This window comes from Myotis nattereri, assembly GCF_964212035.1.
Source record: "Myotis nattereri genome assembly, chromosome: 3".
Classification (NCBI taxonomy): Eukaryota; Metazoa; Chordata; class Mammalia; order Chiroptera; family Vespertilionidae; genus Myotis; species Myotis nattereri.
In genome coordinates, this window is record NC_138077.1 from 103,468,188 (window position 1) to 103,540,276 (window position 72,089).

At 46.3% G+C, this 72,089-nt stretch overlaps 1 protein-coding gene across 1 annotated transcript; it reads left to right on the forward strand.

Annotated features, from left to right (window-relative positions):
• Positions 1–1,765: 1,765 nt before the first annotated feature.
• On the forward strand, positions 1,766–48,483 carry MINDY4B (MINDY family member 4B; the record flags this gene model as incomplete). The annotated part of the gene is made up of 12 exons (XM_081086021.1): positions 1,766–1,878; positions 2,124–2,151; positions 3,997–4,164; positions 10,587–10,706; positions 11,411–11,502; positions 19,541–19,706; positions 20,230–20,295; positions 24,450–24,520; positions 26,297–26,369; positions 27,341–27,499; positions 46,646–46,826; positions 48,341–48,483. The coding sequence occupies 12 exons, from the start codon at positions 1,766–1,768 to the stop codon at positions 48,481–48,483; spliced, it is 1,380 nt and encodes a 459-aa protein (XP_080942147.1).
• Between the last annotated feature and the right edge of the window lie 23,606 nt (positions 48,484–72,089).

A 72,089-nucleotide genomic window follows, 5' to 3' on the forward strand; every position in this document is an offset into this window, starting at 1 on the left:
TAAACAACCACCAAAAATAAGCTTAAGAAACTGGAGGTGTAAAAAAACTGGAAACCCAGGCAAAACTGTGGACACCTAAATTCATCTCTGGTTTATGTAGTGACTTGCTGTGTTTCAAGGTCTTTACAATGTTATATATAAGCAGTCCCCTCAGCCCTGACCACTTGAGTCATAATAAATCCAAAGCACCTCTTTTCCTTGACCTCTTAGCATTCCCAGGATTTTACAAAACTCATGATCAAAAATGTTTATAGAGAAAACTAGAGGCCCGATGCAAGAAATTCGTGCAAGGGGTTTGGCCCTCACAGCCCTGGCCAGCCCTCGCAGCCCTGGTTGACCCTCACAACCCTGGCTTCGTCCAGAAGGTCGTCCGGAAGGTCATTCAGCTGTTCAGTCTAATTAACATATTAGCTCTTTATTATATAAGATGACCTCCTGCTGAAGAGGTTCAATTTTAGTATTCAACCAAGACAGAAAAGACAAGAATACTTACTGGTAACCAGTTTTTTGTTTTGTTTTTTTAAAATATATTTTTATTGATTTCAGAGAGGAAGGGAGAGGGAGAGAGAGAGAAACATCAATGATGAGAGAGAATTATTGATTGGCTGCCTCCTGCATGCCCCCTACTGGGGATTGAGTCTGAAACCCAGGCATGTGCCCTTCAGAATTGAACCCGGAACCCTTCAGCCCACAAGCCGATGCTCTATCCACTGAGCCAAACTGGCTAGGGCACCAGTTTGTTTTTGATGAACACCACTGTATTACTCAAGGTGCTACATAGAAGCAGATCCAATAAGATAGGAGAGAGAGAGAGATTTATTTTAAGAAATTGGCTCATATGATTGTGAGACTGGCAATTCTGAAATATACAGACAGGGCCGGCTGGCAGGCTGGAGACCCAAGGAAGAGGTGATGCTGCAGCTCCAGTCAGAAGGTTGTTTGGAGATAGACTTCCTTCTTCCTTTAGGGACCCCAGTCTTTTCTCTTAAGACTTTCAATTGATTGGATGAGGCTCACCCACATAATACAGATTAATCCTCTTTACTCAAAATCTATTTAAATGTTAATAGCATGTAAAAAATACCTTTGCAGTAACACTAGACTGGTGTTTGACCAAAAACAGTTACCATAGTCTAGGAAGTTGACACATAAAATTAACTATCACAACCATCAGTCTTCCTTATTATTTCTGTTATTACAACTACAATTTGTTTCTCCCTTAAACAAATCAAGCTAGTTCTTCTACAAACTGTGTGCAAGATTTCTGTGTACTAAAATCTACATCAAATATCTGCTGGCCTGTGTTTTCCTTGGCCTACATATTACACAACTGTAGTTGATAGAGTTATTTGCTCTATTTTCTGTTCACTAATATTTCCTAGAGGCACTACAGAACTAGGTAGTATCACATTCCACCAGCATGCATCTCTCATCAATTAAAGTATCCCAGTTGCTTTGATACAGATAAGTAATTGCAATCCTTTTGTTTATAAATCTGTGTCTTGGATTAAACATTCATGGCATCTATACAGTGAACAAAAATACACAAAGTATTCCACCTCTAATGAAAGTTTAATCAGGATCTGATAACAGGGGCTCACAGAGAGCCCAGGACAGCAACTGTGGTGTGATCTCCTTGCTGGTCAAAGGTAGGGGTAGCAGTTCTCACCTGGCCACCTGTGACAGCCACCACACCTCTCCACTGCCAGACCTCTCACCCATCTTAACTACTTCCTTCTTCCATTTCTGTGCATTATATAACTAAATGGCTGTGGCATTCCTGGACCAGGAACAAAGCTCCCAGGAGATGGATTTGGAGGAGGTAACTAGGAAAATTTCATTTCTTGACAAATGGAGGGAAATCTTTAGTGATCACAGGTAAGATGCTCTCATTTTCTCATTTTTCTATTTCTAGAAATAGAACCAGAGGGATTTTAGGTGTTTAAGTAGTCAGCTTTTATGCTTGCTCCATGAAAAGTCTCCATTATCAATTTACATTTAAAACACTTCAGGTATAACTATTTGCAGAAAAAGGCTTTCCCAGCAAGGCTGGGTTGAGGAGGTTTGCGTGTAAGGGTAGAAAAGAGTGAGTAATTTTCTTGATGTTTCTCTTTCATCTTTAGGTTGGGAACCAATAATACAACTCCTCAGGTAATTACTTTTCTCAAAGCCAATGTGTTTTCTTCTAGTTGCTTCTTCAAACAACCACGTTAACAGCAAAACCCACTTATTCTATGCACATAATGTCACTCAGGCACCAGCATTTAACATGTGAAAACATATAGCTAGAAAGTCTGCTGAATATCTTTCTTGTGCTTTCTTTTTTTCATAAAGATCTCTTTCTACTTTTAAGAGCTATTTTTCATCATTAAAGCACCATATGGTTATTATTTTAGAAAAAAGTAATATTAGAATCTAGAGTTCCCACACTTGTGAAATGACACTGTATTCTGAGAACAAAGAGCTCAGTGTCCCTGAAGAAAAGCAGTTTTGAAAACACTTACCTTTATTCAACTTCTGAGAAATTATTTTCCTTCACCATTTTCAAAGGAGAGAAAGATGACAGAATTCTGGTGTTAAGAAAGTATTTTAAAATCTGTTATACAATGTAAGATAAAAAGTGTTTGTATTTCATGTCACCTGAAAAGGTTAGAAGGTAATAGACTTAGTATTTAGATACTAATTCAATCATTGAATAAACACAGCACAAAATATTAAGGTGATTTTCAGTAGTATATGATATTATCAAACAATTGAATTATTAATACTTTAACCACAACACTAAAGCATCTTGCCCCAACTAACCTGTGATCAAAAGCCTTATTTGTGCTACTCTCTTAACTGTAGTCTAAATGAGAATCAGGGAGATAGTGATTGTATTTTAGTCCTGGAAGTATTAAATGGAGATAGCTGACATTTGGGGAAATAGAATTCTCAAATGATAAAATAATCTTTGAAAGAAAATAAATAAATAAATGCCAAGTTATGCCTTACACCCTGGCACAAAGGTAAAGATTTTCCATTTGATTTACAAAATGCATCTTATCCCATCAGTAGCCTGTGACGTGGATGCTATATTTCTGAGATAAGAAAGCATCTTTGCCTCTAGGAATCCAGAAAAACTAAGAAAGCAGTTTCTTTCATGCTTCAGCTACCAATAGGGCAGATTGGTTTCATAACATTAGTGTAGAAGTTAAGTAAATTGGAAGAAGAGGTGATGCTAACATATTTAAATGCCATAAAATCAGTCACAAAAAATAAAAATAAATTTTTTGCCTTAAAGATGGGGCATGAATTTTTTTTAAAGAAGAAAATTTGCCCTAGCTGGTTTGGCTCAGTGGATAGAGCATCAGCCTGTGGACTGAAGGGCCCTGGATTCAATTCCAGTCAAGGGCACAAGTTCAGGTTGCAGGCTTGATCCCCAGTAGGGGATGTGCAGGAGGCAGCTGATCAATGATTCTCTCTCATCATTCTATCTCTCTCTCCCTCTCACTTCCTCTCTGAAATCAATAAAAATGTGTTTTTAAAAAAGGAAGGAGAAAATTACACTCACTTATTGGGGAATAGGAATCTGAGAAAAGTAAAGGGAGGTAACTTGACTTCATTTACTGGCCAGTTAACAATATAATGAAAAATACCTTGTATAGACTTGAAAGAGTTACTCGTTATTTATAAGATGGTGTCCTCTCAAAACGAGACACACTGACATTTATATTCTTCCCTAAACATAATTTCGAGTCAAGGTCTTGATAGCATTAATTATGTTTCCATAGTTGCATTTAACCTCCTCGAGTCACATAAAACTTAGGAGAAGCCCCTTTGACGCAGACACTGGCGTCTTTCTGCCTCTTTTATTGGTATGTATCACAATTTTCAAACATCTTGAAAAGGGAGACAACATTTTCTGATAAAAATTATTTCAGAGAGAAAGAAAGAAAAGGGGAGAGGTCATCACAGCACTGTTCGCTTTGTTTTCGGTGGTGGCATGTTACTCAGAATCATGAAGGCAGCCGTGTGTCTGCTGCTAAGAGTGAAGATGGATCAGGAACGCCTCAGCCCAAAAGACAAGGACTCTTGCCATCAAGTGGCCCTTGTTCTACTCCCAAGCCCTCTATCATCTCTCCAAAATCGAGCAGCTTTCCTATCTCCCTAGCAATGGCCACGGTGAGTACAGCTTGTCAATTAAACATGAAATGAAACGTAATCTTCCCCAAACAACAGGGCTGGAGAATCTTATCTGCTGTCATGTGAGAGCATTATGAAGATAAGACTACAGACGGTTGTTATTGGTAGAAGGAGGATATAATGAAAATGACTTATTTATAGTATTTTTCAAGGGCACTGCTGACGTTACAGTCTTTTCCTCCCAAATTATGAGTCTCTCTTTATTCACGTCCTGGACCTGACAGTTAAATTTGAGGGCGTAAGGTCAGATGAGTCACCATGTAAGGTGGGGTAGGGTAGGTTGGCTGGGGAGTGCTGCAAACGTGCAAGACAGTGTCGAGGCTGAGACAGGACCCTGTGCGAGCGTGGGCAGGAGGAAGGGAGGCGGGGACCTGTGCCAGGCCCAGTCCTGGGCAAGAGCTGATCTCAGGAAGAAAAGATTTTCTGGGACTGCCGACTAATAGGCAGATTTGAAAAAGAACCTGATACTTGAGGATCCAAGTAGATCTGGAAGCTTCGGGTTCTAAGGACCATTTGCTCATTTCAAAATTTGGCCAGGGTGGGGGCAAAAGGCTATGGAGACCCAGCTAGGAGGCAGGACCAATAGCAACTCACTGGACTAAACAGGTCAGGGCTGGAGACAGGGCTTTGGCAAGTGTCCAAAGAACCAGCTGTTGTAGTCAAAGAGCCACGTTGGAAACTGGGGAAGCTCAGCCAAGGACGGAGCCAGGAAAACAGTCCCTGCTAGGGTGAGAGAGCTCTCCAATTGCACGGCCCTCCAATGTAGCCCCCACATTCACCTCATCCCCCAACCTCACACTGTATTCTAGAGCCTTGGGCAGAGACCTCTCCCTAGACCCTAAGAGCAAGAGGAGGAGGAAGCATCCCCTCCTGACCACAGGCTGTCCTACCCCTGGGCACGGGCGCAGAAACTTCCGGGCTGAGCCTGGCCACCTGAGCACACAGCAGCAACAGGTATCCTGTGTTCATAGCTCCATGGGCCGGCACCATCCTTGGCCCCTGCTGAGGGGGCTATTGAGGGGGCCTGGAATCCCTCCAGGGCGAGTCACAGTCTCCACCTGTTTTTTAAAAAATCCTCACCCAGGCATATGTTTACTGATTTTAGAGCGAGGAAGAGAGAGAGAGAGAGAGAGAGAAGCATCAATATGAGAGAGAAACATGGATTGGTTGCCTCCCCTACGTACCCCAAGCATCATCCCATAACCTTTCGGTGTGTGGGATGATGCTCCTACCAACTGAGCCACCCACCCAGGGCTGTACCTGCTTTTTGAGCACAGAAGTGGAGCTGGCCAGACCACAGTGTTTTGTGCTCTGAATATGGCCTTTCCTTAAGCTCCCCAGATGAAACATCAGATTTAGGGACTCCAGCCCCACCCTCACCTCCTTTACCCCATTGCTTTTTATCATGCATGTTCTCACAGGCCCCACTGTCACATGTGCAGTACAAGTGTAATGGAGACCTATTTGCTCCTTCTCATCAAAAGTCTTTCCACCTCAATCCACCTTCCCTCTTCTACTCGAACGCCAGACGTCACAGAAGATAGGTCAGCAAGGCTCTCATAAGATGCTACACTTTGCTTGCTGGCCTCCCAGCTCCTGGGTGGTGCCTTCACTTGTGTCTTAGGTATCTATCTAGTGAATCCTCCCCTTTGGGTAATGAAAACAGGTGATGCGTCATACTGTGAGTGTGGTTACGCGGCCACACTATGCTAGAGGAACAAAAGTTAGAGCAACTAGCTGTATTTTACTGGCCAAGATAATGCTTTTAATGAACACCCTCTAATAAAAAAATGTAGTATTGAAATAAATGCTTATGGAGAATATCACTTTAAAATTTATATATATCTGGGAATAGGCTACTTTTTGTGTGAAAAAGAGAAAAACTATGATTCTCTACTGGTATTTGCCTGTGTATGCTGCAGAAATTCCAGACGAGTGCATAGCGTGGAGCCATGGGAGCACGGGGACCAGAGGCACGGGTGTGAGGGAGTCTTTCTTGGTGGCCTTCTTTTACTCTGGATTTTGAACCATGTGAATGTACAATCTATTTTTAAAAACACACATACAAACTTTAAAAATAGAAAAAAGCATTCACAGATACTTCCAGAGCCTTCCAGTCTCCCTCTGTTCTGTGGAGGCAGGAGAGTCTGGGTCTGAATTCTCTCCTTTCTCCCAAACACAAACACAACGCAATTGGACACCTCCCCAATGACTCCCATTGCAATTCTCTCCCTTTGGAAAAGACTAGGAGATAAAGGAGTCGGACCACTATAGCCTGAAATGGATTGATGGGGTATTAAGGAAGTCCCAGAAGTAGAAATGATCGATATTTCTTAAAAAAAAAAAAAAAGACTTATTCCCATTATGTGGGTCAGATGATAGGGTGTCCTTTAAATTGTGGTCCCATTAATTAAACACTCCCTGGAACTTGAAGATGACACCTTGGGGCTCTGAATACATGTGTCCCAGGAGGTTGTTTGGAAGCTTGGCCAATTCTACACGTTTTGGCAGTGCAGCTGCCTGGCAAATTATCAGAGCTATTAAATCCTAACATCCCCTGAAGCATGCATTTTGTCACCATTCTGCTGTCTTCTTCCCCCTCTGTTTGAAGTAGGCATGTGTGGGATTTCTTGCCATTGGCACACACTCTTTGCTGGGAATCTGCTCAGGAAGTAGGGGTAGGTGAAGGGCCCTACGTACCCTTGCTTTCCCCAGCTCTCCTGTTTCTCACATTTTTGTGGCCCTATTTCCAATATTATAGCCTTCTTCCTCCCCCAATCTAACATCTTAGGTGGATATGCTGCAGTGAACTCTGGTCAGGACTGCTGGCCCCATTGAGCTCGTGGACAAGGGGTGCACCTGCCTCTGGGCTCTTCCACCAGTCTCACGCCACTGCCTTCCTTCCCTCCAGTGGCAATTTTCCATCCTCCTCCACAACCAGGCCCTTCTCCGGGACCCATCCTGGAACACACTTCTGTAGCCTCTTTTATTGGCAGCCAATAAACAAACCTTGGTGTATTTGCAACTCTGCCCAGCAGGATCACACTACACTGGCTGGACTGCATGTAATGCTGGGAGAGCAAATATTCTGGGGAGACTGTAATAGATGAAGCTGTAATAGAGAATAGAGGACAGCAGGCAAAGAGATGGCTTTGGGGGAGCAGGAAACACAGCCTGGTGGCCCCAGCATAAAGTCTGGCTGATAGATGGGCCCCAGGAGATGTTTACTTAATTCATTAATTCACTGCTCTGGATGATCCCCTGGAAAGGCATCTCAGCATGAGATGGTGGGTATCATTCTTGTGCCACTTCTGATGCACCCTTTAACCTGCTCCATCCTGCTTTCTGCCTATGAGACTGACTGTAGTGCTCCCTCCTCCTCTGGCTTCCTGTCCAGTTTATCCAATGGGAACCCTGGAGGGAGACTGGAGGGAGGGAAGGTAATGAAGTCAGGTTGTGCAGAGCTGGTTGGATCCCCCTTCTCCAATGCAGCCCCCTCCCTTGGACTCTCCTTCTGGGTTCAGGTAACCACTCCCCGCTCCTCCCACCGCATTAGTCATTGTGGTTTCCCTGTAAGTATCCCACATCTTTGTAAATAGTTCCTGTATTAAACTTTCCTCAAGTTAATTATCCTGACTTGAGAGAGCCACTGTTTCCTGCTGGGACCCTGACTGGTATATGTTGAAAGGATTGCATTTGGGTTCTGGCACTGCCATTTACTAATTATGTAACCTTGGACATCCCAATTAATTGCTCTGGGCCTCAAGATCTTTACATGTAAAATGAAAGGATTGAATTAGATTTTTAAAAAATTATTCAATAAATGCTTATTGTGAGCTACTCTGTACCAGGCACTACTCCAGATATGGACAAATCCATGGCAAACACAACCCCTCCAAGAGCCTAGTCTGATAGGCCAAGAGGCACTAATTCTGACAATCTCTGTTCCATGATGAGCCAGTAATTTTTAAGACAAGAAAAGATTTATGGAAGGAGTTTCAAAGAGAATTATTCTACTTCATGTTGGGTGGGGGTGGGGGGGGGGGTAGAAGAGGACTGGACTGGACCAGGTTGTCCCAAGGAAATTCTAAGCCCAGTGACAAGGGACAAACAGCTGGAATAAGGAAATTAAACCTGGTGAGTATGTGTGTGTGTATGTGTGTGTGTGTGTGTGTGTGTGTTGTGTGTGTGTGTTAATGATCATCATCATTATCATCATCACAGCAAACAGGAAAGAGGTATTCATTACGAATCCTCGAAAACAAAGTGAAAAGAGAAAAACTATAAACTGTATTTGTCTGTATTAAATAGTAATGATCATTACAGTCATTTATTAAGACCACTTACCATTGTGTCTAGTTACCAGGCAGCAGAGCAACATATGTATGTCACTGAACATGCCTCAGGTTAATCTTGTTGTAAATTATATTTGATGTAAAATAAACAGTAAGATGAAGCACCTTTGCTGTCACTCTAACCAGTGGGGGTTGGCCTGAGAGGCCTGCAGGCCTCTGTCCTAGGCCTCCCCGGGTACATCTGGATGGCGACTCTGCAACAGAAACAGGAGATGGGATGGTTTGACTTGCAGAATTTTTCTAATTGAATTTGTATTCTAAGCCTTTTTAGTCTCAACAGTCTTAATCTCTGCATTCACACACAGCTTCTCCCTCATTCCTGCCAGTCTCCGGTCTTTTTCCCTGTGTTAGGACTTTCTTCCTACTGCATAAGATGTTTCAGCGCAGACAAGCTGTTTCACAAAGGTAGTAACACCCTCCGTTTACTCAGCAGTATGGTCCCAAAGCCATTTTTCTTACCTTTTCTCTTTCAAGGATAACCATATTAATCAAGCAGGGGTTCTCCCCATTTTGGGATAAGCAAATAAATCTCACAGCGGCTGGGCAACCTGTCGATTTCACACGGTCGGTAGGAGCATAACTGGGATTTCTCTGCACTGATCAGCCTTTCCTCTGTGCTATGTAGCCTTGATGGCAAGGAACCACTTTCTGTCACTTTCAGTCCTCTGCTGGGGATGTCCTGGGCTGGTGGCCCTCTTTGGCCATGGTACACACTAAGTCTGTGTCTTCTAAGAGCAGCCTCTGTGCCCATCTGCTCCCTCTCCTTGGTTGACAGTCACAAATGGCACATACAGGATTAAAGCTGGGGAGGCAACCAGTGGTGTTAGAATGGGCACAAATTCCAGCTCTGCTTCTACTAGCTGGGTGACCTTTGGCAAATACTCCTCTGTAAAAAGGGGGTAATAATGTACCTACTTCAAATAATTAAATTAACATAGTGAATGTAAAGCACTTAGACTAGTGCCTGGTGCATAAAAATACTCAATAAATGCTAGATGTCATTTGCCAGCCTAGTTGAAATGCCACCTCTTCCAAAGCCTTCTCAAGTACTTCACTCAAAGGTTCTCTCTCCTTCCTTTGTTCATTCATGGTACTTTGCACTTGATTTGTGGAATTTCACACCTCTGTCTTGTACATAGTTGTGGGATGTTAGACTTTTCACATATCTATAGCCCACACAGGATTAGCACATGCTAAATGATGAATACACCTCTGATTATGAATGGATTCCTTTTTTTCATGTGTTTGGTTTATAAAGGCTTGTTTCCATTTTGATGGTTTCAAATCTCAATGTACTATCTAGTACTTTGGAAGACCTTAAGGATTCTGGGGCAAGAGAACAGAGAATGCTTGTTTAATATCATTGAAACCACTATTGTACTCAGGCCAGAAACACAGTCCTGTATATTCCTTTAAAAAAAAGAGAGAGAGAGCTATTTCCTCCTTTAGGTTTACTTCTTTTTATTTATTTATTTTTTAATTGATTTCAGAGACAGGAAGGGAGAGGGAGAGATAGAAACATAAATGATGAGAGAGAATCATTGATCTGCTGCCTCCTGTGCACCCCCTACTGGGGATAGAGCCCAGAAACCACGCATGTGACCTGACCTAGAATTGAACTGTGACCTCCTGGTTCATAGGTTTATGCCCAACCACTGAGCCACACCAGCTGGGCTTCCTTTTTTTTCTGGAGCAAGTCATGAATATAGGGACAGCAGCACAAGGACAGAGCCACAGCCTAGAGTGTACTGTGTGGGGTAAAAGGAGAGATGGCTAGCAATGAAAGGGGATACAAGGATCCTTTCATCAAATAGGGATGATATAGGTTTAGGGTTGGCACACTGAGCTTTGAGGATAAAATGTCCTCAGTGAACCTAACATGAATCTTTTGCACAGGACTTTACAATTAAAATAGAGAAGCGTAGCTCTAAATGTAGAAAGGGGACAGGCCACCTCCATGGTTTCACTGCCTTACTTAAGATTGATGAGAAATGTGTCTCAGAATTATCTTCCTTTGAACTCACCGTTTGTATCCCCTCCTCTCAGAAGCTGCGGCAGAGCCTCTTTGGAAATACGGTCTATGTCTTCAGCTGTGATTGGAAAAAGGCCTGTTTCAGGTTCCATGAGCCTTTTTCTGACCTGGCTTTTGCTTTGGAAGTGGGAAAGGTAATAGCAGGTGACAATTTTTAAAAACCCCAATTCCATGTTCCTTATCTATGTTTCCTTTCATTCTCATTCCTGTAACACATGTTTTCATTATAATAACTTGTAGAAACATATCAATAATTTAAAAATTGACCTTAAATGATAACAGACTGTTTACAATTATAACTTACTGTCTGGGTTGTAACAAAGACTCAGACTTCTTTTTCTTCTCTCTCCCTCCTTGTAACTTCCAATTTTCCTGGCTCTTTACCCAAGTCCTAAGCATCCCTGAGGATTTAGAGGCAGGAGATCTAGCAACTTCTCTCTGGCTTATTCAAAACCTCAATAATTCATGTCATTGATCACCAGTCACACAGAATTTCAAGAGCTAGACATCTATTTCCTCCTTTCCTACAAATGTGCAAGTTGATATGAAGCAGGGGCACCATGGAGGCAGAGTGGAAGAGGGCATATATCCCCAGGTGCCAGTGCTCCGTAAAGAAGTTGATCACTGCAGATTCCAGCTTGGCAGCAGCCCATGGAGAAGGGTAGGTCAGTGTAGTACAATGTCCCTTGCTCAGTAGGGGATGCTGTACACCAGAAGGGAAGGGCTGCGCAGAAGAACAGAGCATGACATTCACTTGCATGAGGTCTCCCTTGGAACGCCAGTCCTGAGAGGTGTGAAGCCCTGCACCCAGCCTTACCATTCATCTTCCCCTTTGCAGGGAGGTGCCCAAAGCATTCAGATGGCCGTACAAGGATTGATCATCAAGTACTTGCTGTTTACAAGGGAGGAGAAAGACTGTAACTTCCACAGGTAAGAGGAAGTACTTGGGAGAGTTACTCATTTCCTGAGAACCTTTATATGCTAGATAATCACAGCAGAAATCCCTGGGTCCCCTCAGGAAAGGGACTTGCTCACAGACAAAAATGGGGCTGGTTCTTCCCTTGGAGCAGGATTCTATGATGGGGATGGCTGTCCTGGAGTTACTCTCAAAGCACAGCTGAAGAACAATGCTGACAGTTTTATGCTCTGCTGCCGATCACCCTGTCAGGTAACATAAAGCACCAGGTCTTGGGTGGGTTCCTTGATAATATTTGACAGAAAGTTTCAACCTAGCAATTCCAGGGAGGATCAAAATGGCAATGAAAACCCCTGATAAATGAAGTACTAATCTTCCTCTTTAATCAGGCTACCAAAGTACAGTGTTTGGTAGTTGCCATTAGTTCAAATTACTTTATTCTTAGAAGTTAACAAACCCTATTGTTTGCAAAACTCAATGCTTGCTATTAGAGAAAATATAAACAAGTAAAAGGCATCTATTTGCCTTCAAGCAAGGTAAGTTATCACCAAAACTAGAATTAAATGTACAATATATTCTAAGGTGGTGAATTGCCAGGTTCCTTAGAAGCAGAGCCAGAGCTGGAATTCCTTATATGAGGGGTTAATGAAGGGAATTCCCTCAGCTGAAACCTGGGAGAGAGACTGGGAAGCCAGATGAGAAAGGAGAGGCTGAGAAGGAATAAGATTCTGAATGGTGACTCTAAATGACACACTAGATCAGATGGATTTAATTGACATTTACAGAATATTTCACCCCAAAACTACAGAATATACATTTGTTTCAAGTGCACACAGGTCTAAAGATAGACCACATGTTAGGACACAAAACAAGTCTCTACAAGGTCAAGAAGATTGAAATCATATCAAGCATCTTCTCAGATCACAATGGCATGAAATTAGAAATAAACTACAGTAAAAACACCCAAAAACATTCAAACACATGGAGGATAAATAGAATGTTATTAAACAATGAATGGGTTACCAGTGAGCTCAAGAAAGACATAAAAAACTTCCTGGAGACAAATTAAAATGAACATACAACTACCCCAAATCTCTGGAACCCAGCAAAAGCAGTCCTGAGAGGGAAGTTCATAGCACTACAGGCCTACTTTAAAAAACAAAACAAAAAAAATTTACAATAAACTATTTAACCCTACAATTTAAAGAATTAGAAAGATAACAAGAAAAACCTAGAGTGACTAGAAGGGAGGAAATAATAAAGATCAGAGCAGAAATAAATGACAAAGACTGAAAAAAACTACAAAAAAATCAATGAAACCAAGAGCTGGTTCTTTGAAAAGAAAAATGAGATTGATGAACCTTTAGACATATTCATCAAAAAACAAAGAGAGAGGGCCCAAATAAATAAAATCAGAAACAAAAACAGTGAAGTAACAACTGACATCACAAAAATACAAAGGATAATAAGGAAACTGGAGGCCCAGTGCATGAAATTCGTGCACAGAGGGGGCGTTCCCTAGCCCGGCCTGCACCCTGTCCAATCTGGGACCTCTCAGGGGATGTCCGACTGCAGGTTTAGGATCGGGCCTAAACCGGCAGTTGGACATCCCTCTCACAATCTGGGATGACTGGCTCCTAACCACTCGCTTGCCTGCCTGCCTGATCACACCTAACTGCCCACCCCTGCTGGCCTGATCTTGCCCCCAACTGCCCTGCTCTGCTGGCTTGATCTCGCCCCCAACTGCCCTCCCCTGCTGGCCTGATCACCCCTAACTTCCTCTGCCTTGGCCCCCACCACAATGGCTTTGTCTGGAAGGAAGTTGGACGTCTGGAAGATGGCAGGTTGACCCAGTCTAATTAGCATAATACCCTTTTATTAGTATAGATAGATTATATAGGATAGGATTGCTTAACTTGGGGGAAAAGCCTTTTTCAGCAGGAGGAGATGCTCTTGGAAGACAAAAACACATAATCCCTATATCTGGCCTGATAGCCAGCCAAATGCACTATACTGCCAAACCGGTCATTAAAAAATTGAATCACTTTCTTTCACCTTACACCAAATAGCTGTTGCCCTTAAAACCCCTCCTCAGCCCCCACTTTAGGTTCTGCCTTCGCAGTTCACCCAGATTTGGTTCTGATTGGTCGGTTTCTATGCCAGTCACTGTCAAAAGCTCCACCTCCTAGGCAGCCATTGGCTCCTCACAATTCACCCAGATTTGGTTCTGATTGGTTGGTTTCTATGCCAATCAACATCTCTGGGCCTATCTCCAGGCCTGATCACAGAGGTGGGGCTGATCAGCAGCCACCCCAGGCTGCTGGTGTGCGGGCTGAATTGCTGACCTCTGGGAGAGAGAGAGAGGCTTGGCTGCTGCTGCTGATTAGCCTCCTCTCTCTCTCTCTCTCTCTCTCTCTCTCTCTCTCTCTCTCTCTCTCTCTTTCTCGTCAGCAGTTCAGCCCGCTTGCCTGCTGCGTGTGCAGCCTGGCATTTGGTTGAGCCTCCGGTCATTGTGGATGTTATAACCATGGCTCTCTCTCTCTCTCTCTCTCCCTCTCTCTCTCTCTCTCTATATATATATATATATATATGTATATATATATATATAGATATAGATAGATAGATATGGATATGGATATGGATATGGATATGATATGGATATGGATATGGATAAGGATATAGATATAGATATAGATATAGATATAGATATAGATATAGATATAGATACACTTAGTGGCCAGATTATTATGACCGGCCAGATTATTATGACCACCCTATCAGTACTTCGTTGGGCCACCTTTTGCCTTCAATACTGCGGCAATTCTTCTTGGCATTGACTCCACGAGATGTTGAAAGGTGATGTGAGGAATCTGACACCATGCCTGATGAATAGCACTGTCCAGTTCTGTGAGATTTGATGGTTGTGGAACCAACTGCCTAATGGCTCTTTTAACTTCGTCCCTCAAATGCTCAATTGGATTGAGATCTGGTGATTGTAGGGGCCACCTAAGCAAGGTAAAGTCTCCCTCATGTTCTTGAAACCACTCCTGCACAATACGAGCACCATGGCATGGTGCATTGTCTTATTGGAAGAAGCCATCTCCATTGGGATATGCCATCAACACGATAGGATGAACTTGATCAGCAATGATACTTAGGTATGTTGTGCTATTCAGACATTTATAATGGTCTGGCCCTCTAGCAACTTCAGCGTGAAATTATAGCTAATTTGCCTACAAACCTCAGGTGGTCATAATAATCTGGCTACCCAGTGTGTGTATATATATATATATATATATATATATATATATATATATTATGAACAACTATATGCCAATAAGCTGGACAATGTGGATGAAATGGAAAAATTCCTAGAAAAATACAATCTTCCAAAACTGAATCAGAAAGAACCAGAAAACCCAAATAGGCCAATAACAACTGACAAAATTAAAACAGTAAAAAACAAACAAACAAAAATCTCCTGGCAAACAAAAGCCAGGTATGGACGGCTTCACAGGAGAGTTTTACCAAACGTTAAAAGAGGAACTAACACCTATCCTCCTCAAACTATTCCAAAAAATTCAAGAGGAAGGAACACTTCTGAGCTCTTTTTATGAGGCCAACATTATCCTAACTCCAAAACCAGATAAAGACACTACAAAGAAAGAAAACTATAGGCCAATGTCCTTGATGAACATAGATGCTAAAATCCTCAACAAAATATTAGAAAATTGGATCCAGCAATATATTTAAAAGATTATACACCATGACCTAGTGGGATTTATTTCAGGGATGCAAGGCTGGTACAATATTCACAAATCAATAAATGTGATACATCAAATAAAGAAACTGAAAGGGGAAAAAATCACATGATCATATCAATAGATGCAGAAAAAGCATTTGACAAAGTCCAACTCAAACTCAACATAGCCAACATCATACTCAAATGGCAAAAACTAAAACCATTTCTCCTAGAACAGGAACAAGGCAGGAATGTCCACTTCCACTACTCTTATTCAACTGGAAGTCTTAGCTACAGCGATCAGACAAGAAGAAAACATAAAAGACATCCAATTTGGAAGTGAGGAAGTAAAACTCTCATTATTCGCAGATGATATGACATTGTACATAGAAAACCCTAAAGACTCCACCAAAAAACTACTAGATTTAATGAATGAATTCAGCAATGTAGCAGGATACAAAATTGAAACCCAGAAATCATTGGCATTTTTATACATCAATAATGAATTTTCAGAAAGAGAAACCAAACAAACAATCCCATTTACCACTGCAACAACAACAACAAAAATAGGCTATTTAGAAATAAACTTAACCAAGGAGGTAAAAGACTTATATTCAGAAAACTACAGGATATTGAAAAAAGAAATAGAGGAAGATATAAACAAGTGGAAGAATATACTGTGTTCATGGATTGGTAAAATTAACATCATTAAAATGTCCATAATACCCAAAGCAATCTATAGATTCAATGTAATCCCTATTAAATTACCAACAGCATATTTCACAGATCTAGAACAAACACTCCAAAAATGTACCTGGAACTTGAATAGCCGCAGCAATCTTGAGAAAGAAAAACAAAGATGAAGGAAACACAATACCAGATATCAAGTTATACTACAAAGCCACCATAATCAAAACTGCTGGTACTGGCACAAGAGCACACAAATAGATCAATGGAACAGAACAGAGACGCCAGAAATTAATCTAATCTATTATACTCAGTTAATATTGGACAAAGGAGGCAAGAGCATACAATGGAGTCAAGACAGTCTCTTTAATAAATAGTGTTGGGAAAATTGAACAGATACATGCAAAAAAAATGAAACTAGTTAAATTTTACCCTATACACAAAAATGAAATCAAATGGATAAAAGATTTAAATGTTAGTCATGAAACCATAAAAATCCTCGAAAAAAAATCACAGGCAGCAAAATCTCAGACATCTCTCATAGCAATATGTTTGTGGATACATCTCCTACGGCAAAGGAAACTAAGGAGAAAATAAGCAAATGGGACTACATCAAAATTTTAAAAGGTGCATAGCAAAAGAAACCATCAACAAAATGAAAAGGGAGTCCACTGTATGGGAAAACATATTGATAAAGGGTTAATATCCAAAACATATAAGGAATTCATGCAACTTAACAAAAGGAAGACAAACAATCCAATTAAAAAATGAGCAAAGAACCTAAATGAACACTTATTCAAAGTGACAGATATCCAAGAGACATATGAAAAAATGCTCAAAGTCACTAATCATCAGAAAGATGCAAATTAAAAAAATAATGAGGAATTAACCCACACCTGTCAAAATGGCTACCATCAACAAATCAACAAATGTAAAGTGCTGTAGAGGATGTGGAGAAGAGGGAACCCTAGTATACTGCTGGTGGGAATGCAGACTGGTGCAGCCATTATGGAAAACAATATGGAGTTTCCTCAAAAAATTAAATATGGAACTGCCATTTGACCCAGTGACCCCTTAGAAATATATTGTAAGAAACCCAAAACACCAATCAGAAAGAACATATGCACCCCTATGTTCATAGCAGTGCAATTTACAATAGCTAAGATCTGGAAAGAGCCCAAGTGTGCATCAGTAGATGAGTGGGTAAAAAAGCTGTAGTACATTTACACCATGGAATACTATGCAGCAGTAAAAAAAAAAAAAAAAGAAAAAGAAGGATTTCTTACCCTTTGAGACAGCATGAAGGGACCTGGAGAGTATTATGCTAAGTGAAATGAGCCAGTCAAAGAAAGACAAGTATCACATGATCTCACTCATATGTGGAATCTAATGAACAAAATAAACTGAATGACAATATTGAAGCAGAAACATAGAAACATGGGATAGACTGTCAGGTCTCAGAGGGAAGGTGGGGATGAGTGGGTGGATAGGAAGAAATTAACCAAAGAACTTGTATGCATAGATGCATAACCCATGGACACAGACAATAGTGTGGTGAAGGCCAGGAGTGTGTGGGGCGGAGGGGGAGGGTGGGTGGGCTAGAAGCAGTGAATGGGGGGGGGGGGGAAGGGGACATATGTTCATAGCAGCACAATTTACAATAGCTAAGATTTTGAAACAGCCTAAGTGCCCATCAGCAGATGAGTGGATTAGAAAACTATGGTACATCTACACAATGGAATACTATGCTGCTATAAAAAAGGAGGAATTCTTACCATTTGTAGCAGCATGGATGGAACTGGAGAGCATTATGCTAAGTGAAATAAGCCAGGCAGTGAAAGAAAAACACCACATGATCTCACTTATTTATGGATAATAAAGAACATTATAACCTAATGAACAAAAAGATAGATACAGAGGCAGAGAAGCATCAAACAGACTGTCAAATTATAGCGGGAAGGCTGGGGAGTTTTGGGGAGGGCAGTAAGAGATCAATAGAAGGACTTGTATGCATACATATAAGCATAATCAATGGACACAAGACACTGGGGGGGGGGGCGATGTAAGGGCATGTGCTGGGGGGTAGGGGAGGCCGGGGGAAGGTCAATGGGGAAAAAAAAAGGAGACTTATGTACTACCATTTGTAATACTTTAAACAAGAAAATAAAATTAAAAAAAAAGAATGGGGTCTTGTGAAGTCTAGCCTCAGCCTGATCCCGCGAGCTTATTGCCCATCCACAGCTGAGAGAGCAGGGCTTTGGTACCTCCACCCCATCAGGCATCAACCTTGGCCATCCTGCAGGAAAGGCATAACTCCTAGTCACCTCTGGGCCAGGTGCCTCCAGTACTTCAGAGAAAGTTGAAAAGTAGGAGCCAGTAGCAGCAGTACTGGAAACAGCTGGGTGACATGTCCACCAACTAAGTAAAAGGGATCCCAGGGAATCTAGATGGAGCACACACAATATTTGCTGCATGAATGTAAAGCATTTAACACAGTCCTGGTATGTGGCAAATATGAAATACATGGTGATGAGTAACTGCTGTGATAGATCAGTTCCACGAAGCCTCCTGCACCTTCCCAGCCACACGTTCTCTCTCCTGTACTCTCACAGCACTCTCTTTGGTTCTCATCCGCCTCCTACTAGGATGTTGGGGTATGAGGCTCCTTGTGACTCATTTCTGTATTGCCACAGAACTAGATGGATTCTATAAGTTATTGCTGAGTTCATTAATGAAACCCTATGTGTTTCTTCATTGGGACAACAGTTGTCAATGTAAAATACTGAGAAAACAGGCATAGTTAAGTATACCACTAAAGATGGGTTCCTATTTCCTGGGAGGTTGGACAGCCTGAGATTATTACTCAATGGAGTGTAATGGTTAGGACTAGGGAGTCAGGAGCCAGACTGCTCACATTCAAATCACTGCTCTACCACTTTAAAGATGAATGACCAGGGGCAAATTACTCAACCTCTCTGTCTTAACTTCCTCACCTCTAAAATGGGAGTACTAATAGTATCTAACTCGCAGATTGTTGTGAGGACTAAATGAGGTGATATGTGTGAAGTGCTCAGAACAACACTGGGCACAGTGAGTGCCAGGTGAGTGTCAGCTCCGGGTTAATAAGGGCAACCTGAAGTAGACCTCCAGTGATGCACAGGCTGTGGTCAGGCAGACAGGACATACGTGGCATGCACATTAAAGGCAGACAAGTGCATGAGCAAATGTGGGAAATATGTTCAGGGACTGGTCCATCTGGGGCAGAGGGCTTGCAAAATGGAAATCTGGGAGATAAAACTGGGGTAATTGTTCGGGGCTGTGCTAGGAAGGGGCCTGTGTTATTGGGTTAAAGAACATAGCTCAGTCCCTGCTGGAGTTCTGGAGAGAGGACAGTGGTGGGACTCGATGGCGGCAGTAGTAACCGCCCGCCCACCATATTACCAAGAGCAATATGCTGCTGAGAGGACACCAGTTCCAGTGACAGCAGATAGGACAAGCCCTCATGACATCCTCGCAGTGTAGGTTGATGAAGGAACCAACCCTGTATTCAGAGTTCATAAGAGTGGAGGCCCCAGCACATGGCCAGATGACAGTCCATTTTAACCCCACCACCTGCCTTGCAGTCTATGTGCAATAAGCAAGCAAGAGCAGAAGCTGGCCCTGGCTGCGGCACTCGCTGGTATCCTGTGGGTGGCAGGAGAAGCTCAGAAGGCCACCATCTGTCTTGTCACTGAGGACACTCAAGTCACTTCGACTCCTGACTATGCTGGGGACAATATCACTGAGAGGGTGAGTGCAGTCTGGGTACTGGTTCACCATGCAAGTGGAGGTGGGGCCCCATCGATGCTTCTGTGAGTGTCTGCTGTGGCCAAAGGCACCATTCAAAGAGGTGAGGGGCAAGGATTGTAGGTGATCCAAGCAGCCAAAACAGAGAATCCTGCTACGGATTTCTCCTTCCACCATGATCAAGAATATCCCATACCTGAAATCATCATAAAGTGCATTTCCATGTCCCAGTGGAACATAGCTAAACATAGCTAAACTCTACCTATTGGGGGGAAGGGGTCTGTTTATGGTTTTACTGCTTAAGATATCATATTGATTTAAAACTGAGGGATTTAAACATGAGGTCAGTAGCCACCCAATTTTACCATGTTTTATATGGCCTTGTATAAGAGAATATGTCAGTTTTTAGCAATGTGATTTTACAATGAAGCAAAAATCTCCCTTGAGGTAATAACAGTGAATTGACATCTTATAGGTGTAACTTTCATCTTCCTTCTCATTTTAATCTTCTTTTTCTGATTTATAGCTTCAGCTGTTTGAAGTTTTGGAGAAAGAGGCCACTGAGAAATTCATCTATGATCATTTACAATGTGTAAGTGTTTAAGTACTGAGATAATTACTTTATGTTGAACTGATCTTACAGGAACCTTCTTTCTTTTACAAAGTGTCTTTTTAATGATACTTGTTAAGAAAACCAGGTCGTCTTGAGGGCTCAGGAAGGGCAGACCAAGAGAAAGGAAGCCCGCCTCTCCCTCCCCACAACCTAGAAAGAGGCAGATCACACACCGGCCACTCCCTGGCTAATCAAGCCCAGAAAATAATACGATAGAGGGCATGTGCCAAGATTTCTTTTGTGGAGAGAAAATGTTAAAGCAGTCTTGCCTCACCTAGTGAATAAAAGACAAAAATGGTAGACAACGAAGGTTCTAGTCCGAATTGCCAAAGTGACCATTCACATTGATGCTAAGGAAATTACTTCTGGTCTGAAAAAGGTGGCCCCTTTTCAACTCTTCTATCAGCACCTTCCACACAGTGTTCTCCTCCGCATTGGTTCTCACCCAGCCCCTGGAAAGTAATGGAAGGTTTTATTTTAAAAGATTCCTCTGTGGAGAAAGAAAGGAAAACTGATTTTCTGAGGAATTGAGATGACAGTGTGAAAGCAGAGGAACCTGAGCAGGGTGACGGTGAAGCCACACAACTTTGGGCTGTGTAAGGAGCCTGTGATCCATGGAAGTCACTGCTCTGCTCCTTTCAAAGGCCGTAGAGGCAGAAACCTGGGGGCTGAGTTCTCAGCCACACTAACTGTATAAGACCTTGGTTAGCCTGGTTCCCCTGGGCCCATCTCACCTACCATCTCATAGGTCTGTGTTCGGCAAAAGAATGGTCTCCCAAAGATGTCCGTATCCTGGTCCCGGGAACCTATGACTGTTACATCACATGGCAAAGGGGAATGAAGGTCTCTGACTTTATAATAGGGAGAGTATCCTGGATTACCCAGGTGGGCCTGATGTACTCACAGGATCCTTGAATGTGGAGGGGGCAGAAGAGAGGGGAAGAGGGATGTGGAATGAGAGGTGTCACCACTGTTGCAGCTTTGAAGATGGAAGGTGGGACCATGAACCAAGGAATGTGGGCAGGGCCACTAAAGCGGGAAAGGAAAGGAAACAGATTCTGCCCTGCAGCCCCCAGAAAGAAAGTGGCCCTGCTGGCATCTTGATTTTCGCCCTGTGAGGTAGCCATTTCAGACTCTGACCATCAGAACTGTTAGATAATAAGGTTATATTATTCAAGCTTCTAAATTTATAGTAATTTGTTATAGCAGCAATATGAAACTAATAAAACCTGATGATAGAGTTTCAATGGCTGACATGAAATGTTAAGCTGGAAGCCTGCTTACAGACTATCTTGCAAGCGGGAGATGCTTAATAGGGTTACACAGAGGGAGGAGCCATGTAAGAAATAAATGATCCTTCCAGCTAAAAGAGGCACATGCTTCCCCCTCTGTCTTCCATCTCTTCAACTCAGACCTGGGAGAGTCTAATTCATTAGAAAAGGCCCCCACATCTGCAAGGTCTTCTCAGGAGTTGAGAATCAGAGGGCCAGCGCCAAAGCTCCACACCGTCTTTCCCCATCAAAGGCTAGGAGTGAGTTGGAAAAGCTAACAAAGGCCCTAAGCCAGTGGTTCTCTCCGAGGATGAGGCCCAGAAATCAGGATTTTAAAAAGATTCCCAGGTGATCCTAATGTGCAGCCAAGGTTGAGAACCACTGTGACTGCGCAGCACAGGTGGCTTGGCACAGAAGTGCTGGCATCAAAGCCGATCCAAGCTGATCCTTTCCATAGCCGCGCTGAGGACAGGTTGGCCCCATTTCCTGAGCGAGAGGGAACTTGATGCATATATTCTGAAGGATGCTTCCTGACCAGAGGCTGCTTGTTGTGATCATCCCCCATTCACTATCAAAATGCACCAGTACTGTGTCCTAGTTTAAAGCACGGATCTCAAGTGAGGGGTCTGAGGGCTACGTGTGTGAGCAGCAGACCTGTTGTTATAGGGTGAAGTGCATCCCCCCAAAATGCTATGTTCAAGTCCTAACTCCCAGGACCGATGAATGTGCTCTGATTTGGAAACAGGGTCTTTGCAGATGCAATCAAGTTGAGATAAGGTCATGCTGGATTGGGGTGGCCCTAATGCAATGACTGGTGTTTTTATAAGAAGGAAATTTGGGCGCAGACACAGACATGCAGGGAGAGCACCCTGAGATGATGGAGACAGAGGCTGGGGTGATGCATCTCCCAGACCAAGGGACACCAGGGATTGCTAACAGCCACCAGAAGCTGGGAAGATCAAGGAGGGATCCTTCCCGGGGCCTGGAGAGAGAGTGCGGCCTTGCTCGGACACCTTCAGTTAAGACTTCTGGCTTTCAGAACCAGGAGAGAACAGTGTCCTATTGTTGTAAGTAATTCAGATTTTTAATAATTTGTTATAGCAGTGCTAGGAAAGCAATACACCTATATCTGCAGCATTAACCCACACAGGGTTAGATTTTTTTTTTTTTTTTAATTTGAATCAGCAACAGTCAAAGCCAATCAGAAAATCCCACATAAAAACCTGGACTTTAGCTTCCCCCGCCCGCCCATCCCCTCCTCCCCACCCCCCCCCCCCAAAAAAAAAATCAGGACATTTGCTGCTCGAGACCTATAGTTCAGCATGTCCTCAGTTAGATGAGCATGACTCCCATTGGACAAGTCGTGGTGGAGTGAATGATGTTACCTATCAGGTATGAAGGGCTCTGATGAAGTTTACGATTTTGAGATGGGGAGATTATCTTAGCTCATCCTGGTGGGTTCAATTAGTCATGGGTTTCATAAGGAAAATGAGGTGGTGGGACAGAAAGAGGAAGAGGTGCAGTGCCAAAGCAGAGGGGGGAGGGCTGTGTAAGGTGGGATCCTCGGCCAAGAAACAAGGACGGCTTCCAGACACTGGAAACAGGCAGGAAAGCCTCCAGGTGGGATGCAGGCTGGCCAGCCGTTTGAACCAGGGGCACTGACACCAAGTTGGGTTTCTAACTTCCAGAACTTCAAATAATAAATTCATGTTGTTTTAGGCCCCCATGTTTGTGGTAAATTGCTATGGCAGTGACAGGAAACTAGCATGCAAGCCTTCTCCAGGTTGCCTCGGCCCAGCCCTCCCTCACAGCCTGCAGTGTGCCCATTTGGGTTCCTGTCTAGCTCCTATGGCACCGACGTTTGTCAGGCCCTGGTTCCTGGGGCACTGGAATTTATTCTCCTGCCAGTCACAGATCGTGAAGGGGACAAATGAATCCATAAAAGGCAAAGCACGGGCATTTTAGCTGAAGCCTTCCTGATACAGTGCCTCTAAGGGAGGGGCCTTACCCTGGTATCTCAAAAGCCAGCCAAGGAGCTTCTTTGCAGCAGGTAGAGTGTGGACCAAAAACTGAGATAAGGCCAATGAAGGAGAGGCCCTGAATGTTGGCTGGGCAATTTGGATTTGATCCTGGAGATCACAGGGCACCTTCAGAAGGTTCTGAGCAGAAAAGCAACCTGCCCAAGGGAAGAGACAGAGGAAAAGTGCCTCAGAAAAGAACAGGTACTGGGACCTAGCACTTCTGAGACTCAAGGCAGGTATTTGCATGCGTCATTTCACTTTTGTAACAAACCTGGGGGAAAGGTATTTTTATATGCAATTGCAGATGAGGAGATTGAGCTCAAAGAAGTAAGATAACTCTGAGTTAGTGAGTGGTAGAACTGGTTCTGAATCCAGGTCTGTATAACTCCAGGGCTGTATTTCTATAAAGCCTCTCATCCCCACCCCCGCCACACTTCCCCTGAGTTTAACTGGGCAACCAAGGGGGATGCACTGACTAAGGAGAGACTGGGAAGGGAGGCCAGCTAAGAGCAGCCCTGGGACTTGGGTTAGGATGGACCCAGAAAAATGGAGAGAAAAGATATGTTACATCCTAGCCATGGTTTGAAGAAAATCACAAGACAGAAGTGGAGGAAAGAAAGAGAGATTGAAAATCGAGAGAATGATGGTATCATTGGCAGGCTGGAAGCAGGAAGGAGAATGCATTTGAGAGTGGAGCTAGATCTAGGGGAGCAGAGAGAGCTCCAGCTGCCCTTTAAGCAGCTAGAAAATAAATCTCTCAGGCAGTAAATCCTCATGCCCACAGGTATACATAGCTGCATTGCTTGGAGGCAAACGTGCTTTTCCCTTGCTTTCCAAACAGTTCAGCGGGGAAGGAAGCCACGGTGTCATCCTGTTTCTTTACAGCCTGATCTTCTCCAGAACATTTGAAAGGTATGTTCTACAAATATTTACCCAGCATTTCCTTTGGCTCTGGGGTCTCATAAACCATGTACTCTGGTGTTGGAGAATACTTTCATGCCTACTGGAATCATGAGTGCAATATTTTTCTGGTGGATGCTCTTTCTGTTGATACGTCCTTTTCTATCATCAGTTTGGCCATAGTAATGGGTAAATGACTGTCATCAGGAAACTTTGAATCTGCTTTTGTGGTACAGTACTAGGGTCCTTTCTGTGGTTATAAATATTGGCAGACAACAAAGCTTATTTGTACAATTTTCATATAAAATGTTTTATTACTTATATGCACAGTAAAATAGATTCTCAAGTATTTATTTTGCCTCTGTAATATGCAAAGGCCTATTCTTCACACTATGAAAAATACAAATAAAAGATAGAACTCTGGCCTCCTGCAGGTTCCAGTCTGGGAAAGACGAGAGGTCCACATAGAGCAGCGGTTCTCAACCTGTGGATCGCGAGCCCTTTGGGGGTTGAACGACCCTTTCACAGGGGTCGCCTAAGACCATCGGAAAACACATATATAATTACATATTGTTTTTGTGATTAATCACTATGCTTTAATTATGTTCAATTTGTAACAATGAAATTGGGGGTCACCACAACATGAGGAACTGTATTAAAGGGTCGCGGCATTAGGAAGGTTGAGAACCACTGACGTAGAGCCTGGGCAAGTCCCAGCTGGTACTTGATGGGCCAAATGAGGTATGAAGACAATCAATCCAGTGGGTTCCAGAGGAGGAAGGGTGCCCAGCAGAGAGTCAAGGAGGAAGGCTTCTTAGAAGTAGACTAAAAGCGGGGTAAGCTTGGCGAGAGCTAGAGAGCCCCCAGAAGGGAAGAATTACAAGCCCTGAAGCAGTATTCCTGAAACCTGTCTTTTGTATATCACCATCACATTTTTGTGGTCTATATTATTATTTCCTTAAGCTTGCTTTAAATCAACACACATTTAAATATTAACTCCTTTCCTAACATTAAATAGCCTTTAAATCACATATTTGGTGTGCTGAAGACAAGTATGTATTAAAAAAATTGCTATAAAACATTTTTAAATGCTCATCTCTGTACCATCCAAAATCATGCCATACTTTGGAAAGCACTGCCCTGAATTATACCTGATGCCCTCAAGGCATTTGCCATGATTGACCAGTCTCTGGGTTGTATTCTCAAAAGGGAGTGACCTCTAGTCCTGGGAATAGGTTCTGTCAAGAATATATACAGCTCTCGTACCAGCACCTTCCTCTCGGTGACAATGGGAGCCATGTTGCACCTTGACTTTAACATTGTCCAGGGTAGAAATCCAACCCCTGGTCTCTGATGAAACAGTAGGGCTTCCCTTCCATAGCCAAGAAATGAGCTCAACCCCCAAGCTGGTGTTTTCCACTTAAACAGTCTGTTCAATACTGCCTTGGGCCAGTTCTCTCTGGAGTGGTCACCTATCACCACCCTAAGCTAAGCATCCCTTGTCCCAGAGCAGTGTCTCTACTGAGCCCAGCATCGGAGCATACACAGGGATTCCAACGCATGGGGTCTGTGGCTTATCCCACCTGTACCCACAGCTTTCCCTGTGCAGCCCCAGTCCTAGAAGCTTTCCTGCGAGAGAAGGAGACAGGGAGGGCACAGGGGAGGGACAGTGACCAGGTGAACCCATGTGACTGCCGCTTTGTGTTGTGCTGGAGGGAGGAGAGGCTGCAGGTCCTTGGTGCAGTCATCCTCTCTGACCAAATGCTGATGGCATCTCCCATTCTGCAGGCTTCAGAAGGACCTAGATGTCTCCACCATTCATCTGCTACAACCAAATGCTGGAGGCTTCCTATGCAGGCAGGTAGGGGGAAGACTGGCTTCTGTTGTGGAATGTGAATCAGGCTTTTTAAAAATTGAGCATATTCTCTTAAATGAAGAGAGGTCAACTTATCCTTGAAAGACTAAGATGCTGCCCTGAGTTTGTTATCAGATCTGACCTTCCAGTTGCCATTACAGTCCTTTCTAGTTTACCTCTGAGAGGCCTCTATCCCTGAGGGTCTAGACAGGGGTGGGCAAACTTTTTGACTCGAGGGCCACAATGGGTTCTTAAACTGGACCGGAGGGCTGGAAAAAAAGCATGGATGGAGTGTTTGTGTGAACTAATATAAATCCAAAGTAAACATCATTACATAAAAGGGTATGATCTTTTTTATTTTTTAGTTTTATTCATTTCAAACGGGCCAGATCCGGCCCGCGGGCCGTAGTTTGCCCACGGCTGGTCTAGAAACATTAGAAAATATCTTTTTTTTTCTTTTTATTGAATTTATTGGGGTGACACTGGTTAACAAAATTATACAGGTTTCCGGTGCACAATTCTACAACACATCAGCTGTACACTGTATTGTGTGTTCACCACCCCAAGTCAAGTCTCCTTCCATAACCATTTATCCACCAATTCCCTCCTTCACCTCCCCAAAATATTTTGTTAAGACCCACCAGGAATCCCTAATAACTGAAAGAAAGTTCTATAATAACATATTAGTCTCCTGCTCCTTAAATCCTTACCATGAAAACCAAAGTTTAAAAAGAATGTAAAGGGAGGATGAGCAGCAGGTTCTGAGTGGGCACATGGGAAGTTACGGACTATGGCTCAAGAAAAACAGTTGTTTTAACCCTAAAATATTAATGCCATACATGTTTCTAGAATTACATGTGTGATTTCATTCTTTTCAATAAAAATGGTAATTTTAAAATGATTATTAAAATAAAAAAGAAATTAAGTCCTTGTGTCATTGCTACCTAAAATGTAGTATTTATAAACTGTGTCACTAGGCAGTTTTGAACATGGTTTTAACTGGAAGAGCAAGTCCACATGTCTTTAATGGCTGTCAAAATGGGAAGTCTCAAGAAATACTACATGGAGTCCCAGCACGCAGCAACGTCGGCTATTTGCAGTGGGGGAAGCACACCTCAGAGGATGGGCTTTCCCAGGTGAGTGGTCCTGATTCTCAACTGCACGACCAAGTGCCAATGTTTTGACATGTTTAAGTCTCTATGTTAAGGTAGTTCAAGTGTGATCTTACCTTTACCCTTTCCTGAATACCCCTCACCCTCCACACACACACACACGCACACACACACGCCATGCATGCACACATACATGGAGACTTTCAGGTCTAAACAGAAATATCCAATTCCACTTACTTCATATTTTATTTTATGTATTTTACTAGAAGCCAGATGCAAGAGTAGGCCTTCCTTTGTGCAAGTGTAGGCCTTCCTTTCCCTGAGTGCCGGCACTGGCTACCCTCTGGCATCTGGGACCTGGGCTTCCCTCCTCTGGCCGCCCACAGGCACCCAGGCCCAGGCTGCTTCCCTCTGGTCCCGGCTTTGTCAGGAAGGATGTCCAGAATGACATCTGGAAGGCGTCCAGTCTAATTAACATACTATCCTTTTATTATTACAGATATAGAGAAAGTATGGGTAATACAAGTAATATGTAAATAAGTTTTTAAAAAACAAACCTGAAATAGTCCTAGCTGGTTTGGCTCAGTGGATAGAGTGTTGGCCTGCGGATCAAAGGGTCCTGGGTTTGATTCTGGTCAAGGGCATTTGTCTTGGTTGCAGTCTCCTCTCTGTCCCAGGCCTTGGTCAGGGCTCATGCAGGAGGCTACCAATCAATGTGTTTCTCTCACATTGATATATCTCTGTCTTTCCCTCTCTATTCCACTCTCTCTAAATATCAATGGAAAAATAACCTCTGGTGAGGTTTTAAAAAACAAACAAACTAAATTATACAGATAAAAGGAAAGTCCTCTGGCATCCCACCCAGCTACAGATCACCTTCTCAGAAATCAGTACTGTCAATAGCTGGTGGGTATCTTCCCAATCCTTTATTTATGAAAATGAGCAAATACATTTTATCTACTGCTCAAAGCCTTAAAAAAAAGTCACTGGGGGATAAAGGGAAACCTTGGTTTTTTAGTTTTTTTATTTTATTTTATTTTTCAACTACAGGTCTGGTGCATGAAATTCCTGCATGGGTGGGGTCCCTAGGCCTGACCAGTGATCAGGGCCAATCGGGGCCAGGCTGACTGGGGCCAGGCCAATTGGGGCCTGCCAGCCAGGTGGAGGGAAAAGGGAGGAGGGACTGTGGGGCATTGGCTGCTGGCCCTGAGGAAGAAGTCGGCCCTTGGCACCCCTGGGAAAGGGGCCGCATCCACTATCACCTACCCCCAGTTACCCGTCCCAGCCCTGGGCCCAGCCCTGATCAAGTGCTTGATCGGGGCCGGCCGGCCAGGGGGAGGGACTTTGGGAGATTGGCCAGCCAGAGGAGGTTGGCTGTGAGAGTGCACTGACCACCAGGGGGCAGCTCCTGCATTGAGTGTCTTCCCCTTGGTGGTCAGTGCGCATCATAGCAACTGGTCATTCTGGTTGTTTGGTCATAAGGGTTGCTTAGGCTTTTATATATATATACTAGAGGCCTGGTGCATGAATTCGTGCATGGGTGGGGTGGAGCCAGGCTGGTCAGGAGAAGAGGGGATGCGGGAGGTTGGCCGGCCAGCCCTGCCCCCAATGGGCTGGTTGGCTGCCCTAGTGGGCATCATAGCAATGGATCATTCTGGTCGTTTCAGTTGTTCCTACGTTCTGGTCACTGGCTTTACATATATATATATATATACACACACACATACATACATACTAGAGGTTCGGTGCACAAAAATTTGTGAACTTGGGGGGGAGGGGGTGTTCCTCAGTCCGGCCTGTGCCCTCTTGCAGTTTGGGACCCCTCGGGAGATAACGACCTGCTGGCTTAGGCCTGCTCCCGGGTGGCAGAGGGCAGGCCCAATCCCTAGGTGCAGCCCCTGGTCGGGCTCAGAGCAGGGCCGATTGGGGAGTTGGGACACCGCCCCCTGTCATGCACAGAGCAGGGCGGATTGGGAGGTTGAGATGCCACCCTCAGTCATGCTCAGGGTAGGGCCGATTGGGGGGTTGGGGCACCGCCCCGTCACACTCAAGGCAGGGTCTATGGGGAGGTTGCGGCGCCACCCCCTGTCATGCACAGAGCAGGGCCCATCAGGGGGTTGGGGCGCCGCCACTCTCATACTCAGGGCAGGGCTGATGGGGAGGTTATGGCTCTACCCCGTCACATACAGAGCAGGGCAATTGGGGGGGGGTTTGGGGTGCCGCACCCTGTCACACACAGAGCCGCAGGGCGGTCAGGGGGTTGGGGAGCTCCCCCCTATCAGGCACAGAGCAGGGCTGATCAGGGGGTTGGGGCGCCTTCCCCTGTCACGAACAGAGCAGGGTGGATAGGGAGGTTGTGGCCATGCCCCCTGTCACACACAGAACCGCAGGGCAATCAGGGGGTTTGGGCACTGCCCCCTATCACGCTGATCCCGGTGCCGGGAGGCCTCGCGGCTCCGCTGATCCCGGTGCTGGGAGGCATATTACCCTTTAACTATATAGGGTAGGGGCCTGGTGCACGGGTGGGTGCCGGCTGGTTTGCCCTGAAGGGTGTCCTGGATCAGGGTGGGGGTCCCCACTGGGGTGCCTGGCCAGCCTGGGTGAGGGGATGATGGCTGTTTGCAGCTGGTCACACATCCTTCAGGGTGCGGGTCCCCACTGGGGTGCCTGGCCAGCCTGGGTAAGGGGATGATGGCTGTTTGCAGCTGGTCACACATCCTTCAGGGTGGGGGTCCCCACTGGGGTGCCTGGCCAGTCTGGGTGAGGGGCTGAGGGCTGTTTTCAGGCTGGGGGTGACTGAAGCTCCCAACTGCTCCTTTTTTTTCTTTTTTTTTTCTTTTTTATTCTGGGCCAGCTTTAGCTTTGAGGCTTGGCTCCAGCTCTTAGGCCTCCGCTGCTGAAAGTAGGTTTCTGGTCTTTGCTTACAATGTTATGATCCTGCTGGCTGAAGCCCGGCAGACTAAAGCAGGTTTCTGGGGTTTTGTTTAGCTTCTATATTTGTTACATAGTTGCTTAGAGTTGTAGCTCAGAAGCCTGCAGCGGCAGGCAGGGAATGTTGGAGTCCTCCGTCACTGAAGCAAGCAAGCCTCATGTTAGTTTCAAGCTGCCTGGCTGCCAGCCACCATCTTGGCTGGCAGTTAATTTGCATATTGCCCTGATTAGCCAATGGGAAGGGTAGCGGTCGTACGCCAATTACCATGTTTCTCTTTTATTAGATAGGACATATATATTACAGTTGACAGTCAGTGTTATTTTATATTAGTTTCAGGTGCATAACACAGTGAAGGGGGCCCACGTATGAAACTCCCCTCACAAGCTTTCCCACTCAGGGGCTTTATAGAAAGTATAATGTGCTATTCAAAGGCACAATGAACAAGTTCAGCAAGATGACATTCCACAAAACAAACAGGAGAGAGTAAGAAAGAAGATATACTCACCCAGACCACAAATCAAAGGTGCTTTTATGCTATTTTCACAAACTTTTTTATTCTGAGACCCAGGGAAGGCATTGTGGATTCTGTGAAAAGCAACTAATTCTCTGGAGTGGCCTTGAACTAGTTGTGATGTAATGCAATATGATATTGACAGAAATCCCCAGGCCTCGCCATCCCCAACATCTCCTGACTAGCCGCACCAAGGAGGCCTGCGGCTCAGTGCCTGTCCCGCCCCTCATGCTCCCGTCCCAGCTCACAATCCTTCCATGTGTGTAGGGCCACACACCTGACAAGTCCTTCTGTATCCACAGCGCCATTCACCTTCCCGCCCACTGGTGGCTCCAGCTGCATGAAATCAGCATCTTACAACACATACAAACCCTGCATCCAATGGTGTCAGGATAGTCATGTGTGACCACAGCAGAATTAGTGTATTTTGTGTACAAATGTTATTCCTCAAGTTTGAAATCTAACTTCATCACAGAAAAATGAGGAGAGACAGAGAAGCTAAAAGTAAAAAAGATGAATCCAACCCTATCACTTGGGTCAATCCTTTCACAAATGTATCCTTCGCTTCTTCTTTCTAATATAAATGTGTTCCATTCTACTCTCCTGAAACCTGCTTTTCTAATTTAATATCTTTACACATCAGCAGTAATTGTCCTTCATTATATTTAATGGATGCAAAGGGTCCCACTGTACAAACAGGAAGGACTGCACTTTGAAGACCCCCTGAACAGAAACTGAATCTGTTATTATTATAAAGTTCCTAGTCACTTGTCCCAGATATTTGGAAATTCATCTTAGAATTTGTTATATATATAAAATGTCCATGGTCAAGCACTCTATCATTCAGAGCCCAGTAACATGCCTAGACTCTGTTGGGAGGAAAATGGCATCACAAGTTTCAAGGAGTGGAGGCACAAAACCCACAATAACAACTTAATGCTTTGTCTACTTTTACAGAGCTCTTTTACAATGTTAGTTCACTATATTCTCATTATTAACTACAAAGATTTAAAACAGTGTGTCTCATATTTCAGTTATTTGAGTAGATAATTCACAAGCTTTGCCGTCTCTCCACACCACCTCTGCTATTATTTGCTTAATACTTTTATTTAAACCAACTCACTTTTAAAATTTAAATCTAAAAAAATTGAATCTAACCTTTTCTGCAGCAATAATACATACCACAGACTTGATGTGCTGTTTTCTTTCCTAATACATCTATACTAATAAAAGCATAGGTGGTTCTTGTGCCCTTGTGCGCGACGTTGTCACAAGATGGTCGCCACAAGATTGTCACCACAAAGATGACTGCCACGAGGTGGCTGCCACAAGGTGACCACAAGCACAGCAGAGGTGAGGCCCTGCGGCTGCTCCGCGCAGTGAGGCCTGGGGGTCCCGCGGCTCTGCACAGTGCAGAGGAGGCCAGTCCCGGTGGAGGAGGCAGGTTGCAGCAGGGGAGGGCAGTTGTGGGCAATCAGGCTGGCAGGGGAGGAAAGTTGGGAGTGATCGGGTCGGCAGGGGAGGGAAGTTGGGAGCAAATGGGCCAGCAGGGGAGGGCAGTTGGGAGTGATTGGGCTGGCAGGGGAGGGCAGTTGGGAGTGATCGGACCAACACTAGTGGGCAGTTGGAAGTGATCGGGCCAGCAGGGGAGGGCAGTTGGGGGCCATCAGGCTGGCAGGGGAGGGCAGTTGGGGATGATCAGGTGAGGAAGGGAGCAGTTAGGCATCAATCAGGTTGGCAGGGGAGAAGTTGGGGGTGATCAGGCTGGCAGGCATGTGGGCGGTTAGGAGCCAATTGTCCCGGATTGTGAGAGGGATGTCCGACTGCCAGCACTAGGGGTCCCAGATTGGAGAAGGTGCAGGTCGGGCTGAGGGACACCCCCCTTCCCGCACACAAATTTCATGCACCAGGCCTCTAGTCCTATCTAATAAAAGAGAAACATGGTAATTAGCGTACGACCGCTACCCTTCCCATTGGCTAATCAAGGCAATATGCAAATTAACTGCCAGCCAAGATGGCGGCCGGCAGCCAGGCAGCTGGAAGCTAACATGAGGCTTGCTTGCTTCAGTGATGGAGGAAACCAAAGTTCCCCGCCTGCCTTGCCAGCCTCTGAGCTTGCAGTTTGAAACCTTGTAACAAATATAGAAGCTAAACAAAACCCCAGAAACCAGCTTTCAGTCAGCCGGGATCTCAGAGCTAAAGTTAATACAGAGTTTTGATTATAGAACCTAAACAAACCAGATACCTGCTTTCAGCAGCAGAGGCCTCAGAGCTGGAGCCAGAGCTAAAGCTGGCCCAGAATAAAAAAAAAAAAAAAGAAAAAAAGGAGCGGTTGGGAGCTTCAGTCACCCACAAGCCTGAAAACAGCCCTCAGCCCCTCACCCAGACTGGCCAGGCACCCCAGTGGGGACCCTCACCCTGATCCAGGACACCCTTCAGGGCAAACCAGCCAGCCCCCACCCGTGCACCAGGCCTCTATCCTATATAGTAAAAGGGTAATATGCCTCCCAGCACTGGGATCAGCGGAGCTGAGAGACCTCCCAGCACCGGGATCAGTGTGACAGGGGGCAGCGCCCAAACCCCCTGATCGCCCTGCGGCTCTGTGTGTGACAGGGGGCGGGACCACAACCTCCCTATCCACCTTTCTCTGTTCATGACAGGGGAAGGCACCCCAACCCCCTGATCAGCCCTGCTCTGTGCCTGATAGGGGGGAGCCCCCCAACCCACTGATCGCCCTGCGGCTCTGTGTGTGACAGGGTGCGGTGCCCCAACCCCCTGATGGGCTCTGCTCTGTGTGTGACAGGGTGCGGCGCCCCAATCCCCCTCCCCTCCCATGGGCCCTGCTCTGTATGTGACGGGTAGAGCCATAACCTCCCCATCGGCCCTGCCCTAGTGTGAGAGTGGCAGCGCCCCAACCCCCTGATTGGCCCTGCTCTGTGGGTAATAGAGGGCAGCGCCCAACCCCCTGATGGGCCCTGCTCTGTGCATGACAGGGGGGAGCTCCCCAACCCCCTGATGGGCCCTGCTCTGTGCGTGACAGGGTACAGAGCCCCAACCCCCCTGATGAGCCCTGCTTTGTGCGTGACAGGGGGCAGCACCCCAAACCCCTGATTGGCCCTGCTCTGTGCATGACAGGGGGTGGCGCCGCAACCTCCCCATCGACCCTGCCTTGAGTGTGACAGGGGGCAGTGCTCCAACCCCCCAATCGGCCCTACCCTGAGCTTGACTGAGGGTGGCATCACAACCTCCCAATCCGCCCTGCTCTGTGCATGACAGGGTGCGGTGTCCCAACTCCCCAATCGGCCCTGCTCTGAGCCCGACCAGGGGCTGCACCTAGGGATTGGGCCTGCCCTCTGCCACCCGGGAGCAGGCCTAAGCCAGCAGGTCGTTATCTCCCGAGGGGTCCCAGACTGCAAGAAGGCATAGGCCAGGCTGAGGGACCCCCCCTCCCACCTGAGTGCACAAATTTTTGTGCACCGGGCCTCTAGTATTTAAATAAATAAACATGTTTTGTTTTCAAAGTTCCCTCTTTGTGCCACTGACTTCATGCCACAGGCCACCAGTGGGCACTTGCTCCACACTGTGAAAACCTGGTGTAAAAGTGAGGAGGTCCTGTAGCATGTCAGAAACAGCCCTGGCCTCCACAAATTGTATGGTCAGTCCTACCCAATGACTATTTGATCTGGTGAGAATCTTGACATCAGAAATTTTTAAAGCCTACAGGTGATTCTAATGTACCACCAAGGTTAGAAACCTCTGTTCTAGTGTGGGGCTGCTCAGCCTGAGCACTGCTGACAATTTAGATCGATACTTTTTTGTGGCAGGCTGTTCTGTGCATTGTGGGATATTTAACAACATCCCTGGCCTCTGCACACTAGATGCCAGTAGCACCACTACTCCTCCCGCAGTGTGACAACCACAAATGTCTCCAGACACTGACAAATGTCCACTGGGGGACAAAGTTGCCCAGTTGAACCACCACTCTAAAGAAAGAGTGGGAAAGGATCTCGTTAAGTTTAGATAACTAAATCCATGTGAGTAGAATTGGAAAACTAGTGATTTCAACTGACATTAGAAGAGTTTCTTCTTTTAATCAGTATCAGAAAGGTTGAAAGCTTCCTGTTCCCTTTTAACATTCATCGGACTCTGGGGACAAGTTTCAGACCTTATCTTAAATTAAAATTAAATAGGAGTTTGCTAAATAGCTAGTAAGTAGCTCTGAGAAGGGACTGTACTAAAGAATATGCCACTGATGGAAAGAGGGAGGGAGGGGGAGAGACTCAGAGAGTCAAGAATGTATAGGCACCCAGTGCTACCATTTTCACTGGATCACATTTCTTTCTACAAGTTTGCTCAGACCAGTAGGGCTATTAAATCATGCTCTAACAAAAATTATCTGAATATCTTTTTTAAAAATCTATTTTTTATTGATTTCAGAGAGTAATGAAGAGGGAGAGAGAGATAGATCAATGATAAGCAAGAGTTGTTGATCGGCTGCCTCCTATACCCCTACACTGGGGATTGAGCCCACAACCCAAGCATGTGTCCCGACTAGGAATTGAACTGTGACCTCCTGGTTCATAGGTCGACACTCAACCACTGAGCTATGCTGGCTGGGCTTCAGATCTTAAAATATTCTCCAATAACAAAGTAGATGGGGACCACATCAAAATAAAAAGCTTCTTCACAGCAAAAGAAACATCAACAAAATAACAAGAGAGCCCACTGCATGGGAGAACATATTTGCCAATGATATATGCAATAAAGGGTTAATCTCCAAAATATATAGGGAACCTATACAACTTAACAAAAGGAAGACAATCCAATTAAAAAATGGGCAAAGGACCTAAATTGACACTTCTCCAAAATGGACATACAGAAGGCCAAGAGGCACATGAAAAAATGTTCAGTCACTTATCATCTGAGAGATGCAAATCAAAACAACAATGAGATACCACCTCACACTTATTTGTTGGTTATCATCAACAAATCAACAAATGACAAGTGTTGGCAAGGATGTGGAGAAAAAGGAACCCTCATGCATTGCTGGTGGGAATGAAGACTGGTGCAGCCACTGTGGAAAACAATATGGAGTTTCCTCAAAAAATTAAAAATGGAATTCCCATTTGACCCAGTGATCCCACTTCTAGGAATATATCCCAAGAAATCAGAAACACCAATCAGAAAGGATATATGCATCCCTATGTTCATAGCAGCACAATTTACAATAGCTAAAATTTGGAAACTGCCTAAATGCCCATCAGCAAATGAGTGGATAAAAAACTGGTACATTTACACAATGGCATACTACACGGCAATAATAAAGAACTCTTACCATTTGCAACAGCATGGATAGTCCTGGAGAGCATTATGCTAAGCAAAGTAAGTCAGTCAGAGAAAGATAAGTATCACATGATCGTACTCATATGTGGAATCTAATGAACAACATAAACTGATGAACAAAAATAGATCCAGAGACATAGAAGCATTGAACAGACTGTCGAACCTCGGAGGGAAGGCAGGGATGAGTGGGTGGGTAGGTAGGAAGAGATCAACCAAAGAACTTGTATGCATATATGCAAAACCCATGGTCACTGACAATAGTGCTATGAAGGCCGGGGGTGGGGGGAAGGTTAGAAGGGGTAAATGGGGGGAGGGAAGGGGACATATGTAATACTTCCAACAATAAAGATTTTCTTTAAATTTAAAAAAAGAAAGAAATAATGGAAGAAGATCATCCAATAAAAATTAAAAAACATAAACCAGATGTTTGAAAGAACCTTACTAGTAAAGCCAGTGAAGAGGCTGAGGCATAAGAAATAAGAGCTTTCCTGCTAGGAAGAAGGCAAAATGTACCAGACAATACGATGCCATTGTGATGCTTGCCCACAAATGTAATGTAGGCAAAGGACAGGAAGTGCTCGGGTTAGCTCTACATCTACATGGAAATCAAACCTATGCTGCTTCCATTTTTTCAAAAGTGACTAATGTGGTTTCCCATCCTTCCTTTTGGACTCAGTGTCTGTCCCAAGGAGACTCCTGTGAATCCTGGCCACAGTGAAAATTGCCTGCACTAATGGCCTGAAACCCTGAGGATGTTTATTAAGTTATCTCTGTCGTGCTCTTGAAGTTGGGTTTCAGAACAAACATATTAAAGAGCAAATACAGCTGGCAGCTAGTTTTGTTCCTTGAACTGCTGGGATATATAAATGTGTTAGACATATACTTGTATACATACGAAGTTTATTTTATCCAAAGTGTTTTTTATTCTTTCTACTAGAGGCCCAGTGCTCAAAAATTTGTGCACTCGAGGGGACCCTCAGCCCAGCCTGTGCCCTCTCGCTGTCTGGGACCCCTCGGGGGATGATCACCTGCTGGCTTAGGCCCGCTCCCCAGGGGATTGGGCCTAAGCTGGCAGTCAGACATCCTTCTGGCAGCCCAGGAGCCCTCGGGGGATGTCCACTTGCCAGCGGGGAGCAGACCTAAGCTGCAGTCGGACATCCTTAGTGCTGCTGAGGAGGCAGGAGAGGCTCCCACCACCACCACTGCTGTACTGGCAGCTGTCCCTGGCTTGTGGCTGAGCAGAGCTCCCCCTGTGGGAGCACGCTGACCACCAGGGGGCATCTCCTGTATTGAGCGTCTGCCCCCTGGTGGTCAGTGTGTGTCACAGTGACCAGTCATTCCTAGTCATTCTGCTGTGAGGGTCAATTTGCATATTACCCTTTTATTATATAGGACTAGAGGCCCGGTGCACAAAAATTTGTGCACTCGGTGGGGGGGGGGCAGTCCCTCAGCCAGACCTATGCCCTCTTGCAGTCTGGGACCCCTTGGAGGATGTCCACCTGCTGGCTTAGGCCTGCTCCCTGGGGGATCAGGCCCAAGCTGGCAGTAAGACATCCCTCTGGCAGCCCAGCAGCCCTAGGGGGATGGCCACTTGCCAGCGGGGAGCAGGCCTAAGTTGCAGTCAGACATCCTTAGTGCTGCTGAGGAGGCGGGAGAGGCTCCCACTACCACCGCTGTACTGGCACCCATTAGCCTAGCTTGTGGCTGAGCAGAGCTCCCCCTGTGGGAGTGCACTGACAACCAGGGGGCAGCTCCTGCATTGATCGTCTGCCCCCTGGTGGTCAATGTGCGTCATAGTTACCAGTCATTCCCAGTCATTCTGCTGTTAGGGTCAGTTTGCATATTACCTTTGTATTATATAAGATAGAGGCCTGGTGCACAGGTGGGGGCCAACTGGTTTGTCCTGAAGGATGTCCTCGATCAGGGTGGGGGTCCCACTGGGGTGCCTGGCCAGCCTGGGTGAGGGGCTGATGGCTGTTTTCAGGCTGCCCAAACTCCCTTCAGGGTAAGGGTCCCTACTAGGGTGCCTGGCCAGCCTGGGTGAGGGGCTGATGGCTGTTTTCAGACTGACCAAGCCCCCTGGTGACTGAAGCTCCCAGTCTTTTGGGTTTTTTTGTTGTTGTTTTTTAATTTGCTCAAGCTCTGTGGCCGTGGCGACTGGAAGCAGGTATCTGGGGTTTATTTACCTTGTATAATTGAAACTTTGTTGCCTTGAGAGGAGGCAGCAGCACTGGGAAGCTTGGCTTCTTCCATCACAGGGGCAAGCAAGCCTCCTGCTCTCTCCAGCTCCATGGCCACGGCCTGCTGAAAGCAGGTATCTGGGGTTTCTTTACCTTCTATAATTGTAACTTTGTTGCTTTTGAGTGGAGCTCAGAGCCAGCGACAGGCTGGCTTCCTCCATCACTGGAGTAAGCAAGCCTCCTGCTCGCTCCAGCTCCGTGGCTGCCACTGCCATCTTGGTTGGGTTAATTTGCATATAGTCACTCTAATTGGATGGTGGGTGTGGCTTAAGGCATAGTGAAAATATGGTCAATTTGAATGTTTGTCTATTATTAGGTAAGATAGAGGCCTGGTGCATGGGTGGGGGCCAGCTGGTTTGCCCTGAAGGGTGTTCTGGATCAGGGTGGGGGTCCCGCTTGGGTGCCTGGCCAGCCTGGGTGAGAGACTGAGGGCCGTTTTCAGTCTGGTCACCCCCCCTTCAGGGTGGGGATCCCCACTGGGGTGCCTGGCCAGCCTGGGTGAGGGGCTGATGGCCATTTTCAGGCTGGCCACACCCTCTTCAGGGTGGGGGTCCCCACTGGGGTGCCTGGCCAGCCTGGGTGAGGGGCTGAGGACTGTTTTCAGGCTGGCCACACCCGCAGGCTAGAAGCAGGTATCTGAGATTTATTTAACTTCTATAATTGAAACACTGTAGTGTTGGTCTGGCTCGAAGCCTGGGTTGCCCCTGGCAACTGAGGTTCTCAGCCCTTCCTTGAGCAGCCGGCTGGAAGTAGGTATCAGGGATTTATTTATCTTCTATAATTGAAACTTTGTAGCCTTGAGTGGAGCTCAGAGCTGGTCAGGGCAGGCAGTAAGCTTCTTTCCTCCATCACCAGGGACAACCCAAGCCTCCTGCTCACTCCAGCTCCATGGCTGCTGCCATCTTTGTGACGGAATGAGGGGGTGATGGAGTAATGGTTAATTTGCATATTATTCTTTTATTAGATAGGATATCAGCTTATTATTTTAGGTTAAAAGTAATATATAACCCATCTACATTATTAAAATAATTACAGCCCAGCCGGTATGGCTCAGTGGTTGAGCATAGACTATGAACCAGCAGGTCATGGTTCAATTCCTGGTCAGTGCACATGCCCAGGTTGTGGGTTCGATCCCCAGTGGGGGGCATACAGGAGGCTGCCAATCAATGATTCTCTCTCATCATTGATGTTTCTCTCTCTCCCTTCCTCTCTGAAATCAATAAAAATATATATTAAAAAATAAAAAGGAAAAAGAAAATGGTAATTAAAGAAAGTACAGCAGATCCTCAAATAAACAAATAATACCATTTTGTTCAATGTCATTTAAGTTGCATTCATGACATGCCATAGGAGTTTAACTCTTGTTTATATCAACTAGTCTAGCCTAAAACTGGTTTCATTATATGTCTTTTTGCTTCAAGTTTCAGAACCTATCATGGCATTTAATGAGGACTACTGTGTATATGAAGCTTATTTATTCCCTGTTGTGAACATTTCCTATGTGTCAGGCTCTCTCTGAGCCACTTGCAATGACACCTTATTTTATTTAATCCTCACTTCCACTTAAAGTTACAATCAGTGTGAGTTTAAGTCCAGTGTCTGTTGCTTGGGCATTCATTTAGAGATGAGAAACCCCAGGCTGAGAAAGGGCTAGAGACTTGCCCAAGGCCATCAGCTAGGTGAGTGTCAGAGCCTGGCTTGTGATCCCAGATCTATGTACAGTCAAAGCCCACCTTCCACCCATGGTGCCATGCTGCCTGGCATTATCATCCTTACTTGTTTTCTGCTAAGTGGTAAACACAAAATGCCCATCCTTGGAATTATACTCTAAGTCAGCCGTGGGCAAACTATGGCCCGCGGGCTGGATCCGGCCCATTTGAAATGAATAAAACTAAAAAAAAAAAAAAAAAAAAAGACCATACCCTTTTATGTAATGATGTTTACTTTGAATTTATATTAGTTCACACAAACACTCCATCCATGCTTTTGTTCTGGCCCTCCGGTCCAGTTTAAGAACCCACTGTGGCCCTCGAGTCAAAAAGTTTGCCCACCCCTGCTCTAAGTGCTTTTATAGTCTATCATATATATACTAGAAGCCCAGCGCACAATTCGAAATCGCGCAGCACGGCATGGTCCACCCACCTGCAGCCCTGCCTTGACACCAGAACCTCTTCACGCAGAGCTCCAGCAAGTCTGGCCCAGCCCCTAAACCCTCTGGCCTTCTCTGGCCACTTCAAACTCTGACCTCAGTCCCTCCAGAGACCTCAGGCTGGTCCCACCTTCTCTGGGTGCCTCCCCACTTCCACCCATCTCTGGAGCAACACGGCAGCTTTGCCCCTCATGGCGCCAGAGGAGAGCGGAGCCTGTGCTGCGCTGGGCTCCTTCCTCTGGCAGGTGGGCCGTGCGGCACTCAGAGTGCGAGCAATGGGTGGCAAAGGACTGGGGAGGGGGGCGCTATGGGTTCTCAACTCTGCCCTCCCCAGCACAGAATGGTCCTGCCTCCTCTAGGCCCTCCCCACTTCCGCCCTGTCTGCAGAGCAACGCCCCAGCTAATATGCTAATGACCTGGTCGTTACCGTAACGGCATATAGACCATTAGCATATTAGCTCTTCATTAATATAGATATCTTTATATGTAGATGCAGATTCACATTCCCTAATCTTTAATATCTATAGTGAATCTATAATATACCAAGTGAATAGCTCCTTAGTCTGTGACAAAATTGCAGAGGCTGCAAAAACACATGTCTTTCAGTCCCAATGTCACAGCCCAGTGGGTGAGATTTTTTTAATGGAGCTCTCATTAGATGGCATGGCAAGCCCCCAGAGCCACCAGACTGGCAATGCCCATGGAACACAGCCAGGACTCACAGGACGAGGCTGTTTGGAAGCCTCCCATCATTTTTCTAATTGAAGGTCCAGGTTTGAGTGTGAGGTTCCAATACTTGAGTGAGAACATAAAGCAGTTTGAGTCTAACACCATCTGGAAAGCCTTAGGAGGTTCACATTATCTTCGCACCTGCCACCGAGAAGAAAAACCAACACTGATTTCAGAAGGGACTGAAGCCAGTCAGGTCTCCTGGAACGACTCTCCAGCAGCCTGGCAGAGCGCAGCCCCTCCCTGCTGTAGCTCTTCCCTTGTTACATTTTCCCTTTAAAGAGACTGATTAAACTCCAACCATAAAAATACCAAATGAAGCTGCCCCTGTGCACTCTGCCCCCGAGTTGCTGAGAAAGTGTCTTGCACACACAACAGCAGAGCACGCACTCACAGAAGGTACATCGACTCTGTTCCAGGTGGCAGAGACGAGAGCCAGGCCTTTAAGAGTTATGCATGTGAGTCATCCCCAGGAATCAGCAAATAAAGCGCAAGGTTTCTGACCCCTTTCTCTTGTTCAGATTATCATACTGGGGCCTTGGGACTTACGATATCAAGCTCATTATGCAAAGGGACATTCTATGTGCCATTGTTCTAGAGGGCATGAAAACAGAATTACAGAGACTCAATTCTTGCCCTCTAATGTTAGAATCTGTCCATCCTTTCTCTTGTTCTTGTAATTTGGCATTGGCTTAAATAATACATGTTATAAAGGCTTGGTTGCTGCATGTAATGTTGAACCTACTGGGCTTATTACACAATGAGTAAACTTAAGAAGGAAGGTATTTTATTTATAGCACCACTGTATCACAATTTAATTTCCTCTTTACCATGGCAACAAGGCAGCATGTACCAATTCTGCACTGGTGGAATCTCACCAGTAAAACATATTTAGAATCCTGCTTTGGGGGGAAGGGTAGCTGATAAACTACCTAAAAGCAATACAAATTCTTGACTAAAAATTCCAGTCAGACAGATTATGTGATCTGCCAAGAAAAGAAGGGGGTGGAATACCTGGCTGGATTCAGCCGGGGCGGGGGGCGGGGGAGGGGGGAGGTGCTTTGCTGTGTTTTTGCAGACCTCACTGTAAGCCAGGTGTTTCTCAGTATAATCGGGAGGCTCACCTCTTTGAGTTAATACCCAAAGTACCATGACAGCCACACGTGGCATTTTCCTTCTCACCAGCATCTCCCAAGGCACACAAGGCTCTGCCTGCTCAGTGTGGGGTCCCTGTCTGATCACTTGGGGGTTGGAGATTGTTGCATTTATAACTCTACAGCTGACCCTTGAACAACATGGGTTTGAACTCCACCATCCACTTATGTGTGTATATTTTTCAACAAATATCTGTACTGCTCTTGATCAGCAGTTGGGAGTCTGGATGTGGAGGGCCGAGCATGTGCACTGGTCCACCATTTTATACAGGGGGCTCAGCATCAGCTAGTCTGGCATCCCTGGGGGTCCTGAAACCAACCCCATCCCCCGCTGATACGGAGGGACAACTTCAGTTTTGAGGGAGTTAAAAGTTATACACAGATTTTCCAAGGGTCAGTGCTACTATCCCCTCACTGCGTTGTTCAAGGGTCAACCATCCTTCTTTTTCGCCCTGCTCTAATAAAATCTTGAATAGCTTCGAGTCCAGGAAAGAAAACTGCCTGCTGCATAAAGTGACACTCGTGTGGTGTCAGCTCCTTGCAGAGCATGTTATCTGACTGCCAGCTCAATTTTCCTACCTCACAAAGATTCTGTCAAGCAATATCATATGTGTCTACAATCTATTACATCAACCAGACATAATTCACAGGATCACTCATTGGCTTGAAATCAGCCAGAATGTGCACCTGAAGTCCCACGTGAGTGGCATTTTACTAGTATTATGAGCAGCCCTCGATTCCTAATTAGTTTTTCCAAGTTTTCCAACCCTAAGAATTCCATGTCCTCTGGATCCTAGATTATATGTAACGTTAGTATAGAAGGTGCTGTTGCAAGAAGGCCTAAGAAAGAAAGTGCTTAAGTTATAGCTAATGAATGGCTACAATGTTATTTGGAACTTTGGGGTCGATCTGGAAGGTTACTTCATGTAGCTGCTTCAATGACACATCCTTATTGTTTTATTTCCAGCCAGTGGGGAACCTGCCCCATGTTTGATATGGGAGATGCTCCTGTTATATGCAGCACCAAGGGTCCAACTGGAGTGTGAAGAGATGAGCAAACCCTGCACCCACTATGAGTAGGTCCAGATTGGGGTGCTAGGCTTACAGCCTTTTTAAACTATCAATTAAAACTGAGGTCATTTCTTTCAAGTACAGTTATATGATTTTTCTGTGGTAGTGCCAAGTGAAAAGCTTAAAGATAAAAGCATCTCTGATTCATCCACACTGAAGAATTTAAAGAAAAACAAAGAGATTGGAATAGAACTATTGAGAAATCAAAATATCAAGTTATTAGCCTTTAATGCTTGGGTTTACAAAACATGTGATAATTTTTCAAAGCTAGATTTTCCATAAGACAGAACTTGTTCCTGAATATACAGTACAACTCTGAGGACTGAGAAGGAAAGAGACAGAATCAGATCCTATCGTCACGGGAAGACATGCCAGGGCAGAGAGTCCCGTTGGTCTACCTGGCATCACGTGAACATGGTAGAGGTTTTTCCATGTAGCTCATGTTTCTCTCTCTAAGTAGGAAAGAATTGTTTTTTATGTTAATGAGTTTTAATGGCAATCTTTTAAAAAACATTTGCTTCTCTGCCTCTTTAAACAAAATGGTAGCTATCATTAATAGAAATGTGCTACAATAGCATGATACCTTCAGGGACTACTGAAATGTGCTGGCCCCTTTTACTCTGGGCCCCAGAGTGATGCTTTTGTGAATCTGATCCACTAGCTGTGAGAATTCAAGGCCGAGTTGACAGTTGCCTGAAAAAAAAACAGTTAGCAATGTGGTTATAGCAGTAAACTTACTATGTATAATACCAAACTAGTACATTCAGCTCCAAATACATCTTCACAATTGATCTATGTGTTAACATACAGATATGTGTATATACATACTAGAGGCCCGGTGCATGGATTCGTGCATCGGTGGGGTCCCTCAGTCTGGCCTGCGGGGATCAGCTGAAACTGGCTCTCTGACATCCCCTGAGGGGTCATGGATTGTGAGAGGGTGGTTCTTGGGTGACACACCTTGGAATCGGGCTCCCTCCTCTCTGGGTTTGGGGTGCAGGTGAAGCAGATTCGGGGTCGACAGTACCCCAGCTGCAACCTAACCCACGGCCAATTCCACGAGGAATCGGGCACTCTCTTCTACTGGTTGGAGCATCTGCCCCATGGTGGTCATTGCACGTCATAGCTAACAGGCGAATGGTCCAATGGTTGGATGGTCGCTTAGGCTTTTATATATATAGATGAGTGTGTGTGTGTGTTTGGGTTCACCTCATTTCCCAGAAGTTTTTTCTGTAGTCAAAAGATTATGGCATCATCCTATACACCAAAAGGTGGTGGGTTTGACTATCCTATACAGTGGGGCCTTGATTTATGAGTTTAATTTGTTTTGTGACGGAGCTTGTAACTCAAATTACTCGTATGTCAAATCTTAAAGTGAACAAGTGTGACACGTGATGCTGGGGTGATGTTGTGGCGTTCACTGTGACGTTCGCTGCACCAACCAGCAGTGGGGTATCTGAAGCTGGCTCATAACCCGAATTTTAGCTCGCAACTCAAAGTAAAAAATCAGCCGAGAGATGGCTCGTATCTTGAAAAACTCGTTAGTCGGGACACTCGTAAGTCAAGGCCCCACTGTATAATAAAAGCCTAATATGCAAATCCACAGAACAGCAGAATGACTGGTGGAATGACTGGTCGCTATGATGTGCATTGACCACCAGGGGGAAGATGCTCAATGCAGGAGCTGTCCCCAGCCTGCAGGCCCCAGGCCAGCCAAGGTGGGTGCCTGTGCCCTCCCTGCCCCAATCGCCCTGCAGGTCGCCCCACAAATCAGCCCTAATCGTCAGCCAGCCCTAATCATCAGCCAGGCCTAGGGACCCTACCCATGCACAAATTTTGTGCATAGGGCCACTAGTATATTATATATATATATATATATATATATATATATATATATATATATAGAGAGAGAGAGAGAGAGAGAGAGAGAGAGAGAGAGAGAGACCCTCGGGTAGGATTCAAAAAGTATATTCTATATTTCTATATCCTAAATAATATTTTCCCCATATTCTAAATGGCTAATGTTTGCTTGAAGTCTGACCACCTGCTGAATGCAGTCTGTCATACTTTCAGGAGTCATTACACTAGTCGGTAAAGACAAATGGGAGTTCTCTTGTTCCACCCTCCATCTATATTTCAGTTTATCTTTGTGCTCTCTACCTCACTTCAAAACCAGGCTAAGGTGCTTCCACCTCCTCCATGAGGCCGCCCTCAAACATCTATATATATAAAACCCTAGCATGCAAATAGACCAAAGGGAGGAACAACTGAACAGCCAGTCACTATGATGTGTGTTGACCACCAGGGGCACACACGGAACATGGCAGGCATCGTCAGTAGGCGGCAGAGCGTGGAACATGGCAGGCATTGGCTATGGCAGGATGGTGGAGCAGATGAGCAGGGGTGCCAGACCAAGGTGGGGCACCAATCGTGTCATCAGGGCAAGCCTCTGGTGGTTACTGAAAATTCTTTGCTCCCATGCACCATGGTCCCGCTGGGCGCCTGCACCTGCTGCCAGCGCCAGCCCTGCTCACACCTGCTGCTGGCGCCCAGTGCTGGCCCCAATCACCCCTGAGGGCTTCTCCACCTCCCCCTACTCCTGAGGGGCAATTGGGCAGCAGCTGCTGCTCGCACCCACTGCTGGCGCCAGCCCCAATTGCTTTGTGCCATCAGCGTGTGGGAGCAGGGCTGTGGGCAGACAGGGAACCGGGGGCACGGAGGATGGGCCAAGACCCACCCCTGTGCCCATGGCAGCGTCAAGGCCCACAGTTCCTTTCAAGGTGCACAAGTTGGTGCACTGGGCCCCTAGTTTTAAAATAAAATCCATTGAGAGAAAAACAGCATGATTGGCAAAAGGCACCATTCATCAATGTAAATTCATTCACGAAGCTTCGTTTCCAGTCTTCCTCCTGCAGAGCCCTTCTTGGCTACCAGTGCAGCCAGGTGTCTCAGAGCTGCTTTTTGATTACGAGGCTGTATCAGCATCGGCCCCAAAGTCGGCAAAAGCTATTTATTCATCTGCATGTGCTTCCCCCTCCCAGGTGGGCAGCATGCTGAAGACTCCCAAATTGCCCATTTGGCTGTGCAACATCAATGGAAGCTACAGCGTCCTTTTTAGCACAAACAGGCAGCTCCTAGCAGACTGGAAAGCGGAGCGGCGGTTTGATCTGCACTTGTATGGTGGGCAGCCTTTCCAGAAAAAGCTTGCCCGTCTTACAGTTGGTGAGCATTTCAGACTCCGTGGGCCATGTGCTTTAATGGGCTCAAAGAGACATTTAACAGGTGTGGATATTCATGCTAAGTCTGCAAGCGAATGCTTAGGCTTGATATCTGAAAGGAAACCCTGCGTGAGCCCCATAGGCCTAAACCTCGCACTGTAACCTGGGAATTCTAAGCCAGCTGTAAGTAGAGCAGGAGCTTAGAAGAAGCACAGAGGCACAAATAACATAGGTTAGAGAAAAACAAAAGGTGGAGTCAAATTTCCAAAAAGCCTTCTCCAGAGGGTCGTTTGTCTGAGCCTGTGGCATTTCATGCCTGAGGAAAGAACCGCTAAAACAATTGGGAGGAGAGGGTTCCCACTGGCCAATGCTACCCCATGACCCAACATCAGATGCGCATCCAGTGACATAAATAACCAATCTGATGGTGCATTTCTGTTCAGATTAGTTCACAAAGCCTTTATGAGGGCCTACTAAGTGCCAGGCACTGTGCTAAACACCAGGAAAGCAAGAAGACTAAGGTACAGTCCTGCAAACATCAGGAGGTTCTAGTCCAGTGGAACAAGCAGACAACCGCATGGGTCACCTCACTGCAATTTCAACCATCATTTTTTTTAACTCATGAGGAAAAAGACTAACCTTAAGATGGCTTTAAACACTGACCCTTTGGACAAGGGAATAAAAGTGATGAGAATGGTGTCTGTCGATTTCATCTCTGACTCTTTGGGCATCACAGGCCTGTTATTAAGACTAAATCTGGAGAAGTATCTTAGTGACTGGCTTATCTGTGCAGCTACTGATTCTTTTTATTTAAATCTGAGAAATATATATTAACCTATTTAATTTAGTGGGGTATGGGCAATATGTTCCTTAAAATATGTTATCATTTCTACTTTATTATCTTCTTTGAGGAAAGCATCATTTTTTATTAGCTCACGTGCATGGCAAGCATTCTGTTCTGGGCACTGTGTTGAAAGCTTTGCATACATTATCCCATTAAATTCTCCCAACAGTCATATGAGGTAGATACTATGATATCTATTATTACATGGAGGAAACGGAGGTGGCCAATAGTTACTAATTGACTAAAGGAAGCTGAGAGATGTTCAGTGCCTTCTCAAATGTTGCATGAAACAAATCTGGGCCTTGAACCCAGTTCTTGATTACCTTACCAGAATCAAGAATCATTTTGCTCTTCACCTAAAATTTCACAGAAGCATTGAAGAGGTGATAGCACTCCACTTTTCCCGTTTTTTTCTGACAACATCCGGTGACCTACACCTTGCTCTAGGTTAGATCATGGTATTGCCACGTTCATTACATGATTTGTCAATATTCATGTTCCAAAATACAAAACAACCCAGTTTTTCTATATACCATCCCCCTCTGCTTACTGGTTCTAGGAACACACACGCTGAGCCTGACTCCTGCTCACCCATCCTGTTTGCCTTCCTTCCTGGCTTCCTCTGGAATGGTGTGCATAGGCTGGGGTCTAAGTGCTGGCTGTTCCTCCCTCAGATACTCACTCTCATCACTGGGAAGGTGACCAACGTGAGGAGGAACATGGACCAGGGAGACGGTTTTCTCCAGTGGAGATGGCAATCAGAACCAAGTGGAGAGAAGCCACCATTAACTGGAATGGAACTGTTCCCTTTTTCTAAAGACAAAGCCAGGATGTGCAATGAAGTGTCAGAATGATGGGATACAAAGATCAATTTGGGGGGAGATCATTTCACAGAAAACCCCCATTATATTTTGGGACACTCTGTGTTAAGCCCTCTGCAGTTGTAGGAGAAACATGGGCCCTTACTGCAGGGCCTGGGAGCTGCATCCTGTATGCACATGTAGACTACTTCTTTTATTTTATTCAAAAGAAAAATGAAGTCTATTTCCTGCATGCTATTTCTAAATTGTCCTTTCTTGGTGTGATTCTGCCCGAGGATGACAGAGCGGGAGGCTAGCTTTCACTCGGGATGAAGTCATTGGGAATGCATCAAACTTTTAGTCCTGGCAAGAACTCGAGCTTCTCAAAGATCTCCTGGTGTGGAGAGCATGCCTTTCCAAGGTTACATTCCATGTGCCCACTTTAGCAAGTTCTTGTCATTAAAAAAATAAATGGGCTTCACCGGGCTTGATGTGGGTGCTATTCCTGGTGGGCTGGGGTGCATAGCAGTGAACTTGTGGGTTCAAATAGTCATGGCAAGCACACAGAAGGAGACAACCTTTCAGTGCTGTTTGTTTCTTTTCTTTATAAGCTGGATATAGATAGGTAGACAGACAAACAGAAAGAAATCTGGTTCCTAGATAAAATTAAATTATATATAAAAATAAAATCTCTCCTTATGTCATTTTTGTCTCTGTTCAGCAGTGCTTAGAGGAAACAACTCTTTTGAGAACCTGATCTTTCCCTGTCTTGTTGAATGCCTACATTTCTCCTGAAGAAATACACAGAGTAAGACATACTCTTTCTAAAGGAGCACATAGGAGCCGCCTACACCTTTTCCTACCCACCCCACTGGTCTGCCAACTCACACACAAGCCAAAGGTTAGTTTGTAAAGAACAACTTTTCTGCACATATTTTCCAAGCTAATTTGTTAATGCATTTTCATTTGGTTAAAAGAAAAATGTTTTAACTTAGGGAGCATGCAGAAAATGAAACTTCAAGGCGAGTAATAAATTATGTCAAAAGAGAAAGCCAATTTGGCGTGGATTGCTGATTACAACATCTGTATCATGGGTATTTTCATTCAGGATTTTAAATACATTGGGCAAATGAATGAGTCCCTACAGACCCCTGTCTCATTTGGTCTTAATTTAGCAATATTGTGTTTTCCCTGTGCAGCCTGTTTTTGTTTTAGGAACACGGAGTTATCTCTAACAAAATGTCCCTTTTGGAGTGGACTGCTGGGAAGCTATTGCCAAATGAGAACCCTAGGAAGCGCCCAGCCACTGATAAGAGATCTCACTACAAGTGTCTCACACAGCCAGGACATTCCTTCCTAGCAAGAATGGTCCAGCAAGGGGTCCATGACTCTTACACCAGTCACAGCTCACCCTCTAGGACTGAGCACAGGACTCTTGGTTCCTGTAAAAGGAAGGGCAGGGTGATGGTTTTGTAGACACCAGCCTCGCACAAAAGGCATTTTTAATTGACCTAGTTTCTGAATTTATTTTCTGTCCCTAGTATATTTTGTCTTTGAATTTTAATTTATTTATAATATATACTAGAGGCCCGGTGCACGAAATTCGTGCACTGTGTGTGTGTGTGTGTGTGTGTGGGGGGTGGGGTGGGGTAGAGTGTCCCTCAGCCCAGCTGCCCCCTCTCACATACTGGGAGCCCTCAGGCGTTGACCCCCATCACCCTCCGATCGCCTGATCGGCCCCTTGCCCAGGCCTGACGCCTCCGCCAGAGGTGTCAGGCTTGGACAGGGGACTCCCATCTCCCCCCGATCACTGGCTCTGGCCCCCACCCAGGCCTGAGGCCTCTGGCCCAGGAATCATGCCTGGGCAGGGGACCCCCATCTCCCTCTGATCACTTGCTCCACCCCCCGCCCAAGCCTGACACCTCTGACCCAGGCTTCAGGCCTGGGCAAGGGGACCATCATATCCCCCCAATCCCTGGCTCCGCCCCCCACCCAGGCCTGATGCCTCGGCCAGAGGAGTTGACCCTCATCACCCTCTGATCACCAATCACCGGATCGGCCTCTTGACCAGGCCTGAGGCCTCTGGCAGAGGTGTCAGGCCTGGGCAGGGGACCCCCAGCTCCCCGCGGTTGCAGGCTCCGCCCCTGCCCAGGCCTAATGCCTCTGGCCTAGGCATCCAGCCCGGGCAGCGGGGACCTGCAGTGGCAGCGGGGGGCGCCGCGATTGTGGGCTTCGCTTTAGGCCCAGGCAAGGGACCCCTAGCTCCTTGGACTGCCAGCTTCGACCGTGCCCAGCTCCCATTGCTGGCTCCACCCCTACTTCCTGCTATCACTGGCCAGGGCGGCAAAGGCGCCTGATTCTCCAATCATGGCTGGGGGGCAGGGCAAAGGCGGCCCCGGGGCCGCCTTTGCCCTGCCCCCCAGCTCTTAGCTCCCCCCTGGGTTTCAGATCACTGTCAGTGGCAGGGGGTTTCTTCCTGCTTTCCCTTTCGCCTCCCTGCATTGTGCCTACATATGCAAATTAGCCGCCATCTTGTTGGCAGTTAACTGCCAATCTTAGTTGGCAGTTAACTGCCAATCTTAGTTGGCAGTTAATTTGCATATAGCCCTGATTAGCCAATGAAAAAGGTATCGCCGTACGCCAATTACCATTTTTCTCTTTTATTAGTGTAGATTATTTTGCCATATGTTAGAGGTTGTTGTACTCTATCTTAAATTGTTCTTGGAACAAATCTTTAAGTAAAATAATACAACAAAGATTAAGTACTATGTTTTGTACATAAAGGTATAATAATTTCTATATATAAAGGTATTAATAACTTTATATGTCAATGTTCAGTGAAAATAAGTTTTTATTTTATCTTATAAACAGGGCACCCAGTAATAATTGAAATGTTTTTAAGGTAAAAAGTTATTTATTTATTTATTTATTTAAATTAAATCTTTATTGTTCAGATTATTACAGTTGTTCCTTTTTCCCCCATAGCTCTGCTCCACCAGGTTCCCAGCCCTTCCTCTGCCCTTAACCTCCCCTGCCCCACTGTCCTCATCCATAGGTGTATGATTTTTGTCCAGTATCTTCCTGCACCCCCACACCCCTTTCCCCCCGAGAATTGTCAGTCCACTCCCTTTCAATGCCCCTGATTCTATTATATTCACCAGTTTATTCTGTTCATCAGATTTTTTATTCACTTGATTTTTAGATTCACTTGTTGATATGTATTTGTTGTTCATAATTTTTATCTTTACCTTTTTCTTCTTCTTCCTCTTCTTAAAGAATACCTTTCAGCATTTCATATAATACTGGTTTGGTGGTGATGAACTCCTTTAGCTTTTCCTTATCTGTGAAGCTCTTTATCTGACCTTCAATTCTGAATGATAGCTTTGCTGGGTAAAGTAATCTTGGTTGTAGGTTCTTGCTATTCATCACTTTGAATATTTCTTGCCACTCCCTTCTGGCCTGCATAGTTTCTGTTGAGAAATCAGCTGACAATCATGTGGGTACTCCCTTGTAGGTAACAAACTGTTTTTCTCTTGCTGCTTTTAAGATTCTCTCTTTCTCTTTTGCTCTTGGCATTTTAATTATGATGTGTCTTGGTGTAGTCCTCTTTGGATTCCTTTTGTTTGGGGTTCTCTACGCTTCCTGGACTTGTAAGTCTATTTCTTACACCAGGTAGGGGAAGTTTTCTGTCATTATTTCTTCAAATAGGTTTTCAATATCTTGCTTTCTCTCTTCTTCTGGCACCCCCATAATTCGGATGTTGGTACGCTTGAAGTTGTCCCAGAGGCTACTCACACTATCTTCATATTTTTGGATTCTTTTTTCTTTTTGCTTTTCCTGTTGGGTGTTTTTTACTTCTTCATATTTCAAATCTTTCACTTGATTCTTGTGATCCTCTAGTCTGCTATTGGATCTCTGTATAATATTCTTTATTTCAGTCAGTGTATGCTTAATTTCTAGTTGGTCCTTTTTCATATCCTCGAGGGTCTCACTAGATTTATTGAGGGTCTCACTAAATTTATCAGTGGTTTCTAGAAAATTCTTGAAAAACCTTATAACCATAGTTTTGAACTCTATATCCAGTAGTTTGCTTTCCCCCATTTCTGTCATTTGTGACCTGTTTCTTTGTCTCCGCAGTTTGGCAGCTTCTCTGTGTTGATAGGGTGGCTTTCTGTGCTGGCTCAGCCTCCCCAATTACCTGAGGTGGACACTCTTGGTGCACCCCTTTGTGGGCTCTGTGCACAGTCTTGTTGTAGTTAAGCCTTGATTGTAGTTGGTATCACTGGGAGGAATTGACCTTCAGGCCAATTGGCTGAGAATCAGCTGTGTCTATGGTGGGAGAACTTCTGTGCTGGAGACACCCTTATGGGGCAAGACTTGCTTCAGTGGGGCTTTGGTGCTCACTGAGTCTGCCTCCTGAGTGTGTCCCTTATGGATCTGAGGAGTTGTAATCTGGATGGTCCCACTCTGATCACTCGGTACACTGGCTCTTGGATCTCTAAGGAGGTGCTAATTTAGCCTCTGGCTGAGGCTACCCAGCAGGAGCTATGGAGAGATCTGCAGATTCCTCTTCCTTGTTTGGGGTTTGGAGGTTCCCAGATGATGCCCAGCTGTGAAGCAATGCAAGCTGCTGTGGGGCCTTGGGCCTTCATTTGGAAGTTCTGGGTCTCTCTGACCCAGCTGCAGTTTGTTAGGTAATTTTAGATTGCAAAGGCCCAGGCCATTCATATGCAAAAGCCTCTGCGCACAGCTTGGGTGGGGTGGGGTCTCAGAGAATCAACAGGGAAGAGCAAACAGCTATGGCTGATCCTCAGCCCTTCCCTACGAGGCCCGAGGTCTCAGTGTCCGGGTGGTAATCTCTGTAAGCACCTCTGAGAGAAAGCTGTCCTCGAGTTCTGACCGATGCCAGACAGTCCAGTTTCTCCCCATACGAGTCTGAGTCCTCAGAGAACTCGCCCAGAACTGGAGTTCAGAGCGGGAGTGTGTGTCTCCCTCTTTATTGAAAAAGACAAGCATGTCCTCAGTTGCCAGCCCTTTCCATGGGCACCTCCATACCTCTGCACTTTACTTCCGCACCTCCTCTGAGTCTCAGTGTGCTTTTCTCTGTCCTTCTAGTTGTAGAATTTCCACTCAGCCAGCCTTCCTGTGGTTCTGGATGATGTCCGTTTTGTCTTTTAGCTGTATTTTTTAAAAATATATTTTATTGATTTTCCACAGAGAGGAAAGGAGAGGGACAGAGAGTTAGAAGCATCGATGAGAGAGAAACATCGATCAGCTGCCTCCTACACATCCCCCACTGGGGATGCACCGGCAACCAAGGCACATGCCCTTGACTGGAATCGAACCTGGGATCCTTCAGTCTGCAGGCCGACGCTCCGTCTACTGAGCCAAATTGGTTAGGGCTTAGTTATATTTTTGAAGTGGTTGTGCGCAGCAGCAATATCAGGTGTTTACCTATGCCGCTATCTTGGTTTCTCCCGGTAAAAAATTATCTAAAAGTAGCTAGAAATTTACTGGGATAATCAGTTTACCTTTGAACTTTCTGTGTTTTGAGAAAAATGACTAATTGTCCTTTCAGCTTCTCAAACATGGAGCAGGCGAAAGCCATTTGCTTGAAGATGAGGATCATTATTTTTCTGAATAGTTACCTAAACTGACTGTGTCTTTAGTGGGACTGAGCCCTGAAGGAGATGGCAAACACTTTTATTTTTCTCAAATATTGAGTTGGACTGGAATGTCCCTCAAAATCATTGTTTGTTCTTAAAGAAGATGCATGTAACATTTTTCCAAATATGTAGGCCTGTGATCCTCTTCACCTAGCACTGGCTGGTTTGGCTTCGTGCTGTACAGGTTTATGTGCAAACTTCAGTCACACCTGTACCTGATTTTATTTTTAAGTGAGTAACAAACTAGGGACATTGTTAACTGTTGTAAATGCCTTGTCAGGGCCCTAGACTGCCACAACTGTTCATTCATTGGGGAAACTTTTTAAACTTCCCCTATGTGCCAGGTGGAGGCAGGAGAAACAGTGAGCAAAGCTAGCTGTGGCCCCTCCTCTCTCACAGAGCTTAGGCTCTTCTGAGGCGATGACAATAGGACTAATTAAAAACACCTTAATGTCTATAAACTTGAAAAGTGAGACAAGGGTTCAGAGGGCAGGGATTTCTGATGAGTAATATCTTGTAATAAAGGCCTGGAAGTTTAGGAAACACCATCTCTGAGGAACAGACAGTTAAGCTGCATTTGGAAGGCTGAGTAGAGTTTACTAGGAGAGGGAAAAAGGACGAAGGTACAAATCCCTGTAGTGAATGAGCCTGAGGAACAGAGAAGCCCCAGGGGCTGCCATGCAGAGAGCAGGGTGGAGTTGGTGGAGAGGCAGCTGGAGGGGCAGGTAAGCACACCACAGGCAGGGTAGATGAGAGGCATGGGCAACCTCAGAAGGTTTTTAGTGGCCTGGTAAGATTTGCACTTTGAAAAAATGGCTCAATGTAGAGAATGAGTTGGAGAGAACCCAGAGTAAATGCAGAGACTAGTTAGAAAGCTATAGCAGTGACTAGGCAAGACAGGACGAGAGTAGAGGGGTAGCAATAAGTGTAGAGCAAATACCACTTGGGGGGTAAAATAGACAAGGGGAAGAGATTGATTGCAGGGGGATGGAAATGAAGGAGAAGATGGGCTCAGGAATGACTTTTAAGTTTCTTGTTTGAAAAGTGGTGGTTGTGCCTCCATTGAATTTGAAAACACTAAAGAACAACAGACTTGGAGGGGAGAGTCACAAGCTCAGTCTTGGACATGAACATTCATGTGGAGAGATAGAAGAGTGCATTAGAGAAAAACCAAGTTGGAGGGATCACAATAGCAGATATCAAGTTATAATATAAAGCCACTGTTCTCAAAACTGCCTGCTACTGGCATAAGAACAGACATGTAGACCAGTGGAACAGAACAGAGAACCCAGAAATAGACCCAAGCCATTATACTCAATATTTGACAAAGGAGGCAGGAGTGTACAATGTAGTCAAGACAGTCTCTTCAATAAATGGTGTTGGGAAAATTGGACTGATACATGCAAAAAAAATGAAACTAGATCACCAACTTACACCATACATAAAATAATCTCCAAATGGTTAAAGAATTTAAATGCAAGATGGGAAGCCATAAAAATCTTAGAAGAATCGATAGGCAGCAAAATAGCAGACATATGTCGTAGCAATATCTTTACCGATACAGTTCCTAGGGCAAAGGAAACTAAGGAGAAAATAAACAAATGGGACTACATCAAAATAAAAAAGCTTCTGCACTGCAAAAGAAACCAACAAAACAACAAGAGAGCCCACTGCATAGGAGAATATATTTGCCAATGTTATATCCAATAAGGGTTTAATCTCCAAAATTTCTAGAGAACTCATACAACTTAACAAAAGGAAGATAAACAATCCAATCAAAAATTGGGCAAAGGACCTAAACAGACACTTTTCAAAAGAGGACGCATAGACATGTGAAAACATGCTCAAAGTCACTAATCATCTGAGAGATGCAAACCAAAATGACAATGAGGTATCATCTCACACCTGTCAGAATGGCTATCATCAACAAATCAACAAACAAGTCAGGTGAGGATGTGGAGAAAAAGGAACCCTCATGCACTGCTGGTAGGAATGCAGCCTGGTGCAGCCACTGTGGAAAACAGTATGGAGTTTCCTCAAAAAATTAAAAATGGAACTCCCATTTGACCCAGTAATCCCACTTCTAGTAATATATCCCAAGAAATCAGAAACACCAATCAGAAAGGACAGATGCACCCATTCATAGCAGCACAATTTACCATAGCTAAGATTTGGAAACAGCCTAAGTGCCCAGGAGCAGATGAGTGGATTAGAAAACAGTGATACATCTACACAATGGAATACTATGCTGTGGTAAAAAAAAGAAGGAACTTTTACCATTTGCAACAGCATGGATGGGCCTAGAGAGCATTATGCTAAGCGAAATAAGCCAGTCGGAGAAAGATAAATATCACATGATATTACTCATTTGTGGAATATAATGAACAACATAAACTGATGAACAAAAATAAATCCAGAGACATAGAAGCATCAAATAGGCCACCCAACCTCAGGTGGGGAGTGGGGGGGAGGGGAGTAAGAGAGCAGCCAAAGGACTTGTATGCATGCATATAAGCATAACCCATGGACACAGACAGTAGGGGACGGGGGGGGCGGGGTAGGGGGTGAGGGCATGTGATGGGGGGTGAGAGTGGCCGGGAGAGGTCAATGGAGAAAAAAGGAGACATATGTAATACTTTAACCAGCGGTCGCCAACCTTTCAGACCTCACGGACCACCAGTGGTCTGTAGACCACCTGTTGGCAGCCACTGCAAGTTTAAACAATAAAGAATTTTTTTTTTTTAAAAAAAGAGTGCATTAAAGCACAGCCTGTGTGTCTCAGGGGTTGAGTATTGACTCAGGAACCAAGAGATCACTGGTTCAATCCCCAGTCAGGGCACATGCCCAGGTTTCAGGCTCAATCCTCAGTGGGGGCCTGCAGGAGGCAGCCAATCGATGATGTTTCTCTTTCATCAATGTTTTTATTTCTCTATCCCTCTCCCTTTCTCTCTCTCTAAAAATCAATTTTAAAAATATTGCATTAAATTAAGGATCTGGGATGCAGAGGAGAGGTTTGGACCAGAGAAATACATGTGGAAGTCACTGATGGTAACATGATGGTCTGGAATAAAATTGCCTATGGAAACTATGAAGCAAGAAAAGAGCTGGACCTACAACTGAGCCCCGAGCAATTCAAGAGTCAGTAGTCAAGTGAGGTACTTGACTTGTAATAGCCTAGAAAGGAGGCAGAGAACACACAGCCAGACAGAGGACGTGGCCATCAGTGATACCCAACTAAAAGATATTTTCAAGCTTCTGGTTATGTGAGGCCCAGAGCTTCTGCAACTTGTGGGACTATCTTTATAATGGATGAGTGAATGAATGAATTAATTAATGAATGATTTTCAGTCAAAGACTCTTTGTGTTAAAATCAACCAGAGAGGATTAAGTTTATTTATTTATTCAATCCAGTCAGTTATTTTCAGGATATCCAGTTTAACTTCAACTCTGTTAAATGCATTCATATCCTATCTCCTTCCAGAAGGACTCAGGGTGGCTGATAACCGGTAAACCCTCTGGAGAACTTTGTATGTCTTCAGGTTCTTGTTATTGAACCCAATTTAAAAACAAATAAACAAACAACAACAAAACTTCTCACTTGTCCACAAGATGGTGCTATTAGAGTGATTTTTTTCAACCTCATTATCCAACATAATTATCAAAGTAAATATGGACAATTTAGTCACAATACACATGCACAAAGTAAATAATTATAAAATTGATGTAATGGATATGTAATCTTCGTGATACTTAGAATTGGTGTCACTAAGCATGGTGAGTAGGAGTCTTCTCTCCAGTGGGGACAGCAAGAACTATATTAAACAAAGTAGCTCCATGTGTACCATGTACAGAAGCCACTGTCTCTCACCTGGACCTTTAAAATGGCCATCCAAGTGCTCTCCTCATCTTTTCTCTTGTCCCTTTCCAATCCTTTTCCAACAAAGCAATTGGCTCTCTTCTAAAATTTGAATGATCATAGTATAGTAATTCATATTAAAATCATTTTTATGTACTTCAGACAGAATGCCAAAATCTTAACATGATTTACAAGAGCTTATAAGATACTAGAGGCCCCAGTGCATGAATTTGTGAACAGGTGGGGTTTATCAGCATGGCCTGCAGGGATTGGGCCAAAACCAGCAGTCCAACGCTGCCTGCTGCTCCTGCCTGCAACTCCAGCTCATCCTGGCCCCCCGCTGCACCTGCCGCAGGTTCGTGCCCAATCAGTCCTGATCAGGAGAGGCTTGTGCTGCTGCAGCTGCACTCTCCAGCCGTGAGCCCTGAGTCTGGGGCCCATCCCAAGGGGGGTGGGGGGGGGGCGGTTGCGATAGGCCCTCCAGGCGGGCAGTGGGATGCCCTTGCCAGCCTGGGATACAGATCAATCGCCGGTTGTCGGGAGCCTCCTGGCGGCCACTTTTATATCCTTTCTTCTTTGCAGAGCATATAGGGAGGGGAAGCAGCCAGGGTGCAAGAGGCCAACTTCCAGAAGGCGCTGTCGGGATCAGGCCATAGGTGCTGGTCCATCGGTGCCTGGCCCGTTCTCTGGAGATTGGACCTGCAGGACTACTGAGGGAGTGAGTGGCTTCTGCCTGCTGGAGGGCCACTGGGCCGGGTCAGTCAGCTGAGCGGCACTCCTGCTGTGGGAGCGCACTGACCTCCAGGGGGCAGCTCCTGCATTAAGCATCTTCCCCCTGATGGTCAGTGCACATCATAGCGACTGGTCGACGTGTCATTCCGGTGGTTCCAGTTATTTGGTTTTAACAGTTGCTTAGGCTTTTATATATATACTAGAGGCCTGGTACACAAAAATTTGTGCACTCGGGGGGAAGAAGGGGTCCCTCAGCCCGGCCTGTGCCCTCTCGCAGTCTGGGACCCCTCGGGAGATAACGACCTGCTGGCTTAGGCCTGCTCCCGGGTGGCAGAGGGCAGGCCCAATCCCTAGGAGCAGCCCCTGGTCGGGCTCAGAGCAGGGCTGATTGGGGAGTTGGGGCGCTGTCCCCTGTCATGCACAGAGCAGGGCGAATTGGGAGGTTGTGATGCCACCCCTAGTCATGCTCAGGGTAGGGCCAATTGGGGGGTTGGGGCGCCGCCCCCTGTCACACTCAAGGCAGGGTCGATGGGGAGGTTGCAGCACCACCCCCTGTCAGGCACAGAGCAGGGCCGATCAGGGGGTTGGGGAGCTCCCCCCTGTCAGGCACAGAGCAGGGCCCATCAGGGGGTTGGGGCACCGCCCTCTATCACCCACAAAGCAGGGCCGATCAGGGGGTTGGGGTGCCACCACTGTCACACTCAGGGCAGGGCCGATGGAGAGGTTATGGCTCTACCCCGTCACACACATAGCAGGGCCCATGGCGGGGGTGGGGGGTGGGGGGGAGGGTTTGGGGCGCCGCACCCTGTCACACACAGAGCCCAGAGTGATCAGGGGGTTGGGGAGCTCCCCCCTATCAGGCACAGAGCAGGGGTGATCAGGGGGTTGGGGCGCTTTCCCCTGTCACGAACAGAGCAGGGCGGATAGGGAGGTTGTGGTCCCGCCCCCTGTCACACACAGAGCCGCAGGGCGAATAGGGGGTTTGGTCGCTGCCCCGTCACGCTGCTCCAGGGGCTGGGAGGTCTCTCAGCTCCGCTGATCCCGGTGCTGGGAGGCCTCGCTGCTCTGCTGATTCTGGTGCTGGGAGGCATATTACCCTTTTACTATATAGGATAGAGGCCTGGTGCACGGGTGGGGGCCGGCTTGTTTGCCCTGAAGGGTGTCCTGGATCAGGGTGGGGGTCCCCACTGGGGTGCCTGGCCAGCCTGGATGAGGGGATGATGGCTGTTTGCAGCTGGTCACACACCCTTCAGGGTGGGGGTCCCCACTGGGGTGCCTGGCCAGTCTGGGTGAGGGGCTGGCGTTTTCAGGCTGGCGGGTGACTGAAGCTCCCAACCTGTCCTTTTTTTCTTTTTTTTTAATTCTGGGCCAGCTTTAGCTCTGAGGCTTGGCTCCAGCTCTGAGGCCTCGGCTGCTGAAAGCAGGTATCTGGTTTGTTTGGGTTCTATAATTGTAACACTGTTGCGGTCCTGCTCACTCCAGCTCTGAGATCCCGGCTGGCTGAAAGCAGGGATCTTCTTTTGTTCTATAATTGAAACAATGTTGCGGTCCTGCTGGCTGAAGCCCGGCTGGCTGAAAGCAGGTTTCTGGGGTTTTGTTTAGCTTCTATATTTGTAACAATGTTTCTTAAACTGCAAGCTAAGAGGCTGTCAAGGCAGGCGGGGAACTTTGGCTTCCTTTTCCTCCATTACTGAAGCAAGCAAGCCTTCTGTTCACTTCAAGCTGCCTGGCTGCTGGCCGCCATCTTGGTTGGCAGTTAATTTGCATATCTCCCTGATTAGCCAATGGGAAGAGTAGCGGAGGTACCACTAATTACCATGTTTCTCTATTATTATATAGGATAGACTAGAGGCCTGATGCACAAAATGCATGCAAAGGTATGCCTTCCTTCCCCCAGCTGCCTGCACTGGCTTCTCTCTAGCACCCAGCTTCCCTCCGGCTGCCGGCACATGGGACCTGGGCTTCCCTCTGGCCACCAGCAGGCACCCAGGACCTGGGCTTCCCTCACAGTCCCAGCTTCGTCTGGAAGATCGTCTGGAAGGATGTCTGGAAGAACGTCCAATTTAATTAGCATATTATGCTTTTATTATTATAGATAGCTCCTGACCCATCTCCTGCCATTCTCCTTCTCCACCCAAATCAAGGTCACCCCCAATTCAGGGCTTTGGACATACTGTTGCCTCTGCCCACAATAATCTTCACCCATCTTGTTCTTCAGATCTCTGCTTAAGAAACTGCTTCTTCAGGAGGGCCTTCTCTGAGCATCCCCCATCTAATAGGTCCCCCTGGTCCTCTCTCAGGACCTTGTTCTTCTCTATATCACCATGGTTTCAATTATGTACTTATGTGTATGCTTATGTGTAAATACCTTCTACCCACTAGACCAGGGGTGGGCAAACTTTTTGACTGGAGGGCCACAATGGGTTCTTAAACTGGACCGGAGGGCCGGAACAAAAGCATGGATGGAGTGTTTGTGTGAACTAATATAAATTCAAAGTAAACATCATTACATAAAAGGGTACGGTCTTTTTTTTTTTTTTAGTTTTATTCATTTCAAATGGGCTGGATCCAGCCTGCGGGCTGTAGTTTGCCCATGGCTGCACTAGACAATGGTTCCCAAACTTTTTGCTGTCAGCACCCATTTATGCTGTTAAAAATTATCAATAACCCCAAAGAGTTTTTGTTTATCTGGGTTATATCTATTTAATATTTATCCTATTAGAAATTAAAACTAAAAAATTATTTAAATATTTATTTATTTAAAATAACAATAATAAACCTATTACATATTAACCTAAAATAGTATTTTTTTTAAAAGAATCAATATTTTTTTTAAAAAAAATAGAGAAAAGAGTGGCATCATTTTACATTTCTGTAAATCTGTTTAAAGGCCAACTTAATATGAGACAGCTATATTCTTATATCTACCTCTGCATTCAATCTATTGTGATATGTTTTTAGGTGGAAATATATGAAGAAAGTCAAGCCTCACATAGATATTTAGCTAGTAAGGAAGGAGAAATTTAATAGCTTTGTGGCTGTTCTTCTTTGATGCTACCTCAAAACTCTACAAGTAGTCATTTCTTTTTTAAAAAATATATTTTATTGATTTTTTACAGAGAGAAAGGGAGAGGGATAGAGAGTCAGAAACATCGATGAGAGAGAAACATCGATCAACTGCCTCCTGCACACTCCCCACTGGGGATGTGCCTGCAACCAAGGTACATGCCCTTGACCGGGAATTGAACCTGGGACCCTTGAGTCTGCAGGCTGACACACTATCCACTGAGCCAAACTGGTTAGGGCTACAAGTAGTCATTTCTTAAAGTTTAGTTGCAATGTGGAATCTGAAATCATACCAATAAACTGTTCAAACTTTGTTACTTTAAATGGCACTTTTAATGTATTCATGAGATGGGGGCACCCTGTATACTAAAGAGCATTTAAATACGTAAACTATGGAATGTAAGTTATCTACACTAATAAAAGAGAAACATGCAAATTGACCATCAATCCGTCACTCAGCCACTTCGCCACACCCACCAGCCAATCAGAGCGACTATGCAAATTAACCCTACAAAGATGGCAGTTAATTTGCATACGCAGGCACAGAGCGAAGACTGAAGATGACTGAAGATGGCAGCGGCCCGGAGCTGGAGCAAGCAGGAGGCTTGGGTTGCTCCCGGCAATGGAGGAAGCCAAGCTTCCTGCCACCCTGGGCTCCGCTCAAGGAGGAGCTGGGAGCCTGGGGTTTACTAAACTTCACTGGAGCTGCTCCCCACACCCCCACCCCCTGCCCCAGAACTGCACTGCCCACAGCGAGGCGCTCCGGCAGCGTTCTAACAGGTGGGCAGCCCAGGAGATCCGAGTGGAGCAGGGGCTGCAGGGAGCCACGGAAGGGCGGGGCTGCCAGAGCCAAGCTCCTGAGGGTCTGAGGAGAGCACCTGAAGGAAGAGGAAGCTTCGGCAAAGCGGCCAGCCAGGAGCCACAGACAGGCCTCCACCTGAGAGTCGGCTCCTGGGCGAGTGCTGCGGCTTCAACTAAGCAGCTGGCCAGGAGGCGGTGGCCCAAGGGGTGCAGAGTGGCTCCAAGGTGGGGTGCACTGGAGGGGGCTCAGGCTGAGGCAGGGTGCTGGCAGGCAGAGAGCGAGGTTCTGCAGTGGCCCCAAGACTTGGGAAACAAGAGGCGATGACTGCCAGCATGGAAGGATGCCCAGGCAGAGGGGCGCGGACTCGCAGCCCTGAGGCAGGGGTTGAGGGGCAGCGCCACCTCAGTGGAAGGGCACCCCACTTCTGGGTACCCCACTGCAGCGGTTCAGTGAAGCTCCCAGCGCTAACCAGGCCTGGGCACTTAAGAGGCCGGGTCTCCTGCTTCCGCCTTGGCCCAAAAGCAAGCCTGTGCCCGCCCCACTTCCAGTACCCGCCCAGCCCCATGAGGGTGCGCACCTGCATGGTGAGTGTGAAACCTACCACCTGCTCCCCAGAAGGAGAGGCAGTAAAGAATGGGGTTAAGGCAGCCGTGGGCAAACTATGGCCCACGGGCCGGATTCGGCCCGTTTGAAATGAATAAAACTAAAAAAAAAAAAAAAAAAAAGACCGTACCCTTTTATGTAATGACTAGAGGCCCGGTGCACAAAAATTTGTGCACTCGGCAGGTCCCTCAGCCCGGCCTGTGCCCTCTCACAGTCTGGGACCCCTCAGGGGATGACCAGCTGCTGGCTTAGGCCTGCTCCCCAGGGGATTGGGCCTAAGCTGGCAGTCAGACATCCCTCTGGCAGTCCGGGAACCCTCGGGGGATGTCCACTTGCCAGTGGGGAGCAGGCCTAAGCCATCAGTCAGACATCCTTAGTGCTGCCGTGGAGGCAAGAGAGGCTCCCACCACCGCTACTGCGCTACCCATCCATGAGCCCAGCTTCTGGCTGAGCGGCATTCCCCCTGCGGGAGCATATGACCACCAGGGGACAGCTCCTGCATTGAGCATCTGCCCCATGGTGGTCAGTGCGTGTCGTAGCAACCGGTTGTTCTGCTGGTCTGTCAATCTGCATATTAGCCTTTTGTTATATAGGATAATGTCTTATTATGGGCAAGGCCTCTAATTCAATTTTTTTTAGGTAGTTAAAGGGGCAGAATTTTCACTTGAGCCTGAAGCTAAAGTTGCCCTTAGCTCAAAAATCTGCATACCACTGAGACACATCTTGGTGAGGCTCATTCTGAACCCATGCACTGTTCTATTATGTGTATAAGTATTGGGAGCCATCTTATCTCTTTAGTGAAAGGAACCTTTTGTTACGTTACAATGACTAACTTTATCTCATGAGTTGTGTTTTGGCTTCAAGCCTGCAAGTATTCATGCAGCAACTTCAGCGCTTCTGTTCAGTATTTACCTGGCATATCTTTTATTTTATTTTCTCTAAATCTTTCTAGAATTTTATGTATTAGATAGGAATAGCCCAGTAGTCTGGCTAAGGCCTGGAAGGGGTGGATGCAGGGTGGAGGAGATCAATGGGGGAAAAAAAAAAAACAACTGAAACAAAGGGACATCTGTAATACTTTCAACAATAAAGATACATTTTAAATAAAGAAAAATATCTTAGTTGAAAAGAGTTTTATGTGAAATAATATAAGTAATTGCTCTACACTGTACTTTATATTCTCAACTCCTCTCAAAGAGATATTAATTGACCCTATGTCACTTAATATTAATTGACCCCATGTTCAATGACTGCAGGATTGGCTTCCACCACACCGACCCAGCACTGACTGCCAAGGGGCTGCGATCAGACCCTGCTTTTTTCTCCCGGTCTGTTCCAGACCGAGGGTTCCATCTCCGTGAAACCCGGGTCAGTCTTTGCATCGGGCAAGTGGAATCGCTGAGGCCTATTTGAGAGTTGCCAAGGCTGGGAGCATGATCTCAGAATAGTTAAAAACACATTCCTGAAGTGATGCTAGGGGTTCTCATTAAAAAGCCCACACGTGTCTGTGCTGCACCAACAGGGTTGCTTTAACACAGATGCCTCCATCCACAAGCCCACCGGCTCCAGGAGCAGGCGGGAGGTTGAAAGTGGCTGTGGGTAGATGAGGCCGGTGCCAGGCAACTTGGCAGGTGTCAGCAGCTTGGCTGTCTGAGCCCCAAGCGCGGGGAGACAGGCTCTGACGTCACCACCGCGCCGAGGATTTGACAGCAGCGGCTTCAGAGCTTGTTGCTGTTTTGTTTTATTTATATCTTCTTTTCCCTTTAAACCTCTAGGTTGCCTTTGTTGGAGAGAGGAGCAGCCTCTGCAGCCTCCTCGGTGGAGAGCAGGCCTTGATCTGGGTTCAGCCAGACAGAGTCCTGTTTAGAAACACGTGTGGGTCTTGCATTATTTGCTCTGTTACCGATAAAGATGGTTTTAAAATTCTGGCACGTAAACATGTTTCCTGCTTATCCACGACGGCAGGCCGAGCGCAGCCACAGGCACAGCCACATTCTTCACTCCTTCGCAGGCCTCCGTCCCAGGGCGGCGGTGCAGGCGCTTCACGCCGGGAGGGGGACGGAGGGCAGGGGGGGCAGCCCTGCTTGTCCCAGACCTCCTGTCTCAGTCCCCAGCTTCCTGCTCCGGGTCTGTAGGGTCTTCCTTTTGAGGCGGATTCAGGCGTCTGGGGGACATGTTTATCACACGCTGTTTTCCGTGTGGGTGGTCAGCATGGGTGTTCCTGAATCAGGCTTCCTTCGGCATTGCGGGGGGGGGCGGGGGGGGGGGGAGAGCATGAAGGTGCAAACACAACCTGTGGGGACTTCTCGCTGAGCACCTTCTGTATACCTGGTGGGCGTCTCCCCTCAGAAAGGGCGCTCCCTGCGTCTGCGACCAGTAGGTGTGTGTGTGTGTTGTGGGGTGGGGGGGAGGAGGATGAGGCTGGTTGGCTGCTGTAGTGCCCTCATAGCCAGTGTCAGCGGGTGGGGCAGAGTACCTGGAACCCTGGATTCCCTCTGGGGTTTGCAGAATCGCCCCCTCCCTTTGTTCTCCCATTCTCCGCGGAGGAGGCGGCTGTTGGCAGACAGCTGGGCGGATGGATCCGCCATCAGACCTACCGCCGGACCTCCAGGGAGGTTTCCTGACCCCTCTGTGTCCCCCGCTCGCCTGAAGCCCCTAAAATAGTCGGGGTGCCCACTGCTCAGAGGCTCCCGTGAGCTCATGGAGGTGGGCCCTTGGTCATCGGTTTTTATTTTTTTACTACATTGCTTCCGTGTGCAGTGATCACGCTTCATCTGGAGCGGGGCGGGCTCAGTGACCTTGTGGAGCGTCTAGGAGGGGAAGCAGCCGCAGTGCCATGGTTGTCAGTGCCTGCAGCTCCGGACCACCCCGCTTGGTTTTAAACGCAAAGCCGCCTTGGACAGGCCTTCAAGGTCTTTTTTCCTTCTGTCAGCTCACATTCAAGTGCTGGCAGCGCCGGTCCCTTGGTGCCTGGCCTGTCCTCTTCAGACTCAACCTGCAGGACTGCCAAGGGGGCCAGTCCACGGGAGGGGAAGCAGCCGCAGTGCTGATCCCGATCACGGGGCGCAGGCAAGGCGGCACACAGGCCTGGGGTGCCACCTTGCCTGCACCCAGGCTCTCCTATGGCAATGCAGCTCTCTCTCCCTCCGATTGCCATGTGATCACCGGGTGTAGGCCAGCCAGCACCCCGGCCCCTGGGGTTCTGGCGGTGCCGCCTGGCCTGCCCCTGGCTCTCTCGCCCTCCAGTCGCCATGGCGATCACGGGGTAGCAGGCCAGCCAGCACCCACGGCCCTGGGGGATCCAGGGGTGCCATCTGTTCTGGGCTGTGGCTCCCCCCCTTACCCCCCCCCCCCATCGCCATGGCGATCACCAGGAAGCAGGCCAGCCAGGGCTCTCTGCCTCCGATCGCCATGGCGTTCACAGGGAAGCAAGCCATCTGGCATCCCCGGCCTGGGGAGGTCCAGGGGTGCTGGCTGTCCTGGCCGGGGCTCTCTCTGCCCCCAAACCACAATGCAATCAGGGATCACCACCACCTTTGCCCGCCCCCCACCTCTTGCCTGCCGCCTGGGTTTCCAATCCCTTTCGCCTCCCAGCATTGTGGCTACCTATGCAAATTAACCGCCATCTTGGCTGGCAGCTAATTTGCATATCGCCCTGATTAGCCAATGGGAAGGGTAGCGGTTGTACGCTAATTACCATGTTTCTCTTTTATTAGATAGGATGTTTACTTTGAATTTATATTAGTTCACACAAACACTCCATCCATGCTTTTGTTCCGGCCCTCCGGTCCAGTTTAAGAACCCATTGTGGCCCTGGAGTCAAAAAGTTTGCCCACGCCTGGGTTAAGGGGTGGTGAAGAGGAAAGAATGTGGAGCATCCACGATAAAGAGGTGGCCTCACTGGGAGGTTTGTTCTGTTTGCCCCGAGGCTGTCCCTTAGGAAAGGCGAGAGCGCAGTTGTGAGGGCTCCCTGTGCGCTGAGTCCAGTTCCACAGCCACCTGGAATCGGCCTCAGTTCCCTGGTCTGTAAAATGGATTAAGCGTGTCCCAGTGCCTTCACTGAGGTTTGAGGGCCAATTGAAATACTATATAAAGAAAATGAGTGAAGAAGTGAGAAAGAAAAGGAAGGGCAAGCAACACAAAAGGAAGACTGAAAGGAACCTGTAAACCTATTGTCACTTAAATAGGGAATATAGTCAACAGTGTTGTAATGATGGTATGAAGCCAGGTGGGTACTGGAAATATCGGGGAACACTTTGTAAAGTATATGATTGTCTAACCACTATTCCGTAACTAATATAAAACCTGAAACTAATACAAAATAATATTAAATGTAAAGAAATGAAAATAGAAGTGAAATTTTTATAAATTTCAGAGTTTAAATAAAGGCTGTAAAGGAAGGAAGGGGAGAATACAAATAGTGTTTTTCATTTTACCACTTTATTGTCTTTTCAGTACATGAAAAAGACAGTTGTCTTTACATGGTTCTTTTATACTTTTTTAAGTCATTATCTCATTTCATGTTCAGGGCAACTTAAAGACAAGATAATTATCCCCTCCACTATTCAAAGAAAGGAAATCTTGGTGCCTGGCCCCAATGATTCAATCATCAAGCCCTTATTGTAAAGCAAGGTTAGTGAAATTTTCTGTGAAGTGTTATATCTATACTAATAAAAGCCTTGGGGGTGATCAGGCCAGCAAGGGAGGGCAGTTGGGGGCGATCAGGCCAGCAGGGGAGCTGTTAGGGGGTGATCAGGCTGTCAGGCAGAAATGGTTAGGGGCAATCAGGCAGGCATGCAGGCGAGCAGTTAGGAGCCAGCAGTCCGGGATTGTGAGAGGGATGTCCAACTGCCTGTTTAGGCCTGATCCCGGCAGTCAGACATCCTGGGATCAGACCTGCCGGACATCCTGGGATCAGGCCTGCCAGACATCCAGGGACATCCTGGGATCGGGCCTGCCGGACATCCAGGGACATCCTGGGATCGGGCCTGCCGGACATCCAGGGACATCCTGGGATCCAGGGCCGTCCTGGGATCAGGCCTGCCAGAAATCCTGGGATCAGGCCTACTGGACAACCTGGGATCAGGCCTGCCGGACACCCAGGGACATCCTGGGATCAAGCCTAAATCAGCAGTTGACATCCCCCAAAGGGTCCAAGATTGGAGAGGGTGCAGGCTGGTCTGAGGGACACCCCCCTCTCCTGTGCACGAATTTCATGCACCAGGCCACTAGTATCTCAATAAAGCTGTTTATAAAGATAGCTACTTATAAGGAGTACTGATACATTCATTTGAAATGGGTCATAATAAAATTATAAAAACCTGTCAAATTTGTGGGGACAAAAAGCCTCTCTCTCTCTAACCAGAATGTTTTGAGAGGCAGAAGTGTATCTGGGAGAGAGGTGGTGATAATTGCATCACCACATCCCTCCTTTGGGTAACCAAAAGAGTTCCTTTATAAGAAACTAATATATGGCCTGCTTCACACCCTGAAAGCAGACCCTCTCCTACTTCACTTCTAAGTAGCTTTTGTTTTGCATGAGATTATAAGCCCACAGAAGGGATGCAACTGGCCCCTTCCTCTGCCAAGGACACTCAAGTTCACAGCACTCTTTCCCCTGCCTCCCTGTGGTGCCTGCACAGCTGAGCACCATTCGCAGATGTGCTCAGGGAGCACACAGGTTACCCTCAGCAGCAGCCCAAGAAGCCACATTGTGCAAGAGCTAATCAGAATTGACGGCCCAGAAAGATGGGGAGCCTGGCGAGCAAAACAAAAGTGGCAGGTGAGCAACCTGCTTGACTGCTACTTAACATTAAGACAGATGCACTAACTAAGCAATTTAAAACCATGGGGGTGGGGCAGGGCAGGGCACATGAGCTGGCTAAGGGAACTTAACTGTCCTGTTTGTAGAAATAAAATAGCCCCTTGCTATTGACTGGTTCTCAGGCCAGTCTCAGTGCAGGAAGTGCCGACCACATTTGAGGTGTGTGTGAGTGCACATCTCTGAATGTGAAACCAGTTTAGAATAACAACAGCAGAGAGAGTCCAGCGCCTGAATTTCTAGGCAATAAAAAGACAGAAAGTTATGTGCACATAGCTGTAATCACTGCTTAAAGTCGTTTGCAGCTGCCCCGGCAATTGGGATGTAAAACCAAAAGCCAATTTGGAATCTTCCAGAAAATGAGATTTCCCATTTCGAAAAAGGAACAGTACAGCATGGAAAATACTTTGCTCCTGCAGTGACCTGGGTCACTTTGCCCTGCACACTCAGGGCTGAGCTTGCAAGCTAAGGGAAAGAATGAACTAAGAATGTAAGATGCCGGGGCTGTTTGTTCTGTCTCAACATTAAAAAAAATTGTGTGAACAACTGCCATGCCAACCTGCAGGCCACATCTGGGCTGCTCTTTTATGGCTTCCTTTCCCTGGAAATCCTGATGTTTTCGATAGTTTTATTTACATGGAGTCTGCTACTGAATAAATAATTCAAAACCATTCCATCCCTTCCATTACTTCTTTGCTTCTGTCTTGTGAGTCATCTTTTGGCCTGAGAAATAAATGTAATCCATCCTTTAATTATATGGTATCTTTAGGGAGGGAGGGAGGGAGGAGGAGGGAAGGAGAGAGAGAGAGAGAGAGAGAGAGAGAGAGAGAGAGAGAGAAGAGAGAGAGAGCGCGCCCCAGGGTGTTTAAGACAGGCTAGTAAGGGGCAAGCTGCCCAGAAAGCTGGACTGGGAGGAAACAGAACAGTGCACCCTGGTAATTGTGCACATTTTGTGAAAAGCCATAACAGTCTCCTGCTTAGTCAGAAAAGCTGACTTCTTATCATGTCTGGCATTTTTTGTACCAGAAGAAAATAGTACTCTCTCACTGAGTTTGTTTTCTTATTTTTAAACTAGAAGCCCATTGCATGAAGATTCGTGCAATAGGCCTTCCTTCCCCTGGCTGCCGGCACCGGTTTTCCTCCAACACCTGGGACCCAGGCCTTTGGTCTGCTGCAGCTGCAGCGAGGCTTGGCTTCACCACTCCGGCCTCAGTGAGACTTGGCTTCTCCGCTGCAGCTGCAGCGGAGAAGCCAAGCCTCTTCAGTCTTCAGTCTTCAGTCTTCAGTCTTCAGTCCAGCCAGCACCTTCAGTCTTCACTCCATGCCTGTGTATGCAAATTAACCACCATCTTTGGTGGGTTAATTTGCATAGTTGCTCTGATTGGCTGGTGGGCGTAGCAGAGTGACACCAATTTGCATGTTTCTCTTTTATTAGTGTAGACTAGAGGCCTGGTGCACAAAAATTTGTGCACTTGGGGAGGAGGGGGTTCCCTCAGCCCGGCCTGTGCCCTCTCGCAGTCTGGGACCCTTCAGGGGATGACCACCGGCTGGCTTAGGCCCGCTCAGCGGGCAATTGGGCCTAAGATGGCAATCAGACATCCCTCTGGCAGCCCGGCAGCCCTCGGGGGATGTCCACTTGCCAGCGGGGAGCAGACCTAAACTGTAATCGGACATCCTTAGCACTGCTGAGGAGGCAAGAGAGGCTCCCACTACCATCGCTGTACTGGCAGCCATCAGCCTGGCTTGTGGCTGACTGAGCAGAGCTCCTCCCATGTGAGAGCACCCTGACCACCAGAGGGCAGCTCCTGCATTGAGCGTCTGCCCCCTGGTGGTCAGTGTGTGTCATAGTGACCAGTCATTCCCAGTCTTTCTGCTGTTAGGGTCAGTTTGCATATTACCCTTTCATTATATAGGATAGAGGCCTGGTGCATGGGTGGGGGCTGGCTGGTTTGCCCTGAAGGGTGTCCCGGATCAGGGTGGGGGTTCCGCTTGGGTGCCTGGCCAGCCTGGATGAGGGGATGATGGCTGTTTGCAGCTGGTCACATCCCCTTCAGGGTGGGGGTCCCCACTGGGGTGCCTGGCCAGTCTGGGTGAGGGGCTGAGGGCCGTTTTCAGGCTGGCGGGTGACTGAAGCTCCCAACATCTCCGTTTTTTCTTTTTTTCTTTTTATTCTGGGATTTATTTACCTTCTATGGCTGTCACTGGAACTGAGAGCCAGCTTTAGCTCTGAGGCTCAGCTCCAGCTCTGAGACCTCGACTGTTGAAAGCAGGTATCTGGGTTTGTTTAGCTTCTATAATTGCAACATTGTTTCTTAGAGTGCAGCTCAGAGGCTGGCAGCAGCAGGCAGGGAACCTTGGCTTCCTCCATCACTGGAGCAAGCTAGCCTCCTGTTCGCTTCAGCTGCCTGGCTGCCGGCCGCCATCTTGGTTGGTAGTTAATTTGCAGATCGCCCTGATTAGCCAATGGGAAGTGTGTCAGAGGTACAGTTAATTACCATGTTTGTCTATTATTAGATAGGATAACTACAGTCCACAATCTATTTCCAAAAGTATTAGGACTACAACAATACATTAAGTGCTTTAGGCTCCTTCTGACAATAGTGAAACAATCAACATGGGGGAAAATGATTCAACGTTTAGTTGAAATTTAATAGTTAAACATTTGGCATATGTTTTTAAACCCAATGTGTGTGTGCACTTTAAAGATGTGGAATTGAAGAGTGCAGGCAATGGTTTCTAACATTGACTTAGGTGTAAGCTTTGCAATTGCTCTCTTCTCCTCACTCCCCACTCTCCAGCTGTGAGATTTCATTATCAAATTGTGAACACAATCAGTTATTTCATGCAAATGCCTTGACATAAATTTAATATTTTTAGAGCATCAATAAATATTTCAAGTGTGACCAAAAAGGTTGCTTATGAGATTACAGTCAGCATTGAGGTTTCAGGCAAATAATGACCAAAAATTAAGTTTATTATTAAGTTACAGCAAAGGACACCCTGTATGTGCAAATCAGAACCACAGAAAATGGCTTTCCCTTGGACACTACAGAATGGAATTTCGTGCAAGATGTCAG